Raw genomic sequence first — 72,089 nt, 5'->3', positions numbered from 1 at the left:
TTCATAAAGAAAAATATTTGCTACTTGATAGTTATTGAAGAGAGCTTGTCACCTTTGGCAACAAGATTGCATACATGCCAAAAATCATTAACCTCCTTCGTAGCCAGCAAAATGAGAAAACGTACACTATTTTAATCCAAAAGTTGTTATTGAATATGCAAATTATAAATTTAAAAAAAGGAAAAATTACCTTGACTCTTCTATTAATTTTTACACTGCCCTGTGTTGTTGCAATTAGTTTAGCCCAATTCAATTCTTCAATTAGCAACCTTTTCAATAGTAATTCATTCTTCCATTCATCAACAGTAATTGAAGATAGAACTGTAAATGCAATGACAAATAGGAGACAACCAATACATCAACAAGAGACATTGGTTTGGTCAAAGACCAAGGGAAAACCCCACAAGAGGGGGAACCCTTTGTAATTCTTCTTCTCTTAGATTGTGGTAAAATGTTCAACAAAGAGTAAAATGAGAAATATCATCAATAATAGTTCAATTCAAAGGCTTTGAATATCAACCAAGTCAACCAACCATATATACAATATACCAATGATGAAAAGTCAAATATGGTCAACTATCACAAATCTACAATTATGTCCAAGTCAATAGCAGTCAAAGTGTGCCCCAATTAGTCAAATTCAACGGTAAAATATATCCTTTAGTAGCTCATTCAACAACCCATAATCTCGGCCTTAATTTCTAGTCAAAGTTAGCCCAAAGCAATCAAAAAAGTCCAGTCAAAATCAGTGAAAGGTGAGAATTTTCTACGGTCAAATATCCAATTTCATATGGTCAAATTTCTCAGTCAATGCTGGTCAAACTACCTAGAAAATATTGGTTCTTGTGCCATTCAACTTGGCCTCAAAATATCAAGTTTTTCCCAATCAAATAAATTCAAAATCAGTCAAACAGTGGTCAAACCCTTCAGCTGAAAAATTCAATGCAGAAAAGTCAAACTAGCCTCCAAGTCCCTCACACGTGTGAAGAAAAAAGTTTCCTAAGACCTGTATGAACCAATCAAAGCAAGGGAAATAAGAAGAATGTCTTAATGTGGTGTCCAAATGAGCTTGAGGTCACTTATATTTATGTGTTAGAGGAGGGTTAATTTGTCCTTAGGCCGACCTTGACAATTTTGACATTGTGGGCTTCACTTCAAAAATACACTTTCCCTTATCCAAATCCAATGCTTCAAAGGTCAAAATTGGTCCTCTCAAAAAGAGGAATTTAGTCCCATTATTGGAAATTTTCATTGAGCTTCCAAATTAATACTCCCTCTCAACTAGGGAGAAATTCCAACTGCATCATGTAATCATCACAAGTATCATGTCATCATATCACGTCCCATCTCTGCTCAACTCTATTTTCTAAATCATTCTTGAATCTAAAGAATAAGAATCATAGGGGAGCTTCAGCTACCACCCTATATTCATCGGGGATCCACTACTACCACCCGGAATAACTTCCATTGGGGAACCAATATTGCTACATGGGAATCATCTGCTAGTGGGGAGCTAATGCTATGACTCGAGAATCTCTACCAGTAGGGAGCCAATGCTATGACCTAAGAAACATATAGACAATAGGAGGGATGAAACTTTACTTATAAGGTAAGTATCATGCCTATCCTACTTCCTAGCAATAATAGGATGGATACCACTTACTATAAATGGTAAGGATAGCACCTATCCTATTATCTGTTGATCTTCACAACATGACCCTCAAGATTCAATGGTAGAACACCTACATCTCTAGCTTGAGTGGGATGCCACTTACCATAAGTGGTTATGATCATGCCTAACTCAAGAACCAACACCAATTAGCCAGATGGGTGGGAAAGACAGATGCCAACTGGGCTATAGTCTAGCAAATCCAGAGGTCCCTTAACCCCAAGAGCTCTAAGGCTCAATTTCGCACCCTGGGAGCTCAAATAGGGGGGAAGAGCATAGTTCAATGTCCTCGATCATCCTAGACCCTTACATAGGAGGATCACATCCATCAATCCATGTTTCTTTATGTTTGCAATATTCTCATCAGTCGAAGTATGATGGAGTCTCTCAACCCAATCATCATCGGTGTATCCATATAATCTCATATCTCCATAAGTATATCTCACACCACAATCCTTCTTATGCTTGATCATTAGAGGCTCACTACTTTTCAGGAGAGACCGTCAATATATCAAACCAAAATAAAAGTCGTGCCTTGGACCAATTTGAAGTGGAGGTTTAGATCAGCGCTTTTCTTATGAATCCAAGCTTCACCAAGTAATTGTCATTTCGGGCATCCCAAGCTCGGGGAGCTTGCTTGACACCACATAATTCTTTCTTCAATTTGAAAATGTGAGTCTTCCTATCCAACACATCAAACCCTTGAGGCTATGCAACACATACTTCTTCCTTGAACCTTTGAATGCATCCATCTACTTCATACTTCATCTTGTATAGCCATTTTGAAGTTGCACCATCCCATACATCATTATTCATAATTGATGCTTTGGCCATAGTAACTTGTTCTCTCACAGCTACTTAATTCTATTAGTAATTATGATCAACCTTGATCTTGTTAGATGGGAATGGTCCCCCTAGACATATCTTTATTTCAGTGCCATAACTCACTTTGATGATTGGTGTCATGGATCGTTGCTAGAAGAGGTCTTCTAGTGACTCTATATAGTCCTCCCACTCTAGATCCCAATATAAAGGAATATTTCATTTAGGATTCCTTCGGACGGGAGAGAGCCTTTCCATTGATGAAGTCTACTCTCATTCCTTTGTCTTCCAAGGTAGAAATAGATACCATATTCTTCTTTATTTCTAGAACATACATCACTTCATGAAGAATAACATATTTTCCATATTCCAAATCAAATTTGACAGTACCAAATCCCTTCATTGGATATGTAGTGTTGTCCCCAAGAATAATCTTAAAATTTGTCTCCCTCTCAACTAGATTTGGGAGGACTTCCTTATACCCGGTGAGGTTTCTAGAAGCCCCACTATCTACGAACTAGTTATTATATGAATCTAGAGGAGAAGAACTAGACAGGGTTGAAATAAGAATGTATTCAAATTGACTAGTAGTTGTGTTACTTTCATACCTGGAGTTTCTTGATGTCTTTTAAGGACAAGGACTTTCTTCACAAACATCTGAAGTATCTCTTCTTCTTCGATCGTCTGTCCCTTTTTTTATCATCTTGCCTTCTTCTATCATCACTTATTATTCCATCATTATTTCTTCTTCTCTCATCATACCTATTGTTGTTGCAGCTTTGATTAGATATTTGAACTTCTCTCCTTCTTGGACAGTCTCAGGCATAGCACTATAGCAAATCCTTATGATTAGTTCCCTCTTTTGCTCCCTTTTTTCATTCCAAGGACTATTTTAGTGTATTTTTCTCCATTTTTTTGAAAATGTCGACGCTATTTTTGGCATTTTTTGTGTCAGCCAAGACATTTAGGTGCAAAAATTAGGCAATAATAGTGCTAGAAATAGCGTTAGAAAAGGAACCAAAAATAGCACTGGAAATAACGCCATAAATTTTCCCAGAAATAGTGTTGGAATTAGCTCCTTTTCTGGCACCTAAATTAGAGCCTTGGTTAGCTCCCTTTTTAATGTTGGATCTAGCACTGGATGTGCCTAAATAGTTAATTAATTAAGGCATTGGGGGTTAAATGGATAGGGGATTTGAGGATTATGGGATTAGGGATTTGGGGTACATGGATTAAGGGTTAAGGGATTAGGGATAAAGGTTTAATGGATTAAGGGTCAAGAGTTACGGGATTTAGTGCTTATGAGTTAGGTAGTTTAATGGTTAATGGATTAGGTATTATGGGTTAAGGGATAAATGTTTAAGTCATGTTTAGGTCATAAGGATTTATCGATTAATGGATTAGGGATTAGGGCTTAAGTGTTTAAAGGTCGATGGCTTAGGGTTTAGGGGATTTAGGGCTTTTGCATTAAGGGATTAGTGATTAACTAGGGTTGAGGGATTAAGGGTAATTTAGGAATTAGGACTTAAGGATTTAAAGGTCAGTGTAGGCTTAGGGGTTAGGGGATTTAGGGCTTTATCAGAACTCTTGAAATGTAATGGAATGTCTTCCAACATGCCCATCACCAATTTCATCCACCAATGTCGCATGGTGAATGGTGAATGGAACCAATGTTGAAATTTATTCAAACTATTCCTATATGCGTCGAAATTTAACATGGTTAGACTAGACACATGCCTTGACAGTATGCAAGGGTTTGAAGATTGAAGGATGCTTGATGTCCCCGCATAATCTTTGAGATCGTCCACATTTGAATCAACATTCATCATGTTGTCTCATTGTCATCATTCATCATTCCCATCTATGGAATCTTTGTCGAAACTCTATTGAAATGGCATGGAACATCTTCCAATACGCCCATCACCAATGTCATCCATCGATGTCGCATGGTGAGAAATGAATGTCGCATGGTGAGAAATGAATGGGGCCAATGTTGAAATTTCTTCAAATTGTTCTTGTATGTGTCAAAATTTGACATGCTCAGAGTAGACATATGCCTTGACGATATGTGAGGGTTTAAAGACTCAAGTATGCATGACATCCTCGCATAATCTTTGAGATCATCCACATTTGCATCAATGTTCATCATGCAGTCTCACTGTAATCATTCCTCATTCCCTTCTATGGAATCTTTGTTGAAACTCTCTTGAAATGTCAATATGGAATGTCTTCTAACATGCCCATCACCATTGTCACCCACCAACGTCGCACGGTGAGCAATGGATGGGGTCAACTTTGAAATTTCTTTAAATTGCTCTTGTATGTGTCAAAATTTGACATAGTTAGACCAAGAACATGCCTTGACAGTATGAGAGGGTTTCAAGACTAAAGGATTTGTGACATCTCCGCATAATCTTTGAGAATGTCAATGCTTGCATCAATGTTCATCATGCAATATAATTATCATCATTCCTCATTCCCATCTATGGAATCTTTGTTGAAACTCTCTTGAAATGTCATGGAACATCTTCCAACATGCCCATCACCAATGTCATCCACTGATGCCACACGATGAGCAGTGAATGGGGCTGAATCTCAAATTTAGTGTGTATGGGGATTAAGTATTGTGGGTTAGTAATTAAGGTTTATGAGGGGTAAGGATAAGGTTTATAAGGTCACACAATGGGTTTATTAGGGCTATGGGATAGAGGGATTAAGGATTATGTGGGTTAGAAACTAGGGGTTTAGAATTATGTGTTAAGGTTTATTAGGGCTATTTGTTAAGGGTTAGGTTTTTTTTTAAGGGGTTATAAGGTGAGGATTTATAGGGTCAGGATTTTTCGAACTATTAAGGATTATAAGTTAATATATTAGTTATAAGCTATAGTAGATATAATAATTTAGGAATTTTGGTTATTAATGCCAAGTCCAAAGGATATATTCATTTAGGGATAGGGGTTATTTGGTCTAAGGTTTAAAAATGAAAAGGGTTTGGACGTGTCATATAAGTTATGGATTAGGGCAGACAAGAGTTAGAGAATATGTATGTATATGGGATTAGGTTATGGATTATATATGTTACTAGTTAACAAGTATAGTTGTTATGAATGAGAGTTACTTTTCAATAGTTAAGGGTGATAGGTTTATGCTTTTTCAGATATAGTTTCTACGGTTACAAGTTATATTAGATAATCTACATTAGCAGTCAAAATTAGAATGTGTTAAGGGTTATAGGGGCTTGGGATTATAGTTGTTATGTGTTATACAATTTAGGGGTGATAAGCATTGGACATTGTTGAGTCATGAAATTGTCATCCTTTTCTTACTTATTTTCCTATTTCTTTTATCTCTTTTTTACCAATAGGACCATGTCTTATTACTGTAACAACCCCTATTCGCCTAAGTATGTCATTTTTCACTTGTCGCTTTTTGAGTCCAATTATACTTATAATTTGACATTGGAACTATTGGTTTAGGCCACTTTTTATCATAAAACTAATGTATGGGTTGTTTCAAGTTTGGATGGTCTATCAAAGCTTATTGTTAAAGGATTACATTGCATTTCCTTTACCGATTTTGACTACTTAAGGTTCTAGGGGTTGTTTTTGTTACACAAATAGTTTCTTAAGCACGTTCTGCCTTTCCTAATCAGACCAGATCTAGGAAATCAAATTATTCATCCAATTAATACATACCTCACCCTTCCATAATACTACATTATTAGACCGTTCTGACACCATTATTTTTTACAATTAAACTAATGTAACCATTGTCGTTAGTACCAATATTCCTTCATCATTATTACTTTTTTTTTCTTTATTATTCATGTTGTTACATCCAGATATCAGTGAAATCATTCAGAAAGTCCTTTTGATTTAAAAGTTTTGAATTGGTAATAAGGAGGAGTAACCACCAATAATTCCAACACCTTGACATTCTCCCCTGAGCAAGAATTTGTGTGCGTTGAAGCAGATTTGTAACAGGTTCCTAGCATTGTTGAGTAGTGTGGTTGTGAGTAGCTATGGGTGGAGCAGTAGTCAAACACGAACTTGACTTTGTTAATGTGTTGTTACAACATCCAAAAGCATTGGAAATTTTTTGAAGGGTTGGATGGCTGAGTTATTTTGAAAAATTACAGGGTTTCAGTGAATTGGTCGCTTTAGAATTTTCCCAAGCCTTAGTTGAACAACACTTTGTGGTCAAGGGATTTAGAATTTCTATTACAGAAGAAGTTATTGCAAAAGTGACAGGGATTCCTACGACAAGATAATAGTGGTTCTCAAGGAAAGTGACCAATCCTAACGCTAATGCCATATTCTTACAAGAGGGAGAAGAATTAATGCCCAAGGGTAGGGATTTTGAAAGAACATCTCTTCCTCACCCTTGGGAAGATGTAGCCCTCTTCATCCAAAAATTCATTACCTATGAGGGTCATTTTTGGATTATTTTCAATTATCACTTTCAATTACTGACACACCTGATGACGACGTGGTTGATTAATTTACCATACTACTTGTGGAAATCATTACAGCACATGGCAGAGGCTTTGAAAGGGGAAAAACATCCAGAAACTTGTGTCACTAACCATGTGATCATTAAATTAATCATCATGCATTCATTACAAAGACAAGGGATTTCGTGGCATGGTTTGATAATGAGACCTTGTGTTGGTGAGAATGAGGAACATGAAGAGAGTGTTGAAGCAGAACCTAATGCTAAAAAAAACCAAGTATTGAAGCAAAACCATCATTGAAACAACACCATGTACTGAAGTAGCACCCAGCGCTGAAATAACACATGTTTTTGAAACTACTACATCTTCTAGAAGAAAGACAGCCACAACCTCTAAGTGGAATAGGGTTGATACACCTCCTATGATTGGTCAACGGAACCCTAAGAGGTGGAGTTCCATTAGAATAGCCCCTAGTTCATCCTCGTGAGGAAAGGAGACGTGGATAGAAGAACTTGTGGTGGTATCTAGTGAGTCATCATAGGAAAGATGAGGTGGGTGCCCAATTATAGAAGAAGTGTTGGAGGAAGAAACTCTTGCAACAATAGTTGTGCCTGAAACTAGAGTTGGGGAAGTGAAGACCCTTGAAGGGACTGGGGGAGTATAAAAAAAGGTAATAGTGTAGAAAAGGAAACTAAAAGGCTAATTGGTGGAAGAACCCCTAAGAAAAGGGTGCAAGTAGTTGTTATACAAGAAGAGACTCAAAAACCTACTATTACAACTAAGGGGGAATGTGTTGATAAAGATGGACTTGATGGGTTTGAGGAGCAACAGGACAAAGAAAAGAAGGAGAAGTATGTAGAAGAAGGCCCCTCTACATCTAAAATCCCACCTATTACACCAGATCCTGAACAAGGACCAACGAAAGAGCAGGAGACAGAAGGACCAGTAACAAAAGAGCAGATAGAAGAACAAGAGGTTGTTACTTCACTAGGTAAGACGAAAATTGACCCTCTCGTTCAAATTGAAAATATGAGAAAGGAAAATGAGGAGTTAAAGAAACAACTTGCCTTGGTTAAAGAACAACTTCATTTTAAGAATGAAATTGGATTGGATATGTTGGTAGAGGCTGTAGAAATGGCATCATCTACTGTCTCAGAAAAACTTTGTAAGGGCTGCCAAGAAATCCTTGAGGAGGATGAAATCATGGAGACTGTTATTGTTTCAGTTGGAGTACAAGTGGGAGGATAGGGTAAAGAATTTTTACCTACTATTCCACAAGAACATGATGATGATGTTTTTGTTACACAAGAACCAATTGTAAAAGCAAAGAAGGAAGAAGAAAAATAGTTTTTTAATCCATAAGAACTTATTTACGATGTTTTTGTTACATAAGAACCAATAGTTGAAACAGAGCAGACTAAAAATAAAAAGACCATTATACCACAAGAACCTATCTACAATGTTGTTGTTACACAAGAACCAACAGTTGAGATAGAGTAGCAAGAGGACAAAAAGGATAAGAAGGAGGATGTTGAAACAACATCTGAAATAGCTCACGTTAAATTTGAAGATTTGATGAGGGTAGCAGAGTAGTGGGAGAAATTAGCGCTCTTTCCCAAATATGAAGTCATATTCCTAAAGCAACATGAGGAAATGGTCAATAAGATTAAGAAGGAGTGGGATGAAAAATTAAGAATTGAAGAATTTATGAAAATTCAAAAGGAGAGGAATCAAGAAATGAAACAGGTGAAGGAAATGAAAAGAGAGGTTAAGTTGTTACAGTAAGAAAAGGAGCTCATTTATGAGATCATTATTGGCTAATTGTGTGGTAGGTTTCTTTCTCCTTCTTATCATTTATATTTTCAATAAAAACATTATCTCTTCTAATTAACAACCCTAAAGGAAAAACGACCATATAAGACAAGGAAGATACAAGACTTCCTAGAAACATATCAAAGTGTTAATTTCACATAAAAAACATTTTTTTTACGAGATGTACATGCATGATCTCTCTTGCTTTTGGGAATAATCATTCAATCTGACACCCTATGTGGGATATGTACAACTCAGGGCTTTTGTTTCTTTTATGTAAAATTAGATAGGCTAGAAAGTTGCCCATGATACTGTAACAACTAATGAAGAATGGGTAGAACTGTTTATTTGAGGAGAACCTAGATCAACTAAAGTTGTTGCACACAAATACAATCAAATATGGTGGTTCTCGGCCACTAAGACACTGTTGATGCACCATCGAGAATAAGTTCTACGAATATGCCAGAGAAATATACAAGGAATGAGAAATGGTACCTTAGAAGGAAGAAAGTTGAGATGGGATCTTTCCCGACAAGAATTAAAGAAGGGAGACCCCTATTGCTATCATAATTTTGAGCAAGCACTTTCCAAAGTTCATCAGTATGTTGATTGTACTATGAGGAGTCGTGCAAGCTGGATAGGACTTAGATTCAAGTTCCCTCTTGTTTGGTTACCCACCTATCAGTATCAACATCCATATAGTAATATTGATAAGCTTTAGGAGGCATAATTGGTTATTTCTCAAGGATACAAGGTCAGAGGTGAAGACATGGCAGGAACTTACAACCTCACACAACTTCACTCTCAGCATGTCAAGCATCAGTGACATGAGTCTGTATGAGGACATGTAGAAGCTTAAGCTGGGGGGATATGTTGGGTCACAAAATTCTCATATTTTTCCTACTTATTTTCATATTTCTTTTATCCATTTTTAACCAATGGGATCTTAACTTATTACTGTAACAACCCTTATTCACCTAAGTATGTCATTTTTCACTTGTTGCTTTCTTAGTCCAATCATACTTATAATTTTACATTAGAACTGCTGCCTTAGGCTGCTTTTTTTCATAAAACTAATGTATGGGATATTTTAAGTTTGGATGGTTTGTCGAAGCTTGTTGTTATAGGATTACATTTTAATTCCTTCGCCGATTTGGATTAATTAAGGTTATGAGATTTGTTGTGTTTACACATACAGTTGCTTAAGCATGTGTTTCCTTTCCTAATTAGACTGGATCTAGGAGCGCGTCAAAGTCAAAAGAAAAAACTCATCGCTTGGAGAAATTTGTGGAGCATCCATATCATTTGGTTGAGATCTTTTAAATCTATTTGTAATTAATGGAAATTGTTATAGTTTTACCCCTTCCATGGAAATCGTTGTGTAATTGTTAAGATATCGTTTTATTTTAAGATCGCATGAGAATCAAAAGATTCTCATGATGATATTCTCATTGTAATGAATATCTATAAAAGAGAATATTGTTTTCCCATGAGGGCTAGAGAAAAGAATTAGAGAATAGGATTGGAAATGGGAAACACCAGATCTTTATAATCCTGGTACTTTTATAATGCAAATCTCAACTTTGTGGTTCAATAATTTCCTCTGAGTATTTTGTGTACTTTTTAGTGCACCAGCCCCTACTAGGGAGGAAGGGCCGTCCTTCTTAGCAGGGATCACTAGTTAGTTAGAGTGGAATACTTAATTGCATAAATATTTCCCAGTTATGTGATTTTTGTTATTGTTGTTGTTACAGATAATTCTTTGTGTAATTTAATTAATTATAGTAAGCTTTGGATGGTGTGACAATTTAAGTCTTGGACCAGTCCCTCTGTTTAGTGTGGTAATGAATTATTTTCTTCGTTGATATAGTTTAGATTGCACTTCCTTTTATGTGTGTAGATTGAATGAGCGATGGTTTTCAGGAGTGGTATGAGAGTGGTTGAATGACATATTAGATAAATATTTCTCAGTTATGTGATTTTTGTTACTATTGTTGTTACACTTAATTCTGTGTCATGTAATTTAATTAATTGCAATAAGATTTGGATGGTGTGACAACTTAAGTCTTGGACCAATCCCTCAGTTTAGTGTGGTAGTGAATTGTTTTCTTTGTTGTTACAATTTGGATTTCACTTCATTTTATGTGTGCATATGGAAAGAGTGATGGTTTTTAGGAGTGTTGTGAGAGTGGTTGAATGAAAAATTGCATAAATATTTCTTAGTTATGTGATTTTTGTTATTGCTACTGTTACAGTTAATTCTTTGTGTAATTTAATTAATTATAGTAAGCTTTGGATGGTATGACAACTTAAGTCGTGGACTAGTCCCTCAGTTTAGTGTGGCAGTGAATTATTTTCTTTTTTGTTACAGTTTTTCACTTCCTTTTATGTTTGCAGATTGAATGAGTGATGGTTTTCAGGAGTATTGTGAGAGTGGTTGAATGACAAATTTCATAAATATTTCTCAGTTATGTGATTGTTGTTACTGTTGTTATTATAGTTAATTCAGTGTGTAATTTAATTAATTGAAGTACACTTTGGATGGTGTGATAGCTTAAGTCTTGGACCAGTCCCTTAGTTTAGTGTGGCAGTGAATTATTTGCTTCGTTGTTATAGTTTGGATTGCACTTCCTTTTATGTGTACATATTTTATGAGTGATGGTTTTCAGGAGTGTTGTGAGAGTGGTTGAATGACAGAGTAGTTTATTTTGTAGTGTTTCTTCGCATTGAATTTGTGTGGAGTTTGTAACAGCTTTGTTGATTGTTGAGAGTGTGTGTGCAATGACTTTGGGATGAGATTGTTTTATACTAGTTATCATTTGCTTTAGCATAGACTTTGTGCGAAAATATTGTAAAAAATAAATCCTACATGGATTGATAATTAAATGTAAGAGCAAGTTGAACTACATTAAAATGCAAACAATATAAAAAATAATGAAGTTAACAAAGTTGCTTATTCAAATCATTCTGAGATATGTGCATTAATATTTTATTAACTTTTATGTTAGCATGAACATATGTTGTACAAAATGAATGGAATAAGCATTCAAGTAATCCTAATCTTTTCTGCCAACAATTCATACCTTATCTTGAATACTTTAATGATATTGCAATAGGTAATTTGTATTGACGCAAATAATATTGAAGCATTTCAAAGTTTAGGCCATAAGAATTATCATTTTTTAAACATGGATTACAAATAATTCTGAAAATTTAGAAGTCTTGGTTACTGACATCATTGTCTACAACTATGTCATCCAGTGTATCATTATCAATGTTCATATGATCTTTCAAGTAGTTAATATTATCATCATCCTCATCTTGACTTGCATCATCTTTATCATCATTGAAATCTAACTGTACATCATCCATATTGTTACCAGATGTATTTGGATCATCATTTTCCATACCATCCATATTGTTGTCTTCCATAATATCATCTAACTTTGTATTGTTAAATTCTTGTGCCTGAACATAACCATCTTTAACATCATCATGGATGTTAATTTCTTCGATGTTCTCTAACCCCTCTCTCTCATTTTGTTGGCCATCATTGTTTTTCTTGGTATCCGCTAATGCATCATCAAATACATGCCTTAATATTGGATCATAATGTATGACAAATACCTATTTCGAGTCCATAAAATCTTCATAGAAAAATACCTTCACATGAACGAGTGCATACATATGTTATTCGTATGTTATAAAAAAAAATATTGATTAATAAACACATGTATATATTCGCAATAAGCAATGAATTAATAAATTATTGATCATTGTCACTTCTTTGAGTTAATGAAATACCTACTCACAATGAATTGGTAGAAACATAAGGCTCCTTATCCTTCAATGGGACATTTGAGGAATCTATAGAAAACAATCCACTATGGGTATCATGTCTTCATGTCCTCTCAAATGCTTCATACCATCTACACTTAAAAATACAACATTTAAAAGAGCGGTAATCCAACTCAATAATTTCTTGTATTTTCCCAACATATTGTAGATTCCCTTCAATAATATTCTTATTTTTTGAGCTTGATCAACTAGATTACTTGAACTCAACCATGATGCCACAATTGAAAAAAAATCCCTTTACATCTAAAGATTCTACACGATAATGTCGAACATATGCCCACATTGCTCGATATTTCCTTGCTTGTGAAAGACCATTTATTTCAGTTAAAACAAATATAATGACGAATATTAAAATATTTAATAGTGTCAAAATTGTAAGGAAACAACATTTTGTAAAATTCCAACTGTACCTTTCTTTCACGTCCTCTAGACATGTTGGTTCCTTCTTTTGTTATGTGTGAATCTGTACCTGCGTCTTCTATTTGATTTTGAATTTGTTCATTAACCCATTCTAGTGTGCAATCTTTGCCTCATTCCCCTTGCAGATAAATAGGAAATGGGGTATTCATTGGGTTCAATCTCTTAAATTGTCTCCTTGCTTCTAACACTTCTTCTCTCTTTTCATCATACAAATCAATCCATTTGTTCATAAAGTCCATGTGGTATAGAATGAACTTGTCAAGTATAACACTTTTGTCTACACCTATTACATGTAAACATTCTTATTTCAAACTCTAAATGCCATGTTGTTAATTTGACAAATAAATCATAGAGTAAATTACTGATTGTAAAAAGAAGAACCACAATGATCATGAGTTTACTTACCAAATTCTACTTGAACACCATAATATTATGGTTTTTCTCCATCAATAATATCTAATGCTCGTTCTTCATCCCAGAAGTGTGGCCCATATTCAAAATCCTTACCAAGGAATTCACATAAGAAGAAAAATGCTTCATTCAATACATATCATTCAACCATGCAACCCTCTAGATGTGCCTTTTTTCAAACATATCATTTTATAGTTTTCATATACCTCTCAAATAAAAACATCCAGCTCGTCAATACCACACCCTCCAATTCAATCTCATCGACTAGGTGTATAAGTAAATGGACTTCTAGGTCCATCAAAATTATAGGGAGTTCCTTCTCAAACACACATACAATTTCTGCAATTTCCCTCTTCCATTTTGGCACTTCAAATTCATGGATCTCCTTGGATGTCGCACACCTAATATAATAATATTAAATTAGTATGAACGTTCAGGAAAAAATTAAAATGTAATACAATATTTTTATGTCTCTCACACATGAACATTCCATACCACATGATGGGCCTCCAAATTAGACATAAATTAAAGCCCATATGACCATCTTTTAGCACATTAAACCTCTCTTTTTGCATTAGATAATGTATTTTAAACTTTAATATGTTCATTAAGAAGGTTTATGGATAATTTCATATTTGTGCCTAATATTATTTATTTTTGTGGAATATTGTGAGAATATTGGGAAGATTATGAAGATTTGGAGGAGGAGATAATTTAGGGACTTTCTCCCTACTACAAGAGGATCAATATTAAATAATAAATCAAGAAGATATTCTAAAATTATTGCACAAATTTTGGATCTCCAATGATTAAGAAAATCTAGGAATGTGTTCCCTAACATTTAATGCAGATTCCTAGTATTGGGAACTATATCCACTATTTGGGGTATTTTGGTGGGGAAAGCTTCCTCCTTTCATGGGGAATGTTTCCTAATCATTTTGTATAAGTACCAAGTCGAATTTTCCTCTAGGGGTGGATTTTTATTAGTCTTCTTGTGGAGAGAACTCATATTTTTGCAACTTCACTTTCATTTTTTGCGGGGATGTAATTGTATTGATGGAAATAATGAAGATTGATGACATCTTCAGCTTCTAAATCTTGGTATCCTTCATAGGACTCTTAGTTTCCTTGGGCTTGGCCATCCCAGGAGCCCCAGAACCCTTTTGAATAAATTATTTTTCTTCATTTTACTTCTTATTCACATGCATCTCTTGTTCTTGTCTTCTTTCTATTTCTGCATTTAGTGTTGATGATTTCTTGTTGTAGGATTGGGTTAAATGGTTGAAGTAAGTTATTTTGAAAGATCACAAGCATAATTTCATCATTGGAATAGATTTGGAAGGTCATAGTAATCATTGATCTACTTGGATTAGTTTGCTTAGTCCCCAATCTTGATTTCTGGAAGTCCCTTGTGGTAAATAACAGTAAATTTCTGCTATTTTTTATAGCATCCTAACGAGCTTCAATCAAGTCTATTCCACTTACATTAGATCACAAAATAATTCTAATTAATAACAAAAATTACCCCATTTCATTTTCACTTGATTATATTAGGCATTTGATAGATTTACTAGCTCACTAGTTCTCGAATTTCTAGATCTTAAACTAGTAATTTTCTATTATTTTTAGCATGGGTTAATAGAGGTCTTTTTTAGTGATTCCACTTGGAATGGATACCTAATACATCGTAGTAAATAACAAAATTTGTCCCATCCAATTTGGATTTAATTTTATTGGTCATTCGGTGAATTATAGTTTCCTGTAGTAAAGCTGTTGTTTCTCGTAGTACTCTTCCAGTGTGTATATACTTACCGAGATTTGCTCAAAAAGATTGGTTTTGGTCCCTTAGGTTTGAATCATGACTCCTAGGCTATAAATAAATGATTAGGAAGGACTAAAGACCACTTAGGGCTTGCCTCTTTACCCATGCAAAACATTTCAGTGATTTCGGCTAATGGACAGATTTATGAAATAGATAATACAATGATGATTGTCACATCCAGTGAACTCTGTTAATGGATCTAAACTCTTTGAAATGTAATGTTTGACATTTAGTTCATGATATTTACTTTATGCAATTAGAATAGGTTTCTTTCCTTGTATTTTCTTTCTTGCAATAGGTTAAGGTTTCCATTTCAAGCATTTCATTTTCTGCAATTAGTTTAGGATTTGATTTCATTACATGCACTCCATTACATCATGACAGTGAAGGAAGGACACATTGTATGTTTCACATATAGTGCCGATACCTCTTAATTTTGTACAAACCCTGGGTTGATAATTAAATTTGGTAGCCTTGGGAGTTGCAACATTCTTGTTGCAATATCGAGGCTCATCACTTTTTGACGTCGTTGTGGGGGAGGTGTCAAAGTATGCATTGTTTTCTTCCCTAGTTGATACATTTACTTTTACTTTTTGCAAAAATAGAAAATAGTTCATTAGGCATATTTCATTTCAAAAACAAAAAAGTGCATTGCATTAGTGTTTTCATTCAATCATAAAAACAAAAAATCCCCCATTTGATCACGTGGTGCATTAAGAGCCACGTCACCATCCACTTTTGCAGGTATAAGAAGAAGAGATGCAAAAAAATGTAGAAGAAATGGATGGAGATGATGACAATGAGGAAGATCCTCTCAAATTTCTCATTCAAGCTATTGATGGTAGTGTGCACATGAAGAACATCCATCCATCTTTTCTTCCAAAATTTCATGGTCTAAGGTCAGAGGATTTGGAAGCATTTCGCTTTGAATTTGAAATCCTTTGTAGATCTTATGGTTGCTTACTAAACACTCAAAAAATGAGATTGTTTCCAACAGAATTGAAGGATAGATCTTAAATGGTTCATGAGTTTAGGGACTAATTCAATAAGATCATGGAGTGAGATGCAAAAGAAATTTCTAGAAAAATATAAGGAAAATGATATTAAATAAGAAACCTTTAGAATGAATCAAAAATAAGATGAGAGTCTAGAGGATCTAATAGAGAGGTTCTTGTAAATGCTAAGAGGGAAAAACTACATCATTTAAGGTCCGACACACTAAAAAGCCTCTTACTTAGAACAATTAGGGATGAGTGGATCTCCTTCATCTCATGAGTAGAGGTGATGTATACAAATTATCATTTGAAGAAATTTGTGAAACATGTAAACACATATCAAGAGGAAGAGCAAGAGTAATTCAATCAACATCAAGATCGGTAAGTCAAGCTAAACTTGGAAATTTGCTTGATAACTTTAAAACATGAATTCTTAGTTATATAAGTGAACAAGTAGAAATGTTAAGAATACAAAATGAGCGAAAATAATATGTTTATATTTGTTTTGTCCATGCATAATCACATGATGTTAAATATTGCCCTTCATTACCAAGGATGAATGAAATTTGCCAAGAAGACAATGGAGCAAGTCAATTGTCAATGCAGTTATGTTATGTAGCTCCAAGAGGACCATGGCAGTCTATTCAACCTGATATGATGCAAGAGCCTAATTCACAATTTCAATCTTATGCACATCCATCTAAAATTAAATGGAACACACCCTTTCCTTGGAAACCTTGGCCATATCAACCCCAAAACTAATCTTGGAAACAAGGTTGGCAAGGAACTTATGGGAGCCATCCACAATATCCTCAATATTTTCCTCAATATCCTCCATACTCAACTCCATGTTATCCCTACCATCCACCTTCACCACAACCACATCCATGTCATATATCCACTCCCACTCAACTACCTATACCACCATTTGAAAACCCACACAAGGAAGTAGCTCAACCCACTTACAATTTTGAGGCACAACACTTCCAAATATCTCCTCTTGATCTCAATGGTATTCATCTCAGCTCAGGAAGAATATTACAAAAAAAATATTCTCTTGACCATTGAAGGACGACATGCAGGAAAAGAATATTCAAATGAGAATACCAAAGAATCATGGGCTACACTTGACAAAGAGTAGACATAAGAATCAAAGATTGAGAAAGTGCCCTCATGTTTACCATCAGATCCTCCATGTGTTCAAAATAATAATCAGCAAAAATAAGAATATCTAAATTTCATGGAAGAAGAAGACATCCAAGATTATCCAAATCAGCAAGTGGACCAGGGGCATCACAACTATATTGAAATATGGTTCCAAACAATCACTAAGTTGCAGCAATACTCTCTTCTTCAACTATGCTTGATATCATCAAAGTCAAATCATTTGGTCTCTTACATTCAGGTACATGTCAAAGAATATGTTTCAAGCCTACACATGATTTTATATGTCATCTAGTTATGCAAGTGTCTCCATTGGAAGTAATCCTATGCTTGAAAAAAAAAAAAAAAATTTCAAGTAGAGTAGGATAGGAAAAGAAATACACAATGAAAAATAAGAGAAAAAAATAAAATCTCAGGTGAAAACCTCCTTTGAGGTGCCTGAGATTGGCTCATTGATTGAAAACCTCCATGAGGCGGTCAATGGGTTGGGAAAAAAGAGAAAAAGAAAAGATCCTAGGTGAAAACCTGCTTTGAGCTGCCTAGGCAGACCTACATCTGTAAGCAACAAAAACAAGTTGGCGCCAAAAAAAGAAAGAATTGGTCAAAATCCTAGTCAAAGGAAGTCAAACTTGGAATTTCTCCTCCTTTTCTCAGATGCTCCAACAGAATCAAGGCCATGCCAATCCATCACCCTCATCTATTTCCACCATCCACCCATCATTCCCAATTTTTTCCCATTCATTTTCCTTGTTGTCCAAAAATACTACAGGAAGGCTCTATTTTACTATAGGAAACAGAAATATATAAAGCATAAAATTATTTTTTTCATATATTGACAACCATGAATCGATTTGTCAATATGTTTCAAGTGGAGATGCATATAGATGATGGTAACATGGTCAAGCAATTTCAACAAATTCCAGTGCACAGTTTTCGAGAAATCGACCTCCATCACCTACAACCATTTTTTAAGTTTCTCGATATTCGTGCATCCATTTGCAAAGTTGTTTCATGAGGAGATGCATATGGATGATGGTAAAATGCCCATTCAATTTCAGCAAATTCTAGTGCACTTTTTTTTAGAAGTTGACCTCCATCACCTACAACCATTTTTAAATTTTCTCTATATTCGTGCATCCAATTGCAAAGTTGTTTTATGGGAAGGTTCATAAGGAGGATGGCAACATGCTCAGAAAATTTCAGGTCAATCTAGTATACAATTTGGGAGATATGGGTTTAAACAAGCTGCTACAGGGTTTCCTTTAGTACTACAGGATATCCTAGTTTACTACAGGAAACAGACTGAAAGCTATAGGAAGGTATGAAAGGTGAAATAAAGTGTGGGAAAAGTGTCTAATGGTGGAATAAGGTATCTGGAAGGTGAACATAACCCATGGTCAAGCCCAGCACTACAAGAAGGCTGGATTTGACTAAGATATCTTGCTCATGATAACTGGAAGACAGAGGTTTAGAATCACCAAGCTATGAAGATCCGTGTAGAAGAAAACAAAGGAAATTATCACCTCCAAAGGACCATGGATCGGTTAACAACTCAGCAGCATCATTCATGCCTCTCCAACAACCATCAGGTAGGTACAGGTATGCAATATTCTTGACCTCTTCTCTTGAGCATATTATAGTTAGAAATTTATTGTAATGCATGACAGATGAGGTTTTATAAGCTAAGGATGGTTCAACAGTCTCAGTCACCTTCAACTAGTTAATTACAGCTCACTCATTCACTCTCCTTGAGCAAACCCAATCATATTTCTCTCTCCTGGTGATTCATGGCAGACCTTAGGCACCCTAACACCTCATTGCAACCTTCATCCACCTTTTCCTCCCACTCTCACACCCTCAAAACAACGAAAATTGCTCTCAGCCTCCTCCTGTAGGCCTCTTGTAGTTTCCCTGTTTTCCTCCTATAGTTTTCCTGTGTCCTCCTGTAGTTTTTCCTGTAGGCTTTCTTTTGAAGGTTGAGTGTGGGAAAAGCCTCCAGAAGGCCACCTAAGACCTCCTAGGACCCATCCACACCATCCTACATCCTCTCAAGCTCCAAAACCACCCTCTAATGCCACTTGTTCGCTGCCACACTCACACACAATAAATTAGATGCATGTTAAATTCACATAAAAATCCAAAAATATGTTTTTTGCTTATTTACTTCCAGAAATATCATGGTTAGATGTTGTTTACTTCCTTGCATAGGTAATGGCATTTCTTTCATGTTTTCATAGTGTTTTTGGCAAAAGTAGAATTAGCTTGTTAATTAGGGTTTACTAGGTTTTGCTTTACATTCCAGTCTTTCTCCTTTCTGCAGTTAGAATAACATCTATAGAGTAATCTTTCTTTCCTTTCATCATACATAGAGCTTCTTCTAAAATCTATAGAAGTTGGCTTGAGCTCCTAGTGATCTTGCGCCGGCTGACCAAGTGACAACCTACAATGAGAACTAGTATTTGTGCATATAGCACCGACGCTTCCGAGTTTGTTACGAACTAGCGGGTTGATAAAAGTAAAGTTGGAAGCCCAGGAGTTGCAGCATTCTTGCTGCAATACTAGCGCCACCACTTTTTGGCATCGTTGTCAGGGAAGCGTCAGAGTATTCTATGATTACTGCTTTTTTCTATTTCCTATTGCAACATTCTGCTAATAGTTTATTTCGGAAAAAGTAGACTAGTCATTTTTTTTCTTTTCAGTTCTGCATTTCCTTGCTTTCCTTTTCAATTCTGCAAATTTCCATTCAGCAAGTTCATTTCAGCTAGTTTCAATTTGTTTTGTTCAATCACAATTTCAGTTTCTGCAGGTACTTTCAGTGTGGGAACAATAAAAAAAACAACCAAAAAGATTTCCTTTCACGCCTCGTAGGAATAGAGATAACTCAGGAAAAATTTTGCCCAACACCCCCACTGCTTCACACAGCCAACCTTCTCTCTTCTTCGGTGGCTGAAATCAAGAAGAACCCTTAGGTGAACAGCCAGACATATTTGAAGAACCTATAGGGGAAGAAGAAGAAACCATTCCTCTGGAGCCAATGCTGAAAACAAAAATGCTAGGGGAAATGGAGAGAGAATAGAGGGTACCTTCCTCATTCGGGAGACCAATGGCGACACCAAAATGAAGAATATAAGTCCTTCAGCCCTACCTCACTTCCATGGTCTAACTACAAAAGATCCTGAAACCTTCTTGTTCGAGTTTTTTGTCATCTGTCGAACTTATGACTATGCAAAAGACGAGCAAAAGTTGAAACTATTCCCTTCTACTCTCAAGGATGCAGCACTGCGTTGGTTCATGGGATTACTTGGCAATAGCATCACAACTTGGGCTCTGATGCAATAGGCCTTTAACAATAAGTATCGAGACTATTATATGTCAAAATATACTAAAGAATAAATCTTCTGAATGACCATAGGAAGTGATGAGTCCCTAGAAGACTACGAAGAGAGGTTCCAGCTCAGTTACAAAAGGGCTAGGTGTACACTTGACCCTGAGTCTCTAAAGTTGGTCCTGCTCAAGGGAATTCGGGAAGACCTTTTAGACACCCCCCATCTACTGGCTGGGGGAGACATCTACCAACTATCCTATGAGGACATAAATACTATTTTTAGAAACGATTCTAGAGTATCCAGAAATAAGGTAGGGGGATTCAACCCATAGCTAGTACCTCTTCTTCCAATTCATCCATTAAAGGTGAAATTGGAAACATGCTGGAAGACTTCAAAACTGAGATGCTGCAAGCTCTTTCCATGTAAATGGATACCTTACATATCAAAAGAAAACAAGAGGATGCAGAGAGGGCTTTGGCCATTTTTTACCCTAGATGCACCAGGAGGCATCCTAGGAATGAATTCCCATTGAACTCTATAGAGGTTTGTTCAATCTGTGAAGAAGATCATTCTACAAATAAGTGCCCTTCCTTGCCCAGACTTAAAATTGTATACCAAGGGGCCGAAGGAGTCACTGAACAGATCTATTACATAAACCAAAAGAGGCTGCATGGACCTAGACCATGCTAGCAGGGGATGCAAGGGACATCTCAGGCATACTACAACCCTAACCAAGTCACCTCCATACCTTCTTGGGGCCCCCCTGCTCATCCTTCCTGGTCCACACCTCCTCCTTGGTCTTTCACATCTCAATATCATGCCCAACCAAGCACCCATTCATTTCAATCATATGCTTAGCCGCAACCTCAGTGGAATGCATCTCATCAGGGGTGGAGGCCCTAATACAACTCTCTTCCCACTCTTCTACCTCCACCACCTACCCAACCACAACCATTACCTTTTGCTCCACCAAGGCAACCCCAAATGCCTGCCCAACCAAATCCGAACCCGAACAACAGACAGGCTCAGCAAGTGTATAGTGGGGAACCATCATGCCCAACTTATGCTGTGGAGATTCAAGAAATTAACTTGCGATCCGAGAAAGTTCTCCCAGATAGCCAGCCTCCACCCAGGGAGGCTGAGGAAGATAAAGAGGAAAGCAAACCTAAAGCAAATCCACCCTTTCCTGAGAGACTATCCATGATAATCCAGCCTGCCCTAGAAGAGACTGAACTCCTGGAAGAATTAAAACATTTATGTGTGAAGATACCACTTCTCCAAGCCACAAAAGATGTGCCTATCTACAATAGGTTGATCAAATAGAAGTTCTTTACGCATCCAGGAAGGCGCAAGAGAGATGCCCCAACCATCAATGTCATAGGACAACTGTCCGACCTGATGTTGGGGTAGATAATTTGTCCAAAATATATGGACCCTGGAAGCCCAGTGGTTGATGTCCACATCAATGGCACAATGGTCCCACATACCTTGATTGATCTGGGAGTTGCCATCAATGTGATGACAAAGGACACAATGCTCAAACTTAACCTCCAAGGCTCCTTGAGGAAGACCACGACAGTGATGTATCTAGCAGACCGCTCCACAGTGACCCCTGAAGGGATTGTGGAAGATGTGATGGTCTCCATTGATTCTTGGGAGTACCCTGCCAATTTCTTAGTTCTCCAGCCAAAAGCGAAGCTCACTGGGTATCCTCTCATTTTGGGAAGACCTTGGTTGGCTACAGCCAATGCCTACCTCAGCTGCCGAGCTAGGAACATGACCATAAAGAACGGGCACATGTCCAAGCAGTTAATCCTATATCCTCCTACCCAACCCTTGCTAGAACATGATCTACCTCTCTGGTTCGAGGAGGAGGATGAGGATGAAGTTTATTCTGCACCACTTTGTACATTAGAGTCACCATGGGGGGAAACCGCAAGATAAGGATGATATGATTGAAAAGTTGATTCAGAAGCCACCTCCTAGTGTATCACCATTAGAAGACATAGTAAGAGAAACCAAAAACAACCCCTCAACTGATCTCTATGTGGCTGACCCCACTTCTCTCCACATTAAAAATATAGAGTTCGGCCCAAAAAGAACATTGAAAATCAATCCATCCCTATCTACTTCACAGGAGAAGGAGCTATGCAGGATATTAAGAAAACATCTAGATGCCTTCATGTTAAAATTGGAAACCAGGGCAAAACTTCATGTGGGTCATCTTATTCATGGATGATAATATTTTTATTAGATTCCTCTCGTCGAGAGGTGTAGGATTGATATAAAGATCATCCGATTCCGATAAGTATTCATGGAGATATGAATTTATTTTGATTATGGAATTATTATCAAGCCGACCTACAACTCATGTAGGCTCAGAAGCCCAACAGTCGCATCTATTCACCCACCAACGTTGTGTATAAATATAAGAAGACTTTTCCTCATTTGGACTCACTCATCTCATCACATCTCTCTCTCTCTACTGCGCAGATATGAGTCTCTTCTCTACTGCGCTGAAATGGGTCTCTCTCTCTCACACATGTGAAGCCGGAAGCTGTTGAATTTGAAACTGCAACTGCAGAAGTAAAGATTGACTTGCGTGGCCTAGAAGATATCCTCTTTGGAACTGCGCTATAGTTTCATCTGAATCTCCTTTGAAAGCCACAACTTTTGGTGGTGGAATGAATTCAATCCGACGAATGGTTTGCAAGATATCGATTGCCCTAGTTTGAAGCCGGAAACTGCTAAAACTGAAACTGCAACTGCAGAAGTAAAGATTGACTTGCGTGGCCTAGAAGATCTCCTCTTTGGAACTACGTTGTAGGGTCATCTAAATCTCCTTTGAAAGCCACAACTTTTGGTGGTGGAATGAAGTCAATCCGACGAACGGTTTGCAAGATATCGACTGCCCTAGTTTGAAGCCGGAAACTGCTGAAACTGAAGCTGCAACTGCAGAAGTAAAGATTGACTTGCATGGCCTAGAAGATCTCCTCATCTAAACTGCACTGTAGGTTCATCTGAACCTCCTCTAGAAGCCGAAACTTTTGGTGGTGGAATGAAGTCAATCCGACGGTCGGTTTGTGAGATATCGTCTGCCCTAGTTTGATAATGAAGTCGCTAATGTTGATGCTGCTGATCTAGGGTTTGCTACTGCTGATATGAATCAGATTTATTGTACTATTTCTCTCTGCTAAATTATTGAAGATAAAAGAAGATTTGATCAAAGGGTTTCCCCACACATTGTGGGGTTTGTCCCTGGCTAGCCGCCACATCTTGTGTCTCTTGTCTTGGCTTGTTTTCTGTCGATCGTTTAATGTTCTATCTGCACTTTACTTTATGTACATGTGATTGCTAATCGGTGGAATATAATAAGAAAAAGAAGTAAACTGTTATAAGCATAGAACATACCATAACTTAACATGGTATCAGAGCTGAGGTGAAGACAAAGCCCGAGCAAGAGCAAGAGCAATCATTGAAGAGAAGATTGGCAAGGCTATCCTAAAAGAACTATGGGGTCCTCAACACTTTTTCCTGCCGAAGACAAGCTCCGTGAGAAAGCTGACTATCACAGATGGAAGATGTCTATCGATCTAACCCTTGAAGATCAAGGAGTATTGGACCATGTAAGAGGCAATATTGTTGAGCCTTCATCAAATGCATCTGCTGCTGCCTGGAACAAATGGAAAAATGGAGAAGTCAAAACAAAGAAAATCATCCGGGACTCTATCGACAAGCGCTTGGTGGCCTACATCTCTGATCTAGACACCTCCAAGGAAATCTACGACAGACTGGTGAGTTTATTTAAAGTTAATGATGCAAATCAAGTTTTGTTTCTTAGAAATAAGTTGAGGGAAATCAAGAAGGGTAAAGATGAAAGTATGCAAGCATACTTCTTAAGAATCACCGAGATCAAGAACGATCTCCTATCTATTGGGGAAACCATTACTGACACAGAAATGGCACTCACAACTCTCAGAGGATTACCATCTGAATGGTATGTGTTCAGGACTACTCTTCTGAACAATAATGTAATTCCTAGTTTCGAGGAATTAATGGCTAGATGCATTCAAGAACAATCAAGGGTAGAAGAGCAGGAAATGCCCTTGCCTAAAGGTCCTCATGCTGCTTTTTTTTCTTCTTGTTGACACCTAATCCTCAACGGATGGGTGAACTGGATAGTCATCAAGAAGATGAACTGATCTGTCATATTTATGTATATAAATGTTAGTTAGCTAATGAATAAATCAATCTCAGTTTTCTTCGACTCATTCATTCTGGAGTTACCCTAGCCTGACATGGTATCAGAGCTCAAGTTCCAGTTCCTAAAATAGCTGTAACTCCTGCCTCCGCCAGCACTCTGTCCTCTGTCCTCTGCGTGATTCCCTGCGCCCTCTGTCCTGAGACTGAGCGCCTCTGTCCTGAAGACTGCGCACTATACATCCGTTGAAGCGTCACTGCATTGGTAACGCCCTTCCCTCTTCCCTCACGCCGACTGGAATCATTCGAAACCCTAGCATTCTAGAGGTTGTAGCTCTGCGACCAATGTTCTTCAACATGGAAGTTGGGTTACATGCATCTGTAGGTTTTTGCTCAGCCGAGAGATGACAAAGAAGGTGAACACACAGTCCCTGCTCCTGGTCGGAATTCCAAAATAACGAACAGTGAGTTTTCTGAAGCTCTCCCTGCCTAACGAGGATTGAGCTTCTCCTGAATAGCAACTCAGGTTCTTGGAGGGTTAAAGCGTATATTTCTGCTTACAACTTTCCTTCATAGTCCTTTATGTTATATAGTTACTGGCGGGAGAATGCAAAATTATATTATGTGTTTAATTAAAATACCTGTCGCCGAGATCCGTTCAGCAGATGTAGAATTGGGTATTGACTGTAGACTGGTTGTCCTCCACCGCCTTGTAACCGTGGAAGCTGGGTATTACGCAGTTTTATGTGATAGTATTCGTATATTGAAATTTTGATACAATCCATCATCGTTTATACGAGCCTCGTTATGGTATTGCGCAGTTTTATGCTGCCTGAGCGTTTGAATATACGGTGTGTATCTGCTCCACATTTATTTCCCATGTAAAATATACCTCTCCGCTCCTCCGCCTACTGCCAAACCAATGGCGGATATTTAGCGGTTGGGGGTTTGACCGAGGTGAGCCTCCGCTATTTGCTTGAAAATTTTGGCATCTCTGACTTCTTTCTTATACATTGGCTTGCCACATTGCTCCTTTTTGGGTTCTGTAAAATGCTAGTGGACTGCGGATTTCTTTAGGTTGGGTGTTCGAATTCCGGCAGTTTGACCGAGTGTTTTATATCAAAGCATCTGTATTATTGCATGATATATTGATATATATTGAAGTGATCCTTGAGAATTTTTTTTTTCTCTCAAAACATAGTAATATTGCAGTGATATAAGAAATGCTGATATAAGAAATGTTGATGCAAATGTTAGAAGAAAATAAAGTGCATAAGGTTGTGGCATAAGGATTTTTTTTTCAGCAGAAGTTTTTTTAGCAGAGATATTTTTTTATAGAATGCATTCAATCATTTCTATGGTAGGAATAGTTCTCACTGGCAAGGAGAACTATTCAGAATGGTCTCGGATGGTAAAACACACCCTCATCTACAATGAGCTGTGGAAAGGAGTGTGTGTCGGAGAAGAAGACAAAGACCCTATGCAGCCTACATCAGATAAAGAACTTGTCATTTGGGAAAACAAGAACAGCAAAGCCTATGCATTGATCGCAGCATCTGTAAATGAAGAAGTAAGTCGTCATATTTCATCCTATTCCACTGCCTTTGAAGCTTTACAAAAGCTGAAAGAACTCTATGATACACATTCTGCACTAGAAGTTGTTCAACTCATGATTAAACTCTTCACTCTTGAACTGACAAATAATGATCCTCTTGCTCTTGCATCTGAAATAAAGTCTATAATGCATGATATTAAATCCACTAAGGTTGAGCTGGATATCTCTCTTATTGCCTTTCTCAAAGCACTCTATCCTACCTACTCCAATTATCTTGAGTCTTTACAAGCAAATGGAAATATTAAAGATATAACCTTTGACTCTCTTGTGAAAAAGTTTGCTGAAAGAGAGAAAGCCTTTGGAAAGAAAACAGTCCCTGAATCTTCTGAAGAGACTGTTTGCCTTTCTCATAAAGAAAAGCATCCTGCTCAAGATTCTACAAGAGGAAGAGGTGGACGAAGAGGAAGAGGAAGATACTTCAGAGGCAGGGGGGGCAGACATTCTCAAGCAGAAAAGGCAGATCTGCATTGCATTCGCTGCAAACGAAATGGATCACATGATGCTTCTACATGCAAGCTACCATGGGACAAAATTGAGCAGAGAAGAAATCAGCAGAAAGGTAAAACTGATGACACAGACAAAGGTAAAGCACCTGAATCCGCTCACTATATTGAGGCACAATGTAACATTGGAGTAAATGAAGATTTGTTTAATGCTTCACTTGCTTCTTCGAAAAATGACTGGTTGCTTGATTCAGGAGCAACCTATCATATGACTCATAGGAAAGATTTTTTTGAATATTTCACTGATAATGTTGATGGAGCAGTATACTTTGCAGATCAGTCAAAAATCAAGCCATCAGGGCTTGGCACAATCAGGCTTAAACTGCCTGGTCTTCCAAACTTTCTTCTGGACCATGTTCTATATCTCCCACAGCTCAAGAGAAACTTGTTGTCCCTGGTCCACATCCGCCAGCAAGGTCACTCCATTCATATGTTTGATGGCAAGCTTGAGGTAAGAAAGGCATCTGACCACTCACTTGTCATGAGGGGTATAGAAGAAGAAAGACTTCTTAAACTGCAAGGAACTTCTGCCCATGCACAACATTTCTCATATATTTCTCATCATGAAGAAGGTACACTTCCGTCAAGTTTATTATGGCATGCTAGATTTGGACATTTAAACTATGATAGTCTTCGCTTGTTGAAGAAAAATGGTGTTGCTGGTTTGCCTACAATTCATAGAAAACATAAGCAATGTGATGCTTGCATTCTAGGAAAGCATAGCAAACAGTCTTTTCATGATTCACATTCAAGAGCACATAGGAAGCTTGAACTCATTCATTCAGATTTATGTGGTCCAATGCCTGTTTCTTCTGCAAATGGAAATAAATATATCATGACATTTATTGATGATTACACCAGAATGTGTTGGGTTTATTTATTGAAGAACAAATCTGATGCTTTTCAAACATTCAAGAATTTTCATAAATGGATTGAAAATGATGCACAATCTCATATTGGGTCTATTCGCACTGATAATGGAAAAGAATATACATCAAATGAATTTGAACACTATCTTCGCCAACATGGGATTAAACATCAAACAACTGTGCCTTATAATCCCCAACAGAATGGTGTAGCTGAAAGAATGAACAGAACAATTTTGAATATGGTACGATCCATGCTTTTCTTCAAAAATGTAAAGACAATGTTTTGGGCTGATCCTGTTCTATGTGCTGCATATATAAAGAATAGATGTCCATCTAATGCTATAAGAAACAAGACTCCTTATGAATTGTAGTATGGACATGTTCCTTCGGTAAAACATCTCAGGATCTTTGGTTCCACCTGTTATGCTTTAATACCAAAGGTACATAGAAACAAACTTGGTGCTAGAAGTCGTAAGTGTATCTTCCTGGGGTATTCAAACACATCTAAAGCATACCGCCTCTATGATGAAGTAAATAAAAAGTTTGTTTTATCTAGAGATGTCATTTTTCTTGAATCATCCAAATCTGACAGTGTTGTTGAGCGGCAACTTGATCGCTTGGATAGATTCACAAAACCAAAATCATTTCAAGAGTTTGATAATCAGATTCCACATCTTGAAGGGGGGATTCCTATACTAGATCAACATGTGAATCTTCTTCTGAAGAACAATTTCCCTTGCATGAAACTCCAACACCGGATGATCCTTTAAGTGATGTAATTGATAGAATTGGGAGACTCAATCTTGATTTAGACCCAACTCAATCAACAGAGCAGTCTGGACCATCTCAGAAAGGTCCCCCAAAGTGGCTGACAAAGACACTTGAAAGTGTTCATCCTGATGAAATTGGAAAAACAGGAACCAAAAATACAAACCGACAAGATGGAGGTGATGTAGATAACTCTAATTCACCTGTTGATATGGATGTTACTTATGATTGTGAATTGAACTTGTCTACAGATTTTGAACCAACTTCCTTCAAAGAAGCTGCTTCTCATGATGAATGGAAAGAAGCGATGCAGAAGGAGTATGATGCCCTCATAAAGAATGGCACTTGGAAGCTGGTTGATCCTCCATTTGGAACCAAACCAATTGGCTGCAAGTGGGTCTACAAGAACAAGTACAAAGCTGATGGCTCACTTGACAAGCACAAAGCTAGGCTTGTGGCAAAAGGTTTTGCACAGAAGGAAGGGGTCGATTATGAGGAAACTTTTTCCCCCACAGCAAAATGGGCCACCATCCGGACACTCTTTGCACTAGCTGCTCAGAACGGTTGGAAAGTCCATCAAATGGATGTAAAAACTGCATTCTTGAATGGAGATCTAAAAGAGAATGTTTTTATGTCCCAGCTTGAGGGATTTGCTGTGAAAGGACATGAACATAAAGTATGCAAACTTGTGAAGTCCTTGTATGGCCTCAAACAAGCACCACGAGCCTGGTATGAAAAACTAACTGAGCATCTTCTGAAACTCAACTTCAATCATTTTGATCTTGATGATGCAACTTTATTTGTCAAGAAAGTTGGCAAAACAGTTGTATATCTTGTGGTATATGTAGATGATCTTTTAATGACAGGGAACAATGAAAGCTATATTGCATCCATAAAGAAAGAATTAGGAAAAAATTTTGAAATGACTGATTTGGGCTATGTTTATTACTATCTTGGCATTGAAGTAACCCAACATCCAAAGTCCATATTTCTTTCTCAAAAGAAATACATTGGAGATTTGTTAAACAGATTTGGCATGACAGAGTGTAATCCTCTTTCTACTCCAATGGAACAAAACTTGAAGCTCACATCTATTGAAGGAAATGAATTTGAGGATGCAACAAAGTATAGACAGCTTGTAGGAAGTCTCATCTACCTCACTACTACCAGACCAGACATTTCATTTGTTGTTGGAATCCTCTCCAGGTTTATGCAAAATCCTTGTGAGGGACATTGGTCTGCTGCAAAAAGAGTTCTAAGGTACTTGAAGGGAACTCAAGACCTTGGAATCAAGTATACACAGGTGGACGACTTCAACTTGATTGGATACTCTGATTCAGACTTCGATGGAGACAAAGAAACTGGGGTATCTACTTCATGATATGCTATGAGTCTTGGATCAGGAGCTGTCTCCTAGAGATCACGCAAACAATTAGTACTAGCAGATTCCACAACAGAAGCAGAATATGTGGCAGCAGCTGAAGCAACAAAAGAAATTGTGTGGCTCAGGAAAATTCTTGAAGATTTGCAGGTAAAACAAATACAATCAACTCCACTCATGATTGATAACACCTCTGCAATAAAGTTGGCCAAGAACCCAAAGTTCCATGATCGTACTAAGCACATCAATACTAAATATCATCTGATCCGACATCATGTTGAGGCCAAAACAATCCATCTCTGTCATTGTTCCACAAACGAGCAAATTGCAGACATCTTCACCAAAGCGCTTGGAAGAGAAAAGCTTGAAAGATTCAGAACGATGCTTGGACTCACCAACATCCCTTCAGATTAAGGGGGGGAATGTTGACACCTAATCCTCAACGGATGGGTGAACTGGACAGTCATCAAGAAGATGAACTGATCTGTCATATTTATGTATATAAATGTTAGTTAGCTAATGAATAAATCAATCTCAGTTTTCTTCGGCTCATTCATTCTGGAGTTACCCTGGCCTAACACTTCTCATGCTAAGAAAAGAAATAATTCTGGGTCTAAATCAAAAGGAAAGGCTGGACCTAAGGGTGGAAGAAAAGGATGATGTTACATATGCGATAAAGCAGGTCACTATGCAAGGGAGTGACCTGATAGAAAGGACTCACACCGGGACAATGATCAAAATCCCTTTGATGGCAAATCAAAGGAATGACAAATTCAACAGCAAAGGTAAGAGGAGAGCTGGGGATCAAGGAAGAGGACAACCATTCAAGAAGGCTAGAAAATCCAGGATGTATTAAATGCACCTAACCTCAAAAAGAACCTAGTGTCCATCTCGGCAATGGAAGACAAAGGCTACAAGGTAACCTTAAGCAATGGCAAGGTATGTATATGGAAATGCCTTTACTCTTGGGTTTAGTGTTGATTCATCATATCAGGTCGATGGAAGTCCGCTAGGTGTCATGTCTTGTGACACAACTCTTCAGTCCGAACTTTGGCATCAGAGGTTTGCCCACCTTCATTACAAAGCTCTACTTGGTGTGAAACAAATGGTGACAGGGATGCCCGAATTCCAAGTAGAGAAAGAAGGTGTATGTCCGGGATGTGTTGAAGGAAAGCTCAAAAGGGGACCATTCCCCTCAAGCCAAAGCAAGACCTCCGATGTATTACAGTTGGTTCACTCAGGCATATCTGAGGCTGGCATTAAGAGGGAGACTACTACACCACATACTCTTGAGCAGAATGGTGTGGCAAGAAGGAAGAACCACACGATGATGGAAGTTGTCCGGGCCATGCTACATGATCAAAGACTTCCAAAGTTTCTATGGGCTGAAACTACAATCACCATCGTATATGTACAAAATTGATGCCCTCATCAAGCATTGGGTTCCTAAACTCCTGAAGAAATTTTCACCACCGGTCAAAGGGAAGTCGTGATTAGTCATGATGTCACCTTTGACAAAGATATGGCTCTCAGCAAGGTGGACAATCTGCTGACTTTGAGTAGCTCTTAAGAAGCTGACACCAGGGAACCGAAAGAAAAGGATGATGAATCAATGCCTGATGTAGAAGAACCCATGGATCCGATTGATCCTCATTCACATGAGCCTTCCTCTTCTAGGAAGAGGCCTTCATGGCTTAGGGGGATACTTAATGATGCTGAAGGACATGTTGCACCCTGAGGAACCTTCCATCAAAGTAAGAAACTTAATAGGTATCAGGGATACCTGACCATCATGAGCACGATCATACAAAATGAACCTTCATCATTCTCAGATGTCATCAAGCATTAACTATGGAAGGATGCTATGACCACAGAATATGAGTCGTATATGTATGGAAAAGTATAAGGTTCATTTTGTTGCTCGTGGTTTATCCCAGAAGGGAGGTATAGACTATGATATTTGCACCTATTTCCAGATATACGACCATCCGCTTGATCATAGCCCTTGTGGCTTCACAAGGATGGAACCTACATCAGATGGATGTTAAGACCGCGTTCTTGCATGGTTCTATCAAAGAAGAGGTCTATGTGGAGCAACCTAGAGGATTTGAGATTTATGATTGAAAATCTCATGTATGCAGGTTGAAGAAGGCTCTCTATGGGCTGAAGCAAGCACCCCGAGCATGGTATGAGAGGATCGATAGCTACTTGATGAAGCTAGGATTCACTAGGAGTGAAGCTGATCCTAACCTTTACTTTAAGGTTGAAGATGACAAGCCTCTCATATTGGTGTTGTATGTGGATGACCTCTTTCTAACAGGTGCAAACCCTCTCATTCACAAATGTAAGAGGGAGATGGCTTCTGAATTTGAAATGAAGGACCAAGGACTTGAAGTGTGGCAAAAGCCAAGGGAAATTTTCCTATCTCAAGGAAAATATGTGGTAAATATGTTGGAAAGATTCAGTATGATGGACTGCAAGCCTGTGACTACCTCGAGGATCTTAACTTTTAGAAGTTATATGGTAGTGATGTCGGACCAGACTTGGGAAATGCCTCTGAGTTTCAAAAACTCATTCGCAATGATGTTCTTGGTGAACCTCCGTCCGAACATATGTTTTGCAGTTAGCATTATGAGCTCATATTTGGTTGAGCCTCACTGGATTGATGCCAGGAATCTTCTGAGATGTCTTCAGGACACAATCTCTCATGGATTAAGATACACTGCCGGAGATGTGAGACTACTTGGATATATTGATGTTGATTGGGCAGGCAGTGTGGTGGACCATAAGAGCACTTCTGGGTACTGTTTCACCTTGGGATCTGCTTCGATATCCTGGATGAGCAGGAAGAAGAAGTTGGTGGCTTTGAGCACCGCCGAAGCAGGATATATTGTTGCTAGCATAACCTCGCGTGAGGCAGTCTGGTTGCGAAAGCTCTTCAGTGAGTTGTTTCGATTTACATTGGATACCACTGTGATTCTCTGTAACAACCAGAGGTGGGATTCGATTATTGAGGAATCTCGTATTCGTCAATTGCTCCAGCAGATAGACATCATCTGGGATATGGTAAGTCGATGAGCAAGGAAGCTCCATCACATTAAGATGATGTACAGGTTGATACACCTTGTCAAAGCCCCGAGGAAAGATCTAATCTATGATTTTCCCAAACGACTTGGAGTCGGCAAGAAACCTTTGTACAAGGGTCCTGCATGTTGCATACATTGAGCTCTGGGAGCTCTAAGGGCTTGCGGTTCCTACTGGAGCAACATATGACCACAGGGTGACTCACCCTCCCCTGGTGGTGCACACTGGAACAAGATGATTCGCTCTCTTGTGGGACAAGATGATTCGCTCTCTTGTGGAACAGGATGATTCGCTCTCCTGTGTAGCAGGATGATTAGTTCTCCTGTGAGGCCTGGATTGATGTGTTCTCCATGGCAACCTGGATTGATGTGTTCTCCACGGTGATTGTAGCAGGATTGATGTGTTCTCCACGGCGATTGTAGCAGGATTGATGTGTTCTCCTGTGAGGCCTGGATTGATGTGTTCTCCATGGCAATTGTAGCAAGATTGATGTGTTCTCCTTTGAGGATAGGATTGATTAGTTCTCCTGTTGAGGCATCCTACCCATGCAGTCTGGGACTCATGGGAAGTACCTCTCATCTAATCAATGAGCAGGGAAATGAAGTTAGGGACCATAGTAGTACCGATGGACGCATCGTTGTAACTACCGCACTCCCTACGCTAGGATGACCTCCATTGATCTAGGATCAATGATACTGGTCTGGGACCAGTGGTAGGAGTTGTACCATACTATGACGCTGACTTCGGGTCGGTTGAGACTGGTCTAGGATCAGTGGTACATACTCTGAGACTGACTTTGAGTCAGTGGAGGATGATATTGGTCTGGGACCATTGGAGTTGTACTCACTATGACGCTGACTTTAGGTTGGTTGAGACTGGTCTGGGACCAGTGGTACATACTCTGAGACTGACTTTGAGTCAGTATGATACATCCTCGATCATTTCTTCTTCTTTATAATTCGGACAAAAGCAGAGCAGAACAGAACAATGCAAGAGCATAGCAGAACAGATCAAAACAGTACAGATCAGTGCAGGCAGAACAAGACAAAGCAGAACAGGCAGAATAGAGCAGAGCAGGGCAAGGGTCAGGTTGTACAGGGCAGTGCATTTGATGGGTGAATAGTAACGACCGATAGACAGATTGTAGATGAAGTTCTCCATGGTTGAGAGGGAGTGTTAAAATTGGCAACCAGGGCAAAACTTCATGTGGGTCATCTTATTCATGGCTGATAATATTTTTATTAGATTCCTCTCGTCGAGAGGTGTAGGATTGATATAAAGATCATCCGATTCCGATAAGTATTCATGGAGATATGAATTTATTTTGATTATGGAATTATTATCATGCCGACCTACAACTCATGTAGGCTCAGAAACCCAACAGTCGCATCTATTCACCCACCAACGTTGTGTATAAATATAAGAAGACTTTTCCTCATTTGGACTCACTCATCTCATCACATCTCTCTCTCTCTCTACTGTGCAGATATGAGTCTCTTCTCTACTGCGTTGAAATGGATCTCTCTCTCTCTCACATGTGAAGCCGGAAGCTGTTGAATTTGAAACTGCAACTGCAGAAGTAAAGATTGACTTGCGTGGCCTAGAAGATCTCATCTTTGGAACTGCACTGTAGGTTCATCTGAATCTCCTTTGAAAGCCGCAACTTTTGGTGGTGGAATGAAGTCAATCTGACGAACGGTTTGCAAGATATCGACTGCCCTAGTTTGAAGCCGAAAATTGCTGAAACTGAAACTGCAACTGCAGAAGTAAAGATTGACTTCCGTGGCCTAGAAGATCTCTTCTTTGGAACTGCTCTGTAGGTTCATATGAATATCCTTTGAAAGCCACAACTTTTGGTGGTGGAATGAAGTCAATCCGACGAACGGTTTGCAAGATATCGACTGCCCTAGTTTGAAGCCGGAAACTGCTGAAACTGAAGCTGCAACTGCAGAAGTAAAGATTGACTTGCATGGCCTAGAAGATCTCCTCATCTGAACTGCGTTGTAGGTTCATCTAAACCTCCTCTGGAAGCCGAAACTTTTGGTGGTGGAATGAAGTTAATCCGACAGTCGGTTTGTGAGATATCGTCTGCCCTAGTTTGATAATGAAGCCGCTAATGCTGATGTTGCTGATCTAGGGTTTTCTACTGCTGATATGAATCAGATTTATTGTACTATTTCTCTCTGATGAATTATTGAAGATAAAAGAAGATTTGATCAAAGGGTTTCCCCACACATTGTGGGGTTTGTCCCTGGCTAGCCGCCACATCTTGTGTCTCTTGTCTTGGCTTGTTTTCTGTCGATCGTTTAATGTTCTATCTGCACTTTACTTTATGTACATGTGATTGCTAATCGGTGGAATATAATAAGAAAAAGAAGTAAACTGTTATAAGCATAGAACATACCATAACTTAACACTTCGCATGGAGTTATAAGGAGATGAAGGGAGTGCACCCTTCAATATGTAATCATATATACATCAACAAAGATTGCAAGCTAGTCAGGCAACCTCAAAGGAGGATGAACCTAGCACTTAAAGATATTGTTAAGGAAGAACTGCAGAAATTGCTTGATGCAGGATTCATTTATCCCATCTCTGACAGTGAATGGGTCTCTCCTTTGGTGCTAGTGCCAAAGAAAAATGGTAAGTGGAGAATCTGTGTCGACTATCGGGAATTGAACAAAGCCACTAAAAAGGACCATTTTCCTTTACCTTTCATAGATCAAGTGTTAGATGGTCTGGCAGGGAAAAAGTTTTTCTCCTTCCTAGATGGGTTTAGCGGGTACAATCAAATTCAAATCAGCCTGGAAGACCAAGATAAGACCACTTTCACTTGTCCTTGGGGTACCTTTGCATATCGGGTCCTTCCTTTTGGTTTGTGCAATGCTCCAGCCACTTTCAAAAGAGCAGTATTGAGTATATTTTCTGAACTGGTTCATGATGCAGTAGAAATATACATGGATGATTTTACTCCTTATGGCTCTGACTTTCAGGAAGCTTTATCTAACCTAGGAAAAGTTCTAGATAAGTGTATTGAGATGAACCTGTCCCTTAGTCCAGAAAAATGTGAATTTTTTATGACTGAAGGGATCGTGCTAGGTCATGCAATATCTCAACAAGGACTGCAGGTGGACCCCAACAAAATTGCCATCATCCAAAGGGTCCCACCTCCTCAAAAGGTGAGAGATGTCAAAAGCTTCCTAAGCTTAGCTGGATATTACAGGAGATTCTTTTAAGACTTCAGCAAGTCAGCCTCTCCTTTGTTTGGCCTCCTAGGAAAAGATGTTGAGTTCATATGGTCGGAAAACTATCAAGAAACCCTATATACCTTGAAGAGCAAGCTAGTGACTACCCCAATTCTCAGAGGCCTAAACTGGGCCCTACCCTTTCACATTGACACAGATGCCTCGAACAAAGAAATAGGAGCAGCCTTAGGACAAATTGATGAAAATTTACCTTATGCCATATACTTTATAAGCAAAAACTTGTCAAAGGAAGAGTTAAACTATACACTGACCAAGAAGGAACTCTTAGTTGTCGTGCATTCCTTAAACAAATTTAGACATTATATCATAGGCTATCAAACCTTTGTGCACACTGATCATGCTACAATTAGATATCTAATGAACAAACCAGATGTAAATGCTCACATTATTAGATGGTTGCTTTTACTGCAGCAGTTTGATCTGACCTTTATTGATAAGCCTGGTAAAGAGAATGTTGTTGCTGACTTTTTGTCTAGAGTAAATTTGCATGCAAGTGAAGAAGGAATGGTGGATGACCAAATGCCGGATGAACACCTATTTGCTATATCAATACTCTCTCCATGGTCTGCTGATATGGAAAACTACTTGGTTTCAACACAGTTCCCACCACACCTATCCTCAAAAGAGAAGAGCAGGATAGTAAGGAAAAGCGCCCCTTTCACCTGGATTGGAGGCAATCTCTTCAAACTTGGCCCAGATTAAATCGTGAGAAGGTGTGTCAGGGAGGAGGATGTTTTTTATATCCTCCTAACCTGTTATGATGGGCCTTGTGGAGGTCATTTTGCAGCAAAAAGAACCGCCTTCAAGATATTGCAAGCAGACTACTATTGGCCCACTCTTCATCAGGATGTGAGGAGATACACGAGCTAGTGTGATCGATGTCAGAGGATGGGGAAACCCACTCCAAAGGATGAAATGCCCATGCAACCTCAAGTGACCTTTGAGCCATTTGAGAAGTGGGGCATGGACTTTGTGGGGCATATCAACCCCCCTTCAAAGTAGAAGCAGTACATCATTGTGTGCACCGACTACCTGACAAAGTGGGCAGAGACAAAAGCAATCAAAGCAGTGACAAAGGAAAAAGTAGCTGAATTTTTTAGGGAAAACATATTCTACAAGTTTGGGTATCTAAGAGAGTTGGTCACAGACCAAGGCAGTCAGTTCACTTCCAACCTGATTGAAGACCTACTCACACATCATAAGATCAAGCACAGGACTTCCACCCCTTACCATCCACAAACCTATGGGCAAGTGGAGGTCACTAACAGAGCATTGGAAAGGATCCTAACCAAGGTAATGAGAAGCAGCAGAAAAGACTAGGCAGACAGATTAGTTGAGGCCACTTGTGCCTACAACACAACATGGAAGACCACCACCGGTTTCACACCCTATGAACTGGTCTATGGGAAGAAGGCTTTTCTGTCATTAAAGTTTGAATTCAATACCCTAAGGATGGCAGCTCAGCTAAACCTAGACCTCAGCCATGCACAGAAGGAGAGATTACTTCAGCTCAATGGATTGGATGAATACAAATTACAAGCCCTTCTCCATACATAGGTAGTTCAGCTTTAGAGAAAGATATGGCATGGAAGAAATATCAAGGAGAAGTAATTCCAAGAGGGAGATTGGGCACTACTCTATGATTCAAGATACAAGGATTTCAAAGGCAAGTTGAGGACAAGATGGCTGGGACCCTACACCGTGGAGAAATGCAATGACAATGGTTCAGTTCTTATCAGAACCATTGATGATGAAGCCATCCCCATGCTTGTCAATGGACATCGGTTGAAATTCTACAAGAAACCCCTCTCCAAGCGAGAGTTTATTGAAAATTTGAATAAAACAGTGATGGTAGTGGAGCATGTCTTAGCTTCCACTTCACTCACTCACCGAAGAAAAAAGAAAAAATAAGGACTCAAGTGAAAACCTCCATGAGGTGGAGAGCGGGGAGAGCGAACAGCTAGGGTTTCAATTTGCTGCAGGGGTTTTCATCCATGGAAGGACGCAGAGGAGGGAGCTCCACTCCCTCCTATAAGGAGGTCGTGGCCAATAAGGGCAAGAAGCCCCCAGAAAAAGTCAGAGGAATGGTAGAGGAAGGAAGAAGTAATATGGAAGAGGAAACAGATGGCGCCAAAATGAAGGAGAATAATAGCACTAAAGACAAGGAGGAAGAAGACAAAAAATAGGGAACAAAAGAGAAAAAACAAAAGGGACCTTGTAAACCCAAAGCTGAAATCACACCCAGAGTAGTTTTAAATGATCCTGCACTGCAGGCACACAGGGATCACATGTGGACCTATGCTATCATCTGCAAATTCATGGGATTATGGCCCACTGAAAAAGCTTTACAGACATGGATCAAATACCACTGGAAACCTAAAGGGAGTATTGATCTACATCTTGGGTCAAAGGGATTCTTCACTGTGGTGTTCACTAATATTGAGGATAAAGATAGAGTGTTTGAAGGAGGGCCCTACTTCTACGCAGCTGCAGGTCTCTATATGCGGCCATGGAAGATGAATTTTGTCCCGGAGCATGAAACTTTTACTTCGGTCCTGGTCTGGGTAAGACTCTATTCTCTACCTCTTGATTACTGGCAACCTGAATCGTTAGCTGCAATAGGCAATAAGTTAGGTAGGTTTGTCAAAGTGTCTGAAGCTACTAGAAGGGGAAAATATACTTCCTTTGCAAGAATATGTGTTGAGATGGATCTATCTGGAGCCCTTCCGGATGAGGTAATATTGGAAGTTTTTGACGAAGAATGGGTGCAAACAGTGGACTACGAGCATATCCCATTCAGATGTCGTAGATGTCATGAACATGGGCACCTACTTAGAGACTGCCCTCTCAGTAAAGCAGAGAATAAAAGTAAAACTAATACAATGAAAGACCCTGACAGCTTTCACAAGGTGGTACATAGAGGAAAAGGTGGCAAGAGAGGGAAAAAGCAACATCAAAATGAGGGACAAAAAGTTAGTCAAAACCAGTTCCAAGTTCTTGAAGAGAACGAGGAACGAACAGCAAAAGATCAAGCACTGGAAAGGAGTACGGGGGAGAAGGAGGAAGAAGAAAACCGTGAACAAACACAGGAAAATGATAAACAGAAAGGGATCATGATGAGTGATACAGATCCGGAGATGGACCAGGAAATGACCCAGAGTGAGATGGAACTAGAGGAATGTGAGCTACAAGAGATTCTTGAAAGAGAACACCTAGATCTAGAAGGGTTCTTGATTCAGGGAACAACCGATGGGGTAGAATCGTTACCTCAAGAAGAGCTCCATAGAATACAGCAGTTGTATTTATGGAAAACTCAGGAAAAGGGTTCGGAGGAGGAAAAAAACATTGACAGGCAAAGTAACGAAGGTGTGAAAACGATAAAAACTACTCTGGGATTAGCACCTAGAAACCCAGGAAAGAAAAGAGGCAGAAAAAAGCAGAACGAGCTATTAATGGAATGTGGAAAGCTTATGATAGATTCAGGTAAGATGAAAGATCTTTCTAGCTACTCCTTTACAAATCTTTAATTATGAAGTTCATATCTTGGAATATTAGAGGTCTAGGTAGTAAAAGAAAACAGAGAATGCTTAGTAATAGAATGAAACAGGCAACTCCGGACATAATTTTCATCCAGGAAACGAAATGTTCCATACAAAAGTTAAGACAATTACATGGCAAATGGCTCAGTAGGTTTGAGTTTCTAGAAGTTAAAGCAGAGAACACAGCTGGAGGCATTCTCACTCTCTGGAACCCCCAAAGAATTGACATAATAGATGCTGAGGCATCAAGAAATTATTTATCAGTAGTTATTCAGCCTGTAGGAGAGAGGGGTACCTATCTAGTCACGAATGTTTATGGCCCTCAAAGGATAGATGAGAAACTCAGGCTTACAGACTCCCTAGCGGATCTCAGGGACAGACATGCAGATATACCCTGGATTATGGGAGGGGACTTCAATATGATAAAATCACTTTCGGAGAAAAAGGGGGAACCAGAGCTCTAGGCAAAGACTCTTTAGCATTTCAAATCTTTACAGACAATAGGAAGCTAGTGGACATTGAAACAAACAATGGTCTCTTTACATGGAACAATAAGAGAGGAGGAGAGTCTCATGTAGCCTCCAAGTTGGATAGATTCATTATCTCTGAGGACCTTATGCTCATAGATAAGGAAATAATAGTGAGTGTTCTTCCCTTTGGTGGCTCAGATCACTGGCCAGTTCAAATGGAGATCCAGGGCATAGGTACCCCCCGGAATAGACCTTTCAAATTTGAGAACATATGGCTTTCACACCCAGATTTCATTAGCAATATTGAAAAATGGTGGGCAAAAGATCTACAGATTCAGGGGACTAGAATGTTTCTTCTACATAAAAGATTAAAGCACATAAAGCAGAGGCTCAAAGATTGGAATAAGGAAAATTTTGGCAACATTTTTGTTAGAAAGAAATCTGTTGAAAATAAAATGTAGGAACTCAACCAGGCTATGATCAAGGAAGGTTTTGATAAAGACAAAAATGATCAAGTTGAGAAACATCATCAAGAGTGGGAGAACTTGTGTAAACAAGAGGAAATATTTTGGAGACAAAAATCCAGAGTCCAATGGCTAAAAGAAGGAGAGCATAACACTAGATTTTTTCACAGATCCACCATGGCGAACAGAGCTCACAATAGAATCTCTTCGATCAAAAATGAGGATGGGCAGCTTCAACAATCCCATGAGGATATAGAAGCTGTGTTAGTTTAGCACTTCCAAGAAATAGCTCATGAAACTAATGTAGAAAGAGAACATTTCATCAGGGATTTAACCAGACATATACCTAAGCTGGTGTCTAGAGAGGATAATTTCAATCTTAACAGAGCAGTGACTGAAGAGGAGGTCAGTGAGGTCCTCAAAGATATGTAGAATGGCAAGGCACCAGGCCCGGATGGCTTCAATGTGGATTTCTTTAAAGCTTGCTGGAATATTGTTAAAGAGGATATTTTGAATGTAGTGGAGGATTCCAGGGTGAATAGAACTATTTTGAAGGCGCTTAATACCTCCTTCATCTCCCTGATCCCTAAACAGGACAATGCCCAAACACCAGATAGGTATAGACCCATAGCTCTATGCAACGTCGTATACAAGATAATATCCAAGGTAGTGGCCAACAGACTCAAACCTCTGCTTCCTACTCTGGTTTCGGGGGAACAATCAAGTTATGTAGAAGGCAGAAAATTTTGGATAACATCATTCAAGCTCACGAAGTGGTTCACTCGCTAACTAGCAAGAGGAAAGCTGGAATGATCTTGCAACTGGACATAGCCAAAGCTTATGACAAAGTGAACTGGACCTACATTAGGAAAGTGCTAATGGTGTTTGGTTTTGATCATAACTGGGTTAGATGGGTCATGGCCCTGGTGACCTCCTCCAGCTTCTCAATACTGGTTAATGGCTCTCCCTCTGAGATTTATCTTCCTTCAAGAGGTCTAAGGCAGGGAGATCCGCTCTCTCCCTTTCTCTTCATCCTTATGATGGAAGGACTTGGTCGGTCTATCAAGCATGCTAGAATAGCAGGCAAAATTCAGGGCCTTCAACTGTCGGAGAATGGACAGGTTTTGACTCATCAACAATTTGTAGATGATACCATGTTACAAGGAATCCCCACAGTCAAAGAGGCTCTAGCGTACAAACAAATACTAAATGACTTTTCCATGGCTACAGGTATGGAAGTTAATCTTTCCAAATCTAAAATATTTTTCTTTAATACCAACATTGCTATTCAGAGAAATATCTCCAGAATTCTAGGCTTTCAAAGGGATTCCCTTCCTTCAAAGTATTTGGGAGTTCCTCTAACTGCGAAACCTTTGCATAAGAGAATTTGGGAACCGTTGATCAACAAGATGCAGGATAAAGTCAGAAAATGGACTAGCAGATCTTTAAATCTAGCTGGTAGACTAGTGCTGACAAAGGCGGTGCTCCAAGCAATCCCAATTTTCATGCTATCAGCACTCCCAGCCCCAAAAGGAGTCTTGCAGCAATTCAGAAACATCCAAAGAGATTTTCTCTGGGGCAGGGAGGAGACTAGGAAGAAATGGGCCTTGGTCTCTTGGGAAAAGATCTGCAAACCCAAGAACCATGGGGGCCTAGGCTTGGATGACCAGGAGATTCTCAGCAAGGTTTTAGGGGCCAAACTCTGGTGGCGCTGGGTAAAAGATCCTAAGGCTCAATGGGCAAGCATCTGGAAAGAAAAATATGCTAGCTCTTGGCATTCCACTGATCTCATAAGGATGTCTGGAATTATAAAGGGCTCATCCATCTGGAACAAGGCCTGGGAGAATAGAGGTTTAGTACAAAAAAATAGTTTTTGGGAAATCAGAGAGGGAGATCTAGCACTATTCTGGGAGGATAAATGGCAACAAGAATCAATACTGTTAAAAGAGGATTTTTTGGGCCTTAAGCATGAGACAGATACCCTAGGATTGACTAGGGTAAAATATTTTTGGGATTACACTCACAATACAGGAAAATGGAGGACTTGGAAAAATATAGAGTGCAGGAATGATAGAACACTAAAAACAAAAGTAGAGGCTCTTGAGAAAATTTTGGAACAAAGGATGATTTTGATATCGGGAGGGTAGGACCAACTAAGATGGGGTTACAACAAAGAAGGTACCTTCAAAATTAAGGAAGCTAAAGGTATTAGCCTTGGGCTGGATTCCCAGGCTCCGAACAGGATATGGCAGAACCTATGGAGTCACCAAGGTTGGATGAAAATCAAACTCTTCATGTGGCTGGTTCATCACAAGAAAATCTTGACTTGGGACAATATTAGGAAGAGGGGTATGATGGGGCCTTCCAGATGCCAACTCTGTGAAGCCCAAGAGGAAATGATGGAACATCTTCTCAATAGTTGTACTTTCACTTCCAGGTTATGGGATTCATTTGCCACCATTTTCCAACAGACCGACAGGGACAAAGAGAGTATCACTAACACCCTAAGCAGATGGAGAAGAAATTTTTTGGATAATGAAGTTCTTAACTCTGCTTGGGCTCTCATGCCAAGCTTCATTATTTGGAATATTTGGAAAGAAAGGAATAAGAGAATCTTCAAAAATGAAAAGAATCCTGCTCTTCGCCTGTATGAACAGATCTTAAAACAACTAAGGGAGACGGTCAGCACTACAGTAAGGAATTTCCCCAAAAATCCTCCCTCAGAGGCTGAATTGAGAACTCTCAGGCAGTTAGGTATGCAGGGGATCATTCCACAAGGCCTGGATAGAAAAGCTATCAAAATGGAAACTGAGAAGGAGTTCTGGCATCCTCCTCCGAAAGGTTTTTTGAAATATAACATAGATGGAGCTTCAAAAGGCAACCCAGAGATGCGGGCTTTGGTGGGGTTCTTCGAGATGAAGCAGGAAGCATCCTCTTCCTCTTCCACTATCATTTAGGAAGAGCCACCAACAACATGGTGGAGTTAATGGCTCTGGAACAATGCCTAGAATTTCTGAAGCAGGAGAACTATTGAAATGTGATTATAGAAGCTGACTCTGAGTTAGTTATAAACTCTGTCAAGAGAATTAGTTGTGGTACAGGGCCGGAGAAAGTCTCTAAACACTAGAAGTTAATCCAGGTTTTCCAAAGAATTCAGGGTCACCTTCAGGGACTAATCTCAGTAAGGTTCAACCATGTGCATAGAAAGGCTAACAAACTAGTGGACATCTTGGCCAACCAAGGTGTGAGCTGTAAGGAACGAAGTGTTTCGACAGGGTGGCAAGTAATGCCGCAGGGCAACCTAAAAATACTTTGTCATAACCAAGCGGAAGAGGATAGAGAAGTTTATCGAAATAAAGCTAAAAAGGAAAGGTCTCAATGAGCAATTCTCGGCTTGATTCACTAATTTTGGTCAAACAGGTTATAGGTGGGAGGCAGACAAAGGTTGGCTCTAACAGCACGGGTAATATCAACTTCAAAAATCACTGGTATAGTTTGGATGGTTTTCTCAGTTCAGCGGGGGGTACCACAGAGGGTAAGATCAGCACAAACCAAGGTTTCAGGTTCAGAAGTAGCGATGGGGAGGAAAAGAACAGGTTTCATGTTTTTTCCGATAACCATTCTTTCCATAATTTCACTTTTCGAGAGGCAAAACCGCCTCCTAAGCGGTTTGTGGTTGATCGCACCACTCTCAAGCAGAAAGTGGTTTTTTTGAATTGGAAGTGATTCCATACAGCTTCCGACACGTGGCTGAGGGCCGGTTCCGTAAACCGCCCTCATCACACACTAAAGTTCTGCGCTTTTGCTCCATGCGATATTCATCTCGTCCGTTGGATGTCGCAGACCAAATCGACGATCAAGATTGAACGTGCAGTTTGGTGGGGTCGAGGCGTTATTCAGTGGGTGGCTTCTCGGGGCGAAATCCTCCTCCGCCGTCAGATTGAGCCCATGGATTGAACGGTCACGATTAAAGAGGCAAATATGGTGATTGATGGCGAGGTTTTTGGTGGGAATTTTGGTTTTCTAAAGGGGTAGGTGATTAATTATGTTGGGTTGGGGATTCTTGCCTTAGGCGGTAAGCACTCCCTATGGCTGGGTCCACATTGTCTATGGGACAGTTGTACACTATGTAAATTATTTTTGGTTTTATGAAATTGAAGGTACGGCTCTTGCTTTAGCAAAAAAAAAGAAAACCTCCATGAGGTGCTTGAGTCCCATCATTGGGTTGAAAACCTCTTCTGAGGCGGCCCAGTGATGTCAAAAACATAAAAAATAAAATAAGATACCTGGGTGAAAACCTCCCTTGGAGGCACCAAGGGCAGGCAATTAAGGTGAAAACCTCTTTGAGGCGCCCTAGATGTTTTCAAAAAAAGAAAAAAAAAATGAATTTTTGTTGCATTGTAGGTTTGCAAGAGGACTACAGTGAGCAGAAGAAGGTGCCAAGGGGACCCTGACATTCATACCAGCATCCATCTCATCTTCTCCACACCTTCCTCCATAATTTTTGGTATCTCTTTCACCCCAGTGTACCTCTTCTTCCAAAATTGTGTTTTCTACAGGAGGCTCTGTGTTTTCTACAGGAGGCTCCTGTAGGAATTACAGAGAGCCAAAAGTGTCTACAAGAGGCAGTTTGAGGGGCAAGAAAAGCTTCATGAGGAACCTATAATCCCTCTTACCATCTCCAAACCTCCTTGACATCATTTCCAAGCCTGCATCACACTCCAAGCATCATCATTATTTTTTTTCCCTTTCCAAGAAAAAACACAGAAAAACAGCTTTTTAGTTTTGAAAAAAAACCAAAAAAATAAAAGGAGGAAAAGGCACAAAAACCAAGTCCTGGGAAATCATGACTAGTCCAACATAACACACCATACAACATGAAGGACCTATTTGATGGAGGACGTGATATGTCTTACATTCTTATGCCTTTCCATAACAGTTGCATCTCATCAATAAAAGGTGCAAGATAAACATGTATGTTTTTAACTTAATGTTTTCCTCAAACAATGAGAGTCGGCATAAGGTGCTCCTTTCTAACACTCATCCATGGGGGAATATTTTATTATATCAACTTGACTGAACAAACACTATAATTTGATCCCATCAAAGAGAATGGGTACACTCCATCAATTGCAAGACCAAACCTGATATTATGGGGTTCATCTTTGAATTTTCTTGGCCATTTTTAGTCTATGTGCTTTGATGCTTTGGAGTCAGCCGAAATTTGCATGAATCCATCTTTACTCCTATTCTTTGAATGCTAATCCATTAATTGTGCAAGTTGTTGAAAAATGCAGCAAAAAATTCTCAATTTGATTTTTCCTTGATTAAATTAAGAAAATTTGAAATTCCACATCAATAGAAAACTTGGAGGAGTTAATTGAGGTGACATAGCTCTTTTCACTAAATTAGATCAGTTAATTAAAGTTAGGGGCATGAAGTTCAGTTGTGTGTAGTGATTCCTAAATTTTAGGAGCGTATGTTGAGTTAATTTCGATTGTAATAAGTTAAACTAGTTCTAATTGTTAATAGAACTAGTTGGTGGTCAGTTAAGTAGTGGTACATCAGTCTAACTCAAAGATCATCTAGTTAACTAATCAATTAGCTAATAATTAGCTCATGCATGCAAAGAATAAGACTTTCCCAGTTGTGGTGGAATTTCCAAGGCAGTTAACCAGCAATTATAAACTAGTTGAGTATACAAGTGTCACATGAGGTCAGGTGATCAACCTTGAGGAATTACACAAGAATTTTGGAGAAATTTCTAAATAATAGGGGTCTAAGTTCTCAAGGAATTGATCAAGGAAATAGGGGCTCAAGCAAAGGCATAAATTGACTAAGTCTAGGTCATATCTTCTCAGTGAGTAGAGAGATAGGTTATTCACTTGCAGATTGTTCTCATTTGAGCAAAGAATTTGTATTACATATATATTCATTAGATTAATGCAAGCAGGCATTGGGGTTTTTAGTACATTTCTTTCCCCAGGAAAAATATGGTGTGCATGTGTGTTATTCCTTATTGCATGTCGGGTATATTTGTTCTAAATTGTGAATTACTTCCGCAGAGCAGTAGAGTAGTTTTGTGTCTTGTGATTTTTATTAAAACTTCATGAGAAGTTGCAAATCTACACCATAATTTCTACATGGTATCGAAGTAGGATTCACACTAGAGTAGAAATTTCGAAGTTGTTTCTCAAGAGGTTCGAATTTGGTGTTCAGTGCAGTAGGATCTCTTCAGAGCTGAGAAGATGGCCTTCAATGGGTTGAGGCTGGAGTATGCCTTGGAAGGCACCTCTAATTTCATCACATGGAGGCGATATTGGATGACAATGGCTTGCTAGAATACATCAAGATATATGTTGCAAAACCACAAGCATCTGATGCCCAGAACCTTGGCTAGTGGAAGAAAGATGTAGCCAAATTGAGGTGAATAATCTTGGAGGGAGTACAAGATCACATTGTTTCAAATCTCCACGGGAAAGAAACTCCATTCGCAATGTGGAAAGAATTGACAGAATTGTTCAAGAATAGTAGTGACCACAAGAAGCTAATTCTCACAGATAAACTTCGAAATATCAAGATGCAGAAGAATGACACTATTCCATAGTATCTGAGCAGGTTCACACAATGTCGTGATGAACTTGGTAGGGTTGGTGTTAATGTTGCAGAAGATGACTTGGTAAGCTTAACCCTTCTAGACCTTCCTAAGAGTTGGCATAGCTACCAAGATTCGTTGAACAGGAGGGAGAAACTACCAAATTGGGAACACTTATGATTTGATTTCGTACAGGAGGAAATAAAGTGGAATACCAAAGATGGAACCTCATACAAAGAAGAGGAAGAGGAACTTTCTCTAGTCAGCAAAGGAATGAAGGCCAAGGGAAAGAATTCCCAAGGTGAGGTTGAATCCATCCAATAGGGAAAGAAGAAAGACTTGTCCAAAAATAAATTCTTCAATTGTCATGAACTCGGCACTATGCTACAAAGTGTCCACACAAAAAGTCTAGCAAGAAGGAACCTGCAGGACGAGCAGCAGGTGAATATTTGGATTCACAGTTCGAGCTTGACTTCATCCTTATCACATGCATGGCCAACACCATGATGGGGAGTGTGTGGTACTTGGAATCTGGTGCCTCGTTCCACATGACTAGGTGTAGAGAGTTTTTCAGTGATCTGGAGGAGAAAGATCTTCGGATGCGTATTGAGTTTGGGGACGATGGAAGGTACAATGCGACCGAGATTGGTACAATCACCTTTCAGAGGAAGTCATGATCCCCTCTTCGACTCAAGAATGTCATGTTCATTCTAGGCCTAATGAAAAATCTCATCTTAGTAGCAATTTTAGAAGATCGTGGTTATGATGTGATCTTTAGCAAAGGAAAGGCATTCCTGAGACACATAGCCACGAGACAGGTGAAGCATATTAGGGTTCAAGTCAAGAACCAATATGCACTTGAGGTAGAATATGCATGCACAACCTTTAGGAGAAAGGCGAAGATTAGAGATATGGTGGTTGAGAGGAAGCAAGATAGAACTCTCAAAATGGAGCCTCGGGAAGTTGTGGAGAAGCCACAAATGGAGAGGTAGAGAGGAGGCTAAGTGGAGACATTCACCCAAGTAGAGACCTCCAGTAGGGGGAGAGTTCGATCCAAGTGGGTAGAGGGATCACATGCAACTATACCTCCAGGAGTGAGATGGAGTGATGTAGATTCTTAGTCCAAGAGTTGCAGAAATTTGGGCAGGGTCCATTGAAGCGTTCTCCTTATGCATCATTACCTTGCTATGGGGGCCCATAGTATTCAATAGCAGGAGGATCAGTGTCAGCCAGATATTGAGGAGTGCATAGGAGTGTTGACAATAGAGAAGGAGGCTCAGTAGTAGAGTTAGAAACATCATAGTTTTCCCAGTAGATAGTTGCAAACACAGTTGATTCAATGTTTTTTTGTTTTGTTTACTTCTCAGTTGCAGATGTTGTAGTAGCATAAACAACAGTGGGAGGTGTTGCATGCAATACATTCCATAAGTGCAAGATAAGGGTGGTTGATAATCCATTTATTGTTGAGAGGGAGTGTTGAAAAATGCAGCAAGAAATTCTCAAATTGATTTTACCTTGATTAAATTGAGAAATTTTGAAATTCCAAATAAGAAGACAACTTGGAGGAGTTAACTGAGGTGACATGGCTCTTGTCACTTAATTATCTCAGTTAATTTGAGTTAAGGCATGAAGTATTGTTGTATGTAGTGATTCCTAAATTTTAGGAGCCTATGTTGAGTTAATTTTAGTTGTAATTAGTTAAACTAGTTCTAACTATTAATAAAACTAGTTGGTGCTCAATTAAGTAGTGGGACATCAATCTAACAGAAAGATCGTCTAGTTAACTGATCAATCAACTAATAATTAGCTCAAGCATGCAAAGAATACGAGTTTCCCAGTTGTGGTGGAGTTTCCAAGGAAGTTAATAAGCAGTTGTAAACTATTTGTGTACAGGTGTTGCATGAGGTCAAGTCATCAACCCTAAGGAATTTCACAAGCATTTTGGAGAAATTCCTAAATAATAGGGGCCTAATTTCTCAAGGAATTGTGCAAAGAACTAGGGGCTCAAGCAGAGGCAGAAATTGACTAAGTTTGGGTCAGAGATTCTCAGTGAGCAGAGAGATAGGTTATTCACTTGCAGGTTGTGCTCAATTGAGAAAAGCATTTGTAGTACATGTTTATTCATCATATTAATGCAAGCAGGCATTGGGATTTTTAGAAGATTTCTTTGCCCAAGAAAAATATTGTGTGCATGTGTGTTATTTCTTATTGAATGTCTGATATTTTTGTTCTAAATTATGAATTAAGAGTAGTAAAGTAGGTTTATGTCTTGTGATTTTGATTAAAACTTCATGAGAAGTCGAAAATCTACACCATAAGTTCTACACAAGTGACTTGTAACGAAACATTTGTTGTAGTATAGGTATTATTAGCATGTGACATAAAACCTTCTTTGGAACTGTAGAACCTTGTACATTTGTACAATATCTCTTCTCTTTGCATATAGGGCATTCTACCTTGTCTTGATATTCATCTTTATATAAAATGAAATCATGTTTACATGAATGATTTTTCTTATATTCAATCCCCAACTCAACCAACAATTGACGCAACTCTTTGAAAGTTGATGGAAACACATTCTCTTCAAAAAACATTTTAGTTTTTAGTGCCCTATAAGATTTCCAAAAATTAGATCAATTTAATGTTTGACTTATGATGAACATGTTTGATATGTCAATCTATATTATGACTATTCATATACAATATATGGTTTTAAATTCCCCTTAAAGAAATATAAAGAAAGTTGATGAATGTTTACAGATTATGTACACCAATTGACAATGCGTTGGAAAACCTAGATTTCTATTCACTTAAGTAGGGTGGTGAATCCTTTGTCTGACCAACCAAATAATGACTTTCTTTCTAATAATATTAATGTACATGTCAGTTTTTAGGTTATACTTGCACCCTATTTGAACATGGGTATCTTTTTTGCTTGCTTGATGGAGTCTTTCAGGTTGTTATCATCAACATTGCGTTGGTGGTAATTACCCTTATTGTCATAATTAGTATCAACCATATGATCATTATTGTCATCATTGTTTCCATCCCCAAAGAAACTTATAAGTATTTCATTCAATCCTTAAGGATTTTCAGTATCATGATCACCATCATTAAGGATAGGTGGCATGTCATCAGTGTATGCTAATCTCATCAATTATTCAAATTTCTAAGGTGGTAGAGTTCTCTTTAAATATTCTTTGTTCACCCTGGTATGGTTTAAAGGATGGTTTGGATCATCCCGTCCAAATCTTAATAGCCCAGTTGGATCAAATTGGGTTTTAGTAGTTGTTCTTTCATCATCATCCTCTACCTATCAACAAACACAACCATTATTTAATGTTTGGCAAGAATTGGATAAATCATAAATGTATCAATTTCAAAGAAATATAATCAAACATCACTTAACAAATCCCATCCCATGTACTATAGTCTTGACCAATCTCTTATTCAGTGTAATTATTTGTTATGTCTAGAGTATCCACTGTCATATCCACTTCCACCCACTGTTTTCTTATTGATTTAACGGTCTAGGTCCATGCCCACTTACATATGTATTTTTTCTTTTGCTAGTTGAACTCTTAGGCTTCACACTTGCTCCAATATCCATATGAAATATCAACAACATGCACTAATTTATTTCAATGTTGGATAATACACTATAAATTCTAATAATACTATGAAAAAGGATGGATGTATCACAAAATGCTTCCTAAGTTAAGTCAAAATTTGATTACCTGATGTCTTGCGACATTTGTTGCGTCACTATTTGATATGACATGATATGTTGCCATGATCTCGTCTTGCCCCTATAATACATATCATAGTCAATGATGTTTAGTACACCAATTATATCATTTCAACCAATATGTTATCCTAGACAAAACCTCACTTTACTCATATATTTGACATATCAATATCATGTTTTGGATTTGGAAAAAACAACATACTTTATATAATTTTATCTTGTATATGTTGTATCATTTGTGAATTCATAAACATTGTCCTCCTTTGGTTGAGGTTGCTTTGTCTTCTTACCTTTAATGTATCTAATTTAATTTAATATCATGCCACACAGTGGAAAAACATATTTAGATGCCTTAATATGCAAATTTGTAAGTATATTTAATATCTGAAATGATATTTTTTTTAATTTTGTACGAAAAAGTAAATGATTGGATATTAATTACTTTAACTAGTCCATCTTCCATGTTTTTCCAGGAGCAGTAATATGGCAATTATCCATCAAAATTGGAACTCGATATGATACAAGACCAAAAGTGGTATGATTTTGTTATCTAGATGGAGAATAAGGTATCATTAGTTGACTTTCAATAACTTAGTTGGTAATTGTTTTTTTAATATGTCCATTTCCATTTATTGTGTTGAGTTGTTTATTTGTGTGTAACTTGAGTTCTTTTGTGTTCCCATTGGTCATAACACCCTTATAAATCACCAACCTTTCACTATGATCAAGTCCTTAGAAATAATTATCCAATCATGGCTTTATCGAGTCCTTTGCCAAAACATCTATGCCAAAGGAGAGATGCAAGATCATGTAATACATAAATCGTAGACAACAAACCAGATTACATGGTATTGATTATAGATGCTTGGGTTGAGAGAAAGTTACATGGGATTGATGTTGGACCCAAGATGCATGTGTTGAGTAGCATGGGATGATTGTCTTGGAAAGCAAGAATCCTTGTGATGAAGAGCACTTGACACTTGTAAGCCATGCTTAGAGAGTGCACGACCTAAGGATTGGTCTCTTAACGTGTATACCTTGGAGAGAGAGAACTTCACTTGGAGACCTTATATTGTGCATTAAAATAAATTCCTTGTGTAATTAGTCCACTTTACCAATGTTCACCTCCCTCACCTACTCTATATAGAGGGAAGAGAATATCTTTGTATACATTGTACTCATTATTCCATCTATATAATTATCATGGAGAGTTCTTAGTGCTTAAGTGATGCAATAGAGGAAGACCTAAAGTTTGTGGCGTAAACCCTAGAGAAGAAATGAAGATAAATGCTAGCACTATGGATGATCTTGAGTCTTAGCACTTGTCTTAGAAATTATTTCCCATATGGTAGGATGAAGGGTGTATTGAGGTCTAAAACATTTATTTTGTAATAATATATATATTGAATTAATTAAGCAGATATGTATGGACATGGCTATTAGAATATGAACATTTACGATGTAGGCCTGTGTTGGAGCTTGTTTGAACTTTGAAGGCTTGGTTTGAAAGAAAGGACCTGAAAATCTATAGGACACTTTGTAGAAATTTCTCTATAGATCAGCTAGCTATGATACCATGTAGAAATTCTCACTGTAGATTAAACTGATTATGCAATGCACTAAAGCAAAATACTTAATCTACTTCTACTATTTACGGAAGCTTAATCGATTTGAGCAAGATCAAACAGAACACATATAACAGAGAAGAAGAATCAATCACACATGAAACACAGAAATACTCAGGGGAAAGCCTCAGCTGCTCATAGACAGAATAGACAACACATATGCCTTCTCCTCTGTCCTCCAAGCCTCCTATTTCCTTGCGCAATTTCTCCTGGGTCCTCCAGTTGCAACCTGTGTGATTCTCACCTCACACACAACACTGACCTCTGAAATAACTGCGCAATCCTGGAGTTAATTCCTTCTGCATGGATGAGTTTCCTTTATAGGAAAATTCCTCCAACTGATAGTACAATGTCCCTGTCATTAATCTCAACTGGGTCTTTCTCTGAACTAACATGCATTGGTTATTTATGAGAGAATATTCAGTTATCTGGAGAACATTAGTTGCATGCATGCATGCATTAACTGACTGAACTCACAATTAGTTCCACAAACCTTTTGGAACTAATTTAACTGGACTTAACTTAGTTAACTGAGCTAACTAATTACAACTCAAATACAACTCATCCTTATCTTCTTAATTAAGGGATAACTTCCTCAATCAAAGGGATAACTGTTGCATGTCTTCATAAAGACTTTATGTTTGATTTTCACCAACTAATTAACTCGAGATGCATTAATTAATTATTTTTCAAACAGCTAGTGAGACTAAATTCGAATTTTAATTCTCAATTTTGATTCAAGGACAAATCAAAATTGGAATATATCCCAAAATGCTATTTATAGAAATGCTATTTTTAGCATTTCTATTTTTGATATTTCCAACGGAGTTGGAGTATATCCTGAAATGATATTTATAGCAATGATATTTTTATCATTTCTATTTTTAGCATTTCGTGTTGTTATTTTCAACACTCCCTCTCAACAAGAAATGCATTCAACTCGAACCCGATCCTGAACCTTTGGAAAGTTCTGCATGCAACACTTCTCTCAAGTGTTGCTGCTCTAGCAACTCCAGAAACAAAAAATATCTAACTTGAATCAGAATGATGCCTCTGTCATCAAAGTCTCTAACCGCTATTGCCTCTGTCGACTGAAAACTCTGCACCTCTGTGCTCTTCCGCTGGTCCTATCTCCCAGCGTGCATCCGCACTACACCTCCTCTCATCATGTTGCATTGTGCTACCCAATTCTGCACTGCAACTCAGTTACTGAGAAGTAAGTAACTAATCTCCCAACTAACCTCCCTGTTGGGCTAGAAACACCCTCTGATGCTGAAGCTCCCTCCGCTGCTCCATCCGCATCTGTCTCTACCCACTCAGCTAGTTCTGCTACTCCTTGTCGGGGCTCCCGTAGCAAGGTCTAATCAAAGAGGTTGGGTACCTCAAGGATCCTCCCCTATTTCAGCCTTCTTGGAACTATCACTTCACATCGCCCCACCTCATACCTGGAGGTATGGCTGCATGTGATCCCTCTGCCTACTTGGCTCGAAATTTCCCCCTACTGGAGGTCTCTACATGAGTGGATGCCTCCACTCGGTTTCCTCTCGACTTATCCATTTGTGGTTTCTCCACAACCTCCTGAAGTTGCTTCACCAATTGTCACTCCTCCACAATTGTCTGAGACTTCTTCTGGCATTGGATGTTGAGAGGTAATGTACTCTCCCTCTCAACCACCAAGTCTCCAACATTTACCTTGCTCCTCAAGGATTTGCATGCATCTTAAACCTCAAGAGCATACAGATTCTTGACTCGTGAACCGATCTGCTTCACCTGTCTCGTGGTGATGTGTCTAAGGAAAACCTTTCCCTTACTAAAGACAACATCGTAGCCTTTTTCCTCCAACATCGCAATCGATACCAAGTTCTTCTTCAGTCCATGCACGTACTTCACATCTGTCAAGGTGATAGAAGCTCCATGCTCCCTCTGAAAAGAAACCGTGCCCACTCCAGAAACATTATACCTTTCATCATTACCCATCTCGATGTGCATCTGGAGGTCTTTCTCCTCCAAGGTACTAAACAAACTCTTATCACCGGTCATGTGGAATGAGGTTCCACTGTCAAGAAACCAACCACAACCCATCATCAATGAAACCATGCATGCGATGAGGGTAAAATCCAATTTGAATTGAGAGGCTAATGCCTCACCTTCAAATCCTTCTGAGGATCCCTTCTTGGATTTCTTCAATGGAAAATTAGTTGCATAACGTCCCACCTCATGACAATTAAAGCATCTCACTTTAGATTTGTCAATTTTCTTCCCACCATGAGAAGAACTCGATTTGGGATGAGAATCCTTCTCCTTCCCTTTCCTTGCCTTACTCGCTACCGCTAGATTTTCTTCATCATCCTTAGATGAAGAACCATCTTGGGTGCTCCTCGTGATCTCCTCCTGCATCAGATCCGACCACAGTCGTTCCCAATCTGGCAGTTTCTCTCTTCCATTCACTGAGTCTTGGTAGCTATGCTAGCTCTTAGGAAGACCGAGGAGTGCAATACTCATCATGTCATCATTGGCTGTCGTGATTCCTACACTTCCAAGCTCATCTCTACAGGTGGTGAGCTTGTTCAAATATGTAGAGATCGTGTCGCCCTTTTCACACTTGATTTTCTGAAGATTGTCTTTCAATGCCAGCTTCCTCTGGTCATTGTTGTTCTGATATAGATCCTTCAATGTCTTCCACATTGAAAGCAGTGTCTCCTTCCCATGGAGACTCGAGACAATATGGTCTCAAACTCCTTCCAGAAGAATCCTCCTCGCTCTCGCCACACATTTCTTCCATTCCGCCAATTCTTGGGCATTAGCTGCTGCTGGATTGGGGACTTCTTGATCAATGAAGTCCTTCAAACCGTTGTCCTCTAATACCACTTCCATGCGATCCTTCCAGGCTATGTAATTCGAGCTGCCATCCAGGGCATACTCGAGTCTCAAGCCATTGAACACCATTGGTGAACTTTGAGATGTGATAAGAAATCAATTTTGTACCTACAATCAAGAACTTCAAAACTTCGAACTTCTCCCTTCTTTGTATATTGTTCTCTGCTTTGATCACCTTTGCTCTGATACCATGTAGAAATTTCTCTATAGATCAACTAGCTCTGATACCATGTAGAAATTCTCACTGTAGATTAAACTGATTATGCAATGTACTAAAGCAAAATACTTAATCTACTTCTACTATCAAACTTGCGGAAGCTTAATCGATTTGAGCAAGATCAAACAGAACACATATAACAGAGAAGAAGAATCAATCACACATGAAACAAAGAAAATACTCAGGGGAAAGCCTCAGCTAAAAACCCCGCTATCTGTATTATCATACAAGTGGAAATATCTTAGGATTACACTAAGCTTTAGCTCTCAAGCTATCCAGCCCTCAGTACAATCCCTCACTGCTTCTCATAGACAGAATAGACAACACATATGCCTTCTCCTCTGTCCTCCAAGCCTCCTATTTCCTTGCGCAGTTTCTCCTGGGTCCTCCAGCTGCAACCTGTGTGATTCTCACCTCACACACAACACTGACCTCTGAAATAATTGTGCAATCCTGGAGGAGTTAATTCCTTCTACATGGATGAGTTTCCTTTATAGGAAAATTCCTCCAACTGATAGTACAATGTCCCTGTCTTTAATCTCAACTGGGTCTTTCTTTGAACTGACATGCATTGGTTATTTATGAGAGAATATTTAGTTATTTGGAGAACACTAGTTGCATGCATGCATGCATTCATTAACTGACTGAACTCATTGTTATCACCCCAAGAAACTCTCCTAGGTTGTATCTCGGAGATGCTCGGGAACATTACAAACTCAACAAAATGTTGGAAATGGATGAATGGAAGGAATGATGCATATTCAAGCCAGATAACTACTTCTACTATGCTTAACTCCAGACATGGGTGAACACCCCCAGACTACAAGGCTTTAGACCACCAATTACTCACAGTTTGAGGGTTAAGTGGACATGGAGAATACTGACCACACCAGCAGATGCACAAGACCATGTGATGGCCGGCTGCAACCAGTAAAGATGTCTGCAAATCTATTTCCTAATGCACAGACAGGATAAAAACTCTCTGGCACTAAGTAAACAGAAACCTGCATAGCACATTCAATGATAAATACTAGATTCTAACACAGACGTGGGATGACAGCCCCTCTAATGCTAAACATCAAAAGCACATGAAAAATACATAACAGGCACAGCCTAGAACAGAGTAGAAATGGAAAGTGAGCAATTAATAGCAAAAGAAGCTTGTATTAGCTAAAACTGAAGACCAGACGCTGCAAGTATCACAGTAGCTACAGTCTCCAGAAGTTGAACCTTACATCAAAACTACAACCATCAACCATCATCCCAAATTGCATTTGTGTTCTGGGTATATATAGAGTTTCATTACAAATATATTTTTCTATTCTGGACGTGGAAAGGTCATAACGGACCACCAACCACTTTAACTCTCTAATGGAGTCTCTGCTACGATCTGCTCACTTTAATGAACAAAATTGATCTTCTCCGATGTTCTGTTGTCCTTCTCGATTGGGTGGAGTGAAATATGGATGAAATTCCATGCCTGATAAACATTTTAACTACTCGAGGCTTGTCCTTCTCGTCCTTCGGCCATACTGCTCTTGAATGCGGTGGTTGAGGATTTGCTGCAAACGGTACTGGGAACTGGTTATGCTTGTCCTTCTCCCTCTCAGGTACACAATGTGTTGAATGCAGTAGTTGAAGTAGTAATGCACCAGACACTGATAGATGGTCGCTTCTGTCCTTCGGGTGCATGTTACAGGTCAAGAACATGGAGACTTCATGGCAGATGAAGGAGCAAGATGGGAATAGATATCAGCCGTTAGATCACATGGATGGATGGCAGAGATCTATCGGCAGGAGATAAGCGGGAACAAACAGGATCAAACCAGCGTGGGCCATCAAATTACAGGCGAACAGATCCGACGGTGATCGGGCGCGAAAGATGCATGGGAGATAACACGCGGGAGATAGGACAAGGGCGGTAAGCAGTATGCATCGCACCGCTTTAGGGAGGCAAGCAGTAAACATACATGGCCGCGCGATCCCATTCATCGGTCGACATGTGGCCGATGGGATAGGCGGAAAACCGCTTTCCCCGCGGGTTAACGTGCGGGCGTTTTGAAGGAGCGGGGGTTGTGACTGCTGTCGGATCGCGCGGAAAACTATCAGACAGCGGGGAAAAAAAATGGAGTTTAATGCGTGGGGAAAAAGGCGGAGACCATTCGATCAAGTGGTAGATGATCGGATGGTAGAAACTTGATCGCACAGACCTTGACTGATGTGACGGGAAAGGGCTCGCAAATAGTGCACTGTCATATGATCATGGTTATATGACTGTTTGAACTTGACGCCCGGGGGCTAAGGAAATATGGGTTATGCGGAGTTTAGAGGAACAAAACAGAGGCAGCAGGGTGAAAGGAAGTAAGCGGGGGAATAGGGAAAGGCGAGGATAACCAGTGTAGACCATCTCTGAGCCAGCAACCAAGGACCGAGCTTATTCCTCCTCCTCAAAAATCAGTAACATGTAGCAGAGCTAACACTGGCTCCTTCTGGGGATGAGATCCTCCCTGTGAGGTCTCAAGAACTACAGACCAATGCCTTCATACAAAACCAGCTTAAAAACATTGCCTAGTATTCCATTGGGCATGGAGTCTAATTAAGTCTACGCTAAAACCTGTAAAAGAACATGCTTATAATTATTAAGGCTCGGAAACCTTAAACATAAATCCTCAAAAACTGGCCATCTACTAGGCCACCAAAATTATTTCCCCTCCTCTCGGTCAGTTCATCAAAGAGTTGCAAAATTGGATTTATTTGATCATCTACCTCAAAAAGTTTAGGACATTTGAGCTTAATAGGTAGAGATGATCTATAATTTGTCCCCTTTCTGTATATTCTCATCCTCAGATGTTCTTCATAGGAGCCTTTGTACACCTGCTGAATAACAATGGTTGTTGTGTACTTCTCTGTGTCATCTGTGGCCTGCACAATTAATATAAAAGGTGTACCAATGTTTTCATGTGTGGAGGACACAAAGACATCATCTGCTCCTGCATCTTGCTTAGAACAGTCCTCATCCAAGGAGGGGTCCCAAAACTGTGCATCCTCTCCCCTGTCATCTAACAAACTGCTCTTTCAAGCTGTGTGGGGGGCAACTGGGCAGGCTTCGGAATATCAAGACAGATATTATTCATATCAACCTTGAGCCTTGAATTTTGTCCTGCCTCAGTGTTCAGGGGGAAACTTTGAGGGATTGTCTCTTGAACAGACAAAGAAGCATAAGATGATGGGAAGCTCTCTTCTCCCTTATTGGTCATTGGGTTGGGGATAAAAGCAAGCTGGTCAATCTACAGATCTGCATAGTCATTAGAAGATGTGCTAGCTTTAGGCTCGAATTCTTGAAGGATGGTAGGACCTGTTGCTAGCTGCTTCTGCTGATCAACTTGTTGTTCTGCAGGTACAACAAACTGGTGAGCAGTGCCTATAGATAATGACCTCTCATAGACAGCTCTGGTTAGGAAAGGGGCACTGCCCTTATCTTCCAAACCATGGACCTCCTCCTCTCCTTCAAAATGCTCTTCTTCCATGACTATACTCTCAAAAAGGGTCTTCACCCTTTTGTCTTCGTTTGCATCTTGATTTCTCTGCAAAATCTGCAGCTGATCCTGTGCTCCTCTATATGGATTTGAAAGTGAAAGAGTAAAGGTATTAGGAGCTCCTGTTACCTCAGAATACTACTCAGCTTCTAGTCTGGAAACTTCAGAGGCTAATAACTCTATCATCCTGACTAATTTATCGATCTTAGGATCTGAGGATGATGAGAGTTCTCCTCCCTGTCTTCTCCTTTCAGCATCACCTTCGAGTCTTTCTGCAGCCATGATGTTTGATTCTACTTCAAAGGCTACATCTTGCATATCAGCCAAAGAAGCACATCTTCTTTCTCTTAATAGTAGGCAGAACTGAGAATCAAAGGCATTGGCATAAGTGATCATAGCAGAAGTAGGGGTAGGTTTTACTTCAGCTGGTATTCTGCTGTACATATGGTTGAATCTGATGTTGAAATCAGACAGCAGCTCACCACTCTCCCTCTGCAAGTTCCCAAATTCAGTATGATAATAGAGCAGATCTTTCTTATTCCCCCAATGCTTTAGGAACACATCATCTAAGGCCTCAATGTCTGCTATAGACCTAGGGGGTAATTCTCTGAACCATTTTCTAGCCTCCCCATCTAGTCTTTAGACAAAAACCCTCATCCACACATCCTCTTCATTGATATCCAGGCTATCAGTGTAGCTATAAAAGGACTCAAGGTGCTCTTCATCTGTTACTCCTTCTGTACCAGTAAACTTAGGCATATATTCTTGATAATCTCCTGCAGGCATGACATTCAAAGGGACAGGCAAGACCAAGGGTCCATACCTAGCAGCAATGATCCTTTCTAACTTTATGAGGGCTTGCTGGCCTACCATGACTGGAGTGGGTGTAAGGATACTAGTAGATTGAGTGGTATGAAGCAATGTAATGGATGACAGAAATAAAGGAATATGATGGACTGTATGGGATGCTTTCTTTGGACTGAGATTCGAAAGGGAAATGAATGAACAGGAGCTTTATGAATCTCTGAAGGTGATTTTCACTAACAGAGATATATGGGATTTCTAAGGCTTACCTGGTCTTGATGCTCCTTTATACGGTGTTTTCTTCTGCTTAACGATCTTCTCAGGATCAGGCACTGGGTCAGCTGGTGATTTCTGAAGATTTCTCCGGGCATGCCTCACAAACTGAGCCAGGACTGTGATGTGGAGTCACCAAAGGTTGGTCTTCCTCCAGTGGAGTCGTAAAATAGATGATTACAACCAGAAATGTGCCCAGACCTTGTCTATCATCAAAATCTGGAACTGTGTCGTTCTCCCAGGGAAGTTGAGCTTCAATCTCCTCTCCCCGGCAACGGCGCCAATTAATGTTATCACCCCAAGAAACTCTCCTAGGTTGTATCTCGGAGATGCTCGGGAACATTACAAACTCAACAAAATGTTGGAAATGGATGAATGGAAGGAATGATGCATATTCAAGCCAGATAACCACTTCTACTATGCTTAACTCCAGACATGTGTGAACACCCCCAGACTACAAGGCTTTAGACCACCAATTACTCACGTTTTGAGGATTAAGTGGACATGGAGAATACTGACCACACCAACAGATGCACAAGACCATGTGATGGTCGGCTGCAACCAGTAAAGAGGTCTGCAAATCTATTTCCTAATGCACAGACAAGATGACAGCTCTCTGGCACTAAGTAAATAGAAACCTGCATAGCACATTCAATGATACATACTAGATTCTAACACAGAGGTGGGATGACAGCCCCTCTAATGCTAAACATCAAGAGCACATGAAAAATACATAATAGGCATAGCCTAGAATAGAGTAGAAATGGAAAGTGAGCAATTAACAGCAAAAGAAGCTTGTATTAGCTGAAAATGAAGACCAGACGCTGCAAGTATCACAGTAGTTACAGTCTCCAGAAGTTGAACCTTACATCAAAACTACAACCATCAACCATCATCCCAGATTGCATCTGTGTTCTGGGTATATATAGAGTTTCATTACAAAGATATTTTGCTATTCTGGACGTGGAGGGGTCATAATGGACCACCAACCACTTTAACTCTCTGATGGAGTCTCTGCTACGATCTGCTTGCTTTAATGAACAAAATTGATCTTCTCTGATGTTTTTTTGTCCTTCTCGATCGGGTGGAGTGAAATATGGATGAAATTCCATGCCTGATAAACGTTTTAACTGCTTGAAGCTTGTCCTTCTCGTCCTTCGGCCATACTGCTCTTGAATGCGGTGGTTGAAGATTTGCTACAAATGGTACCGGGAACTAGTTATGCTCATCCTTCTCCCTCTTGGGTACACAATGTGTTGAATGCAGTAGTTGAAGTAGTAATGCACCAGACACTAATAGATGGTCGCTTCTGTCCTTCAGGTGCATGTTACAGGTCGAGAACATGGAGACTTCATGGCAGACGAAGGAGCAAGATGGGAACATATATCAGCCATTAGATCACATGGATGGACGGCGGAGATCTATCGGCGGGAGAGAAGCGGGAACAAACAGGATCAAACCAACGTGGGCCATCAGATCGCGGGCGGACAGATCCGACGGCGATCGGGCGTGAAAGATGCATGGGAGATAACGCGCGGGAGAGAGGACAAGGGCGGTAAGTGGTATGCATTGCACCGCTTTAGGGAGACAAGTGGTAAACATACACGGCCGCGTGATCCCATTCATCGGTCGACGCGTGGCCGACAGGATAGGTGGAAAACCGCTTTCCCCACGGGTTAATGTGCGGGCGTTTTGAAGGAGCGGGGGTTGCGACTGCCGTCGGATTGTGCGGAAAACGATCGGACGGTGAGGAAAACAAATGGAGTTTAATGCGCGGGGAAAAAGGCGGAGACCGTTCGATCAAGCGATAGGTGATCAGACAACGGAAACGCGATCGCACGGACCTTGAATGATGTGACGGGAAAGGGCTTACGAACAGTGCACTGTCATATGATCGCAGTTATATGACCGTTTGAACTCGACACCCGGGGGCTAAGGAAATATGGGTTATGCAGAGTTTAGAGGAACAAAACAGAGGCAGCAGGGTGAAAGGAAGTAAGCGGGGGAATAGGGAAAGGCGAGGATAACCAGTGTAGACCATCTCTGAGCTAGCAACAAAGGACCGAGCTTATTCTTCCTCCTCAAAAATCAGCAACATGTAGCAGAGCTAACACTCACAATTAGTTCCACAAACTATTTGGAACTAATTTAACTGGACTCAACTCAGTTAACTGAGTTAACTAATTACAACTCATCCTTATCTCCTTAATTAAGGGATAACTTCCTCAATCAAAGGGATAATTGCTGCATGTCTTCACAAAGACTTCATATTTGATTTTCACCAACTAATTAACTCAAGATGAATTAATTAATTATTTTTCAAACAACTAGTGAGACTAAATTCGAATTTTAATTCTCACTTTTGATTCAAGGACAAATCAAAATTGGAATATATCTCGAAATGCTATTTATAGCAATGCTATTTTTAGCATTTATATTTTTTACTATTTCCAACAGAGTTGGAGTATATCCTGAAATGCTATTTATAGCAATGCTATTTTTAGCATTTCTTGTTGCTATTTTCAACACACTTCTCTTTCTAGTCCTTTGGGGAGTATTTCCTACATTCTAGACTACAACACAAGTCTGCTCATTATTCCATCTCTATCAGACCCTTATTAATCCTAAAACAATCAGACAAGTGATTCAGGTAACGATAGACCTTTAGATGCAATGTGAACTAGTTTTTGGAGAAATTAATGAATATATTCAACTGGCCTACTCATCTATGGTTACAACCTTTAAAATTAACGTTGTAGTATGGAGAGAAGAACATAAAGAAATTTGAGGTTTAAAGCATAGGGTTAAATAGAATCATATCATTAGATCTACAACAAAGAGCATGAAATGAAAGAAAATAAGATGCAAAGACTGTCGAGCACTTCATTAAGGTTTCTTAGATAAAATTCACACGTATCTCAACTATTCGCACAACATTGATAAATTTATTAATGAAAGAAACCAACAACTTCATTACACAAGTCTCAGAATAAGAATAACACACACAAAGTTATTAAGAAACTCCTCTTCAGCTACCCACTTTCAAGCTTTGACAAACGAGATGAAATGCCTTGTTGTTACAAGACTCGCTGTTACAGTATCTGTTATGGCATTTGTTGTTACAACATCTATTGTTACCACATTTATTGTTACAACATCTACTTCTCAATCCATTGTTACCTATATTTGTGCTTTTCAATTTGTTTTATTGATCCCCCGTGTTGATGTAGTGTTGGGTGGAAGAAACACCTCTTTGGTTTTCCACTTTTAGGCTTTGACATGCAAGATGAAATGGCGTTACACCCCCTCTATTGTTACAACATTTGTTACTACAACATCCATTGTAATGGTCATTGTTTGATTAGTTTCAATAGTAGCAATTGTTATAGCAACAAATTTTACAGCAGTTTCAATATTTTCAACAGTAATGGGTGTTACAGCATCAGTTGTTTCATCATTTTCAGCAGATTCAACATTGACATGTTGTAATGGCATCTATTTTTACCACATATGTTGTTACAACATATGCTTCTCAATCCGTTGTTACTTATGTTTGTGCTTCTCAATTTGTTTTCTTGATCCCCTAAGTGTTGGTGTAGTGTTGAGTAACAGAAACACCTCTTTGGCTGCCCGCTTTCAAGTTTTGACAAGAAAGATAAAATGGCTTTCTACCCACTCAATTGTTACAACATATGTTATTACAACATATGTTGTTACAACATCCGTTGTTACAACCTTTTTTGTAATGGTCACTGTTTCAGTAGTTTCAATTGTAGCAGTTGTTATAGCATCAACTTTTACAACAATTTCAACATTTTCAAAACTAATGAGTGCTGCATCATCAGTTGTTACAACATTTTCAACAAATTTAACATTGACATGTTATTATGGCATTTGTTGTTACAACGACTGCTATTACAACATCCGTTGTTACAACATCTGCTTCTGAATCTATTGTTACCTATGTTTTTGCTTCTCAATTTGTTTTCTTGATCCCCCATATTGTATCTTTGTAATCAGTGCTCGACTAAAGAATTGTTCCAAAGCATCAATGTGAGGGATTTGTATGGAGTGGAGGACCCCAAAGATACAAGAATTTATTTATGCCTATAATGTTTTTTCCTTTAAGACTAAACAAAGTTTTGGTGTTTCATTATAACAACATACTTAGTTTTTTGAAAGAGGAATTTAGAAGACTAAACATTCCCCATGAACATTTAGTAGTATAATGATATTAGAGGTGTATTGATGAACCTATATAGTCAACACAAATATATCCAAGTACAACATAGAATCAATAATCTACATTATTTTGGGCAGTAAATTAAACAAATTGTTCAATTTCTAACTCAGATGGGAGCATAACTTTGCAGGGGGATGTCAAGGATACTTATACTCAATCTAGCCCTTCCCAATGTTCTATACTATTCTCAAATATATGCAAAAACAGACCATGAAATTACAAGAAGAACCTACAAGTAAACAATTGTTGTCATCAATGAAAACCATAAGCCGTTGATTATATCCAAGTTGAAAGTATTACAAAAATATTACAAAACTTTCTCCAGGTATCAACCCTTTCTTATTCAAAAATAAGGTATATATAGAGTGCTTTAAAAAATATCTTATCTCTTAAAAGATTTACATTTAAAGTATTTTGTATCCAAATATTTGGATAATGTTTAAACAACTTTTAACTAAAAATAGAAAACTGCTTAGAAAATTGCTCAAAAAATGTCTGCAACTATGCTTGATTTCTTCTTTCAGGTTCAATGTATTTGAAACTGTTATGTTCTTGTTGCTCGAAATTCTCAATAGTTGTGATCTATTGCTAATATGCTACATTGATAAGTTGAATTTATTGAACAACTTTAACCAACTACTCCCATTCTTCATCTGTTGGGTAATGAGATCAATCATTTGTCTGTACAATTCATTTGCATTAGTATAATTCTCAAAAGAAGGCTTTACTATGAACAAGTGTTTGATTTCATAGCAGATGAAAAGGTCATTAGCTAACATTTGAAGTAGATTCTGACTGCTAATCTTTCCCTTGATTCCAAAAAAAATTGTCCTGTTCCCTGCTTCTTTGTTCAACAGTAATTCATATTTATCTTTTCTTACCATCTGGTCAGATGAATTCTTAAAAGATGGAAGACCTCTCTCTTGTAGAATAGAAAATTTTATGTAAAATTTATTGATTTTCACTTGAAGATTTTCACACTTTTCCTTTGTCTTCAGCATCAGACTTTTCCTCATGAGAAATTTTCTAGTCTGAATAACTAATTTTATTATGTCTTCAATTCATAGTTCTTTAAGTTCTTCTATGGACCTTATGTTTAGAGCTTTTATTATCTAACTTGCTTGTCTAGGTTTACTTCCCAATTATATTTTGACGTCATTAATAACTTCTTTAGCTCTTTCAGTCAACTCCTCCTGTTCTACAATAATATTCATATATTGTCAAATATCAGACATAGATGACATAATTTCTATCCAAAATTGTTATTTGGCCTGTGATAAACATTGAATACTATTAAAATTGCTCAAATATTGTTCTAATTTCTTTTGTAAATTTTAATTTTTCTTTAGTTCCTCGACTAAGGCATTGTCTAATTTATTTATTTTTTCATCTTAGTTGTGTCCTATTTTTCTCTTAATCTACCAGTCTCAACATCCTTTAGGTTAAGAGAAGATAATGCATGTGATAGTATTTATGTAGTAATATCTTTTTTGGAACTTGTTTCTATTGCTAGAATTACTACATTGTCAGTTCGGGCCTTCTCTTTTAACAACTCTTCCATCCTTTCTTGCATTTTTTGAATCTGTAAGTTATGTTCAATTATAAAATATCAGAGAGTTTCCTTCTCATTCTCTAATTCCCTAATTTCTTGTGTTTGGGTATGCTCTGTTGTGGGCAGCTTCAACTAATCTTCTAAGTGCTTGAATATCTTCATTTTTCTTCTTAACAAACTCTTGAGATGCATCCACATTTTTGGGATCCAAACCTAATTTAATTACAAATCTTTCAATTGTTTGATCCTAACATCATTTGCTAAACAAGATTTCTTTTCCATTTTAATTTTTGCAAGAGCATTATTCAAAGAACTCTGACATTTTGATACATTTGAAGTAAAACTAGTGAGAAAGAAATAGATCATCTCACCAATTTTCTTATGCAGATCAGTCTGATATATATGATGGATCTATTTAGTATTGAAAGATAAAATAGAAGTCTTATAATCTCCAGCAGCTTTAGGAGCAGAAACTTTAGGTTCTAGAAATGTTAACTTAAACTTACCTGAGATGAAGGAACCTATTTTTAGTGGAAGAAGTTTGCTTCCAAAACTCGGTATAATTTATTGCCTACAAAGCCTCATTCTTTTTATTGATTTCCCAAAACTTAGAAAATATGTTTTAGTTAGAATAAGAATAAGGAGAAGTTGTTATGTTCCTAGATCCAATTCTTGGATTCTAAAAACAAGCTCACCTTAAACAACCATAGTAGCTGGTGAAGAAATGTCGGATGAGATAGTTTCTGATACTTCTCCCTCCATATTGTTTTTCTTCTTTCTCTTGTATACTCCGAATTGTTCCATTTATGACTGATAAACTTTGAGTTGTCCTCTTAAGTTATTTTTCTTTCATTTGAGGTGTAACCAAAATTTTATGTCCTACTAACTACTACACAATTTGTTCTTCTGTTACTTCTTGTAAAGTGTTTTCCTCTTGGGTGTCATTATTAGAAAATTTCTCTATCTCACACTTGGACATATGAAAATAAGGTGGGGTTTCTGTTGAACTCTGATGGCTGAAATTATCCCAATGGGTTCATATGGCCAAGTAACCCCCAATTTGAACTTCATTTGTGCCAATAATTGTTCCACCTCTTTGTCTGCTGACCTCTAATTCGCTATAAATGGCCCTACCTGTGCCTTCAGTTAAAACAATTTTTGTTTCCTTCAAGGTAAAAAATTCACTTGATCTACATTGAGGCTTTGTCAGATGAATTATAGCGCAAAAATACGCATAGGCAAAAAATTTGATAATTGATAAGGTGGAAGTTCACACCCATACAATCTATTTTTTGTAAAATGTTGGTACAAATACCAATCACCAAGCCTTGTTTGTTCACTAAGCTGCATAATCCTTTTGATTTCAGGTGAAATTGGGAGGATTATCACTAATCAATAAACTGTAGCATATGTGAAGAAATTTGTTCATAAAATCAGTGAAGGAAAATTCCTCAAAATTCCTTCTAACCAAGGAAGTCCAATGAATCACAGACCATTGATTCCCTTGAAGATCCTGCTTTTGCAATTGTATTGGGAACCTATCTAATTGATAATACCAAAAAAATACACCAGGACTGACTCATATTTAAAACCTTTTTCAACTCCAAATTTAAGAAATTAGTCATGAATGGCCTCAGATAAAAATTGGTTGAAATTGAATACGATTTTTTCCAATGAATCACGGACCATTAATTCCCTTGAAGATCATGATTTTGCAATTGTATTGGCAACCTGTTTGACTGATAATACAAAAACAAATACACCAGGACTGACTGATATTTAAAACCTTTTTCAACTCCAAATTTAAGAAAATAGTCATGAATGGCCTCAGATAAAAATTGGTTGAAATTGAATAAGGGTTTTGTTTCATATCTAGACAAAAAGTTGACAGAAAATCTAGCACTACTTCATCCATTTTCTCATCACTCTGATACTCGAAAAGACAACATAAAATGGATATGATTTGTCTTGAAAAATCTAGAAACATTGATGAAGGGTAAGGTAGACTACGAGTGGGAATACCAGTCCCCTCAAGTGTGAATAATTCAAAAACAATCACTCTTTTTTCAAAAATTAACTTCTGATATATTTCCATGAGAATTTCATTAGAGAATGAGTGCAAAGAGTTGGGCAAAGATATGCACAGGGCCTTTAAAATGGACTTAGAAGTTACAGAAAATAGGGTTTCACCGTTTTCAGCAATTATGGTGTTTTCATTGGGTAAGTACTTGTCTGCACACCATACTTCAAATTCTAGAAAAGGATGAGTTCGAGGAAATATAAACTAGGGTAAAAAGGACTCTGTTAGCGCTTGAAATTTCACCTCAGGCTGAGAAAGGTAAACTTCAAGGCAACATCAAACCACTTAGCCTCGTAGCTAGCCCTACGGGGCAGGAGAGGACTCTCTCCGGTCTATCTCAGTAAAGATCTTCAATGGGCAAGATGACCAATAGTAAAACACTGATTTTAGGCTAGTAAACTGATCAAGAGGTTTAAATTTGGGATTTTTAAAGTTTTGGTGGAAAATTGGGGAATGGCAATTTCGGGTGCGGGGATTGGACACAGTTTTCGCAGGGAGTTCTTTGGGGCGAGGTAGGAAACAGTATTGATGCCTTTGATAGAGATGGATGGATGAGAATTACTGGTGAGGAGTTAAGGAGAGCAAGAAATAACCTTGAATTCCCCTTAAACAGTTGAAAACATTGATATTAAGCAAACTTAAAAGCAGAGCATGACAGTCATGAATTCTACTTTAACACTTCATTTGCCTAATTTGCAGAAGGAAAAGTAAGGAAATGATTCACATAACACACTTACAAGTACAAATAGAAACACACCATCAATACATGTGACCACAAGAATCCCAAAAAGGACTGCAAAACCCTGGTCTTCCTTTGCCAAAAATTGCAGAGATACAGTGAATAATACAATAAGAGCTTCTCCCTCAAGAGTCCAACCATGAAAATGAGCAAGAGAGTACATAATATAGATCATCTACCATATTTCCCTGCCTCTAGGGGTCGAGCTCACTATCCTAGGATCTATTTCAACCAATTCTAAACTAAGCACTGAAAACTAAGCAGTCAAAACAACTTGCCTCTATAAGCTAGGAAACCAATTCATTCATTTAATTTTCACCTATCTCATGAATGAATCTTCTAGAAGAGATACATAAGTGTAAAAGTGTCATAAAATTACATCATTTACAACAAGGAGGATAAAAATCAACTCCAAAAAGTCAAACATAGTCAAAACTGCATTTTGTTGAGCTGTAGGCTGAAATCCTGAGCAATTTCCCTGATGGGTCGCGCGTCATTCCTGAACGGGTCGCGCGCCTTTGAGAGCACTTCTGGGGCACTTCCAGGTGTCCAAATGGGGCAAGAGTAGGCTTGTTGGAAAGTTCTAGATGTCTACTTTCCAACCCAAGTGGAATTTCTGAATTTCGTAGTCATTTACCCCTCCAAAACTGCAATCTCCCAAGACTGCTTTCTGTGTGTCAAAAATGTGGCAGAAAGTCATTTTTTGCTTGTTTTTTGACTTTCTGGAGGCCCAAAACTTCATAAAATCTCTTGGCAATGGGTGAGCATGTGTAACTTTTCATGACAAATCCAAAAATACTGAGTTTTCCCGGAACGGAGTAGCCAAATGAAAGGGTCGCGCGGGGGTGAGACCCGTTGAGGGGACAAAACCTGTTTTTTGCCTGAAAAAACCAAAAATGACCCAAAATGCTCAAAATTTCTTGGAATTTGTGCTGGGGCTGAGCTATCTAGTGCCATTCTCCTTCAAGGAAGCCTCGGCCAAGATGTGGAGGGGGTCGGACCTTTTTCTTCGTTTTTGTGCTTTGGCCAACCGCCTTTGGAGCACTTTCATCTTCGCCTTGCACACGTGCATCCGTGCCCAATAATGATTCTTCATGTTTCTAAGCAATTTCTTATCTTGGTTGGCCTTGGCCAACAGCCTCTCCAAATGAGCATTGAGCCTGATAAGCATAGACTCTCGCTCAACGGGTACTAAATCACCGGGTCTTCTTCGATTCAAGTTGCGGTCACTACGAATCCTCCACAACTCATCAAGAGTTTGCTCATCCTCCAACTGCTTGTTGCGCTGCTCTAAATAGGTGATCCTCCACTGTGCCATCTCTAACTTCTACTGCAACAAGCGGTTCTCGGCCTTCTTTTTCTGAATGACCTCATGAAGCTCCGTGGTAGGAGAGCGGGTATCAAGATCAATGATATCAATGTCGGGATCACCGGTCATTCCCTCCTCGATCATGGGCTGCTTGCCCCTCTGTGCTGCCTGTGCTACTGAAGAAGGCAAGGCCCATTCCACCTGATGTGGAGATAGCACTCGCTGAGCTGATGAAGAAGGCGAGACCCCTTCCACCTGCTGTGGAGAAAATACTCGCCGAGCTGCTGCAAATAAGGCCCTTTGGCCTCTCTGATAAGAGACCAATGGAGAAGAGCTCACATATCTAGTCACGGGGGTGTCATGCTGCTGTGATGGTCCTCCCTCCTCGTGAACAACCTTAGGATGTGGTGGTGGTGGTGGTGTGAAAAGCTCACGAGAGATAAACTCCTCCCATGGGATGCCCTGCTGAGCCAATTGATGTATGACCACAAGCTGAATCAAACCATAATGATAGAGGCTCCTATACTACTGTGCTAGGCTCTTCCTCTGCATCAAGGGCACCATCCTCTCAATGTTCTGGCACAAGAAAACAGGGATCTTCATCATCCGTACCTGTGTGAAATGCATCAACAGGCGAATATGGTATGAATATACCTGTGAAAATCTGCCCTCACAGGTGAAATAGAGCATGATAAGCCTCATTATGGGGGCATACTCACTCCTCAGAAATCTGAAGGGAAATACACCCGTCAAGTGTCTCATGAATGCATGTCTAATGAAAGGCTCATACTGAACACTGTCCAACATCTTGCGCTTATTCCACACCTCTCCGACATTAGGTATCCCTGTGGCTTGAGCAATCATCTCGGGTGTCAATGTAAAATCCACCCCGGCAAGGTTCACATGTCCATCATGCAAATGTAAAACAAATAAGCGAGCCAACTCCCTGTGATGCTGAATCCGAGAGATCCTCTCGCAAAACTCATAGCAAGACATATAACGGAAGCATGATACTGCCATTGGACAAGCCTGCAAATCGGTCAAAGAGGTGGGCTCCTCTCTCCTATGATGACCGCCCTTTCCACCCTTGTGAGGCCTCCTCTGTACCTCAAACTCTGAAGCTGACGCATGGTCATCACTTTGCTCATAATTGGTTTCGGTTTCTGACATTGTTTTAGGAGCAAAGTGGCTGAAATATACTGTTGTTTCTGCTTTGTAAACTACTGATTAGAATGCTTGCAAAATTTGGCAATTTGTGGTTCCTTGGCAAGTTTGCTGGCGGTTTTGGTAGAGAGAGTGCTGATGGGTCGCGCGCCTCACCCAACAGGTCGCACGCCTTCAACGGGTCGCGCGCGTTATAACTTAACACTGGCACAGGGCGCCTGATGGGTCGCGCGCCTCCAACGGGTCGCGCGCCTTCCCAACTCACACAATTCGCTCAAACTCTCTTGGAAACAATTGCTCTATCACTTGAATGCACAATGAGGCTTGATGGAGGGAGATTAGGGCTTTTATAGCCTTGTTTGAATTAATTTCATGTCATAACCCACTTTATAATGTTTTTTCATGACACTTTATAA

Source organism: Pinus tabuliformis, chromosome 1_2 (genome assembly GCF_031772625.1).
Source record: "Pinus tabuliformis cultivar Carrire ecotype Pingquan chromosome 1_2, CPIR1, whole genome shotgun sequence".
Lineage (NCBI taxonomy): Eukaryota > Viridiplantae > Streptophyta > Pinopsida > Pinales > Pinaceae > Pinus > Pinus tabuliformis.
The sequence above is the reverse complement of the archived record's forward strand: the minus strand, read 5'-3'. Positions refer to the sequence as shown.